Source organism: Podarcis pityusensis (genome assembly GCF_964106645.2).
Source record: "Podarcis pityusensis genome assembly, chromosome: 1".
Taxonomy (NCBI): Eukaryota; Metazoa; Chordata; class Lepidosauria; order Squamata; family Lacertidae; genus Podarcis; species Podarcis pityusensis.
The window spans coordinates 22,311,706-22,363,233 of NC_138028.1; the positions used below are offsets into that span (position 1 = coordinate 22,311,706).

Sequence of the window (51,528 nt, forward strand, 5' to 3'; positions counted from 1 at the left end):
ATTAAATGTATTTTTGTTTCTTGCAATCCATTTCTGCAATCACTTTAGGTGTGGTAACACTATATTGATGATATTTTCATTATATGGGAACAAGTATGACAAGTAGTATTTAATAGTCTCATCTTCCATGAGGTTTCTTCCCCCCCCCCAGCACTTCCAAATCCTTTATTATTTTATTCACATAATATACATTCTTTACAACAAACAACTCCAAAATAAACAGACAACTCCAAAATAAAATCATATGTAACAAAACCGTAAGTCTCATGTTTTCATTTACACTGATCTTCTCTCCGATACCTTTACTTGATATTTCTTGCTGCTTTCTGCTTTCCTTATAGAATATAAAAATTTAAATCTCTTAAATCCTCTACCAATCTTTAACAATTTCAATTAATCCCTTCACCTCCCTCCCCCACAGCCCAGTACTTCCCTCCACCCATGAGGTTTCCTAATTCCTAATTCCTAATTAAAAGTTGGTGAAAATTACTACATGTTGTAGTAGCGAATTCCAGAGTTTAACTATGAGCTGCATGGCCCTTTTTCTTGAATCCTCATAGATAAAATTCTCAGGGTTCCCTGGGAAGCAAGTCTGACAAGCTACTCTGTCAAATGTAGTTTTGGGAAGGGAATAGGAGTCTTTACAACAAATCTCAGGATCCTCCACAAACCACAGTTCCCAGGAGTCTTTGGGGGAAACTGTTCAATGTTGTATAAAAGTGCTTTAAATGTATGGTGCAGATGTAGGTCTTAGTTATGGGTACAAAACAGGCCACAACTTCATTGGTTATAGTACAATATCAGGTTGGGTTATAGTACTATATTGGCTGGGCATGGGCAGGAATAATGATCAGATAGCCTGCCTGCTGTCCAATGTTACACCCCAGCCCATTTGATTCTGGTGAAGTGTGTCCATGAACACAAGATACGCACCCGCTGCTGTCCCATTGTGTATACATGTATTTTGGGATTTTCATTCCATTGCAGAGTGCTCAGTGTGGCTTGCAAAACACTGTTGCATGCCAGCCCAGTCTCTGAGTGGTGTGAGATTCCAGGGGTTCTAAGCAAGCTTACCCAGGGTTTGTGTTTCCTTTCGGAAATGAGGCACAGCGGAGGCTGTGTTGTTTTTATGATATATGGTTTATTTACACATATATACAACCTGAGCCTACGATGGAGGAGTTCAAGGATTAACATCCCAAGAGGGTCTTGCTCAGGCATAGGCAAACTTGGCCCTCCAGATGTTTTGGGACTACAACTCCCATCAACCCCGACCACTGGTCCTGTTGGCTAGGGATGATGGGAGTTGTAGTCCCAAAACATCTGGAGAGCCGAGTTTGCCTATGCCTAGTCTTGCTTCTCCCATAGCTGCAATCCTGGATTCAAACAGACATCATGCTCTGCTTGCTGCTTTGCATCCCAGTCACATAATCCCTAACTCACATTGCTTCTCACTCTAAACCTCTCTAAAATCTGGCTTTATTGTCTAACTCTGAGTTGAGGGAAAGGCCTCAGCCATTTGCTATCTCACACAGTCTCTTTGATGCGTTGTCCTCTTAAGGGCTCGTTCCATAAACTATTATCTCACAATGAAGCTTATCCTAATTTCATTGGCTTTTTAATCCTTAATTATCTTTTTAATTCCAGGGGATTAAAAATGTATTGCACACAGCTTAATACACAGGAGTCTGGCACCTATTCTTAACATCAAGCTTTAATTAAATTCTAGAGCCAGGAGTACTAGGAATGTCTAGTACCTACAAACTCATAACAATATCATAAGCTTGTAGTGAAAGTGAAGTAGCATCTGAGCTAGTGATGCTTTTGGGTAGTATCTGACTAAATTCTACTTAGAGTAGCCCCATTGAAATGAATGGTCCCAAGTTATTCATGTTGATGACACTAAATTGTTCAGGGTTGCTAAAACAAAAAGAGATTGCCATGGTTAGTAAAGCTGGGAAGAAAAGTTGGCGTAAGAGCGAAAGAGAGATTAAAAATTAAAAATATGTTTTGAACTGAAACTTCCTTCTCCAGCAAATGGAATTTCAGTTTTCATCCAGCAGAGGTCACTGAAACTTCTCAAATGTTTTCGAAGTATTTTGTGTAGTGGAGCCACATGACCTCTAGACCTGTCCAAAGACATTTTGTTCTCTGGGGCAGAACAGCAAACTGGCCCCTCACCTTCAAATCAAGGTACATAATAATACTGAAGGCCAGCCAAGCTGAGACAAAATCCTACCCTCCCTAAAAAAACCAGTTGCCTGAGAACAGCCTCCACACTCTTGTCTAATGATAGGGCGCCGGCTGTGCCAACCTGTGTGACTGATGATTAAAATGTTTGAGGAGAACCTGGGAGACCCGAGTTCAAATCCTCACTTCAGCCATGAAGCCCAGCGGGTGGTCTTGGGCCTGTCACCTCCTCTCAGCCTAACCTACTTCACAGGGTTGTTGTGAAAATAAAAGTCCCCCCCCCGTGTTTCCCATGGAACTCAATGTATACATAGGGATCGTGTTGTGAGCGAGACTCATAAAAACTGATTTCAGAAATCATGATCATTTGTTGAGTTTATATACCGTCCTATACCCGCGAGGCAAAGAATAAAATCAAGATATAAAACCACAAAATACATAATAAAAACAAAAACAACCCAATAGCGCCGTCCCCACAAAAAAACGTATTTTAACAGGGCATAAGATGTAAATCATTATTATTAGGATGTATTATCATTATTACTGCAAATAACAACAACAAAGGCGGCCCCCTTTTTATCCTCACGCCCACGAGGCACTAAGCACCGCTGACCCCGGAGCGGCCTGCCTCACAGGGCCGGCCGACTGCCTTGTATTGCGAGCGCGGCTTTCCCCCTTAGCGGGAGCCCCGCCCCCAGAGGCGCTCGGCGACGGAGGCCTCCCATTCCCGACATGCACCGCCCGTTCCATAGGGATCGCCGTCCCGTCCGATGTGGGCCGACCCCCTCGCCGCCCAGCCAGTGGACTCCAGGCCTGCCCGTCACGCTCTTGCCCCGCCCCTGCCGCTCCTCGCCTATAAGTATCTCTCGCGGCCGCACGAACCTCAGCCGCTGCCGCCGTCCCCGCCACCACCGTGTTTCGGTTTCCTGTGTTTGCAGAGCGCGGGGTGGGCGCGAGAAAGCGGGTGGCAGCAGCAGCGACGGCGACCCGCCCTCTCCTTCCAGTTTTTGGTAAGAAGTCGATGCCCGGGGCCTAAGTCTTAACGGTGCGCGCGCGTATATGTAGCAATATATAGAAGCGTTATGCGTCCCCCTCCCCTTAAATTTGGGTTGCCAGTTGTGGGGGGCGAGGGCGGCAGTGGGACCGCACTTGCCGCGGAATGGAGGGTGCGAGTCAGCGAGACCACAAGATTCGTCGCTTTGCTTTGCCGGAGGTCGAGGTGGTCTCTCCTCTTGCCCGAAGCCCGCCTGCCGCTTCGCCTTTTGCGGTGGCTGCAACAACCTTGTGGTTTTCCTGTTGTGCGCCGCCCTGAGATCTACGCACCAAAGGGCGGAGCACAAATTTAATCCGTAATAATAATAATGACAACATGCACAGCCGGAGTTTCTACCAATGTGGGTCACGTGCGCACACCCCCAACCTACACACATCTATGCATCATCCCCAGGTTGTTGGGGTTATATTGGATTTCTGTAGGTATGCACAACCTGATCCTACTCAAGCGTTCTGGAACTCATTTGTTTCCGTGGATTGAGGCTCTCATGCATATACTCCCCCCCCCCCCCAATCACTTGCATTACAGTTTTGTACTCATAAGTCCAACTGAGCAACAAGTATTTGATAATGTTTTGCTCAGAGGAGCCCCACTGAAATTAGTTAACTCCCGATTATCATTATTATTATTATTTATACCCCGCCCATCTGGCTGGGTTTCCCTAGCCACTCTGGGCGGCTTCCAACAGAATATTAAAATGCAATAGTCTGTTAAACATTAAAAGTCCAGTTGCACCAGGAAGTGATCTGACCATGGCTAGAGTGTGGTGCTTGATAACTCCAAGGTCATGGGTTCAGTTCCCCATAGAGGCTGCCTGCATCTTCCTGCAATGCTGGACTAGATGACCCTCGAGGTTCCTTCCAACTCTACAATTCTCATAGCTGTCAACCTTCCCTTTTTTTGCGGGAAATTCCCTTATTCCAGCACCATTTCCCTCTGCTATCCCGGATTGTTAGATATCTACGCTGATCCCTTATTTTCGAGGCTGCTGATCCCTTATTTTCAAATCTGAAAGTTGACGGCTATTACAATTCTATGATTCTAAGTGAGGTCCATTAATTTCATTTGGTGAGCTCTGAGTGAAACTTAGCGGAATAGCACCCTGGAGGAACTCTGATTACACCCCTCTGTGTGCTTTGGGGTGAGGCAGTTGGTTGTAGATCTTTTCCAACCAGCCATGCTATTTGCATTTTAAGATGTGGGAGGACTTTAGGTAATGCCTTTTCCTGGAACTCAGTCACGTTTCTCTGGTATTGTAACCCTAGTCGTGTTGAGTCCTGAGTGGGGGAGGAGTTGGTTTGGTATTCAGCGCCGTACCTTTTGCAATGGGTGATAAGAGAGTTTACAGAGATAAATTTAAAATTCCACAAGTGTAAATATTTAGCTGCAGGCTTGCTTTTGAAAGTTGTTTGCAAACAGGAACCAATAATAGGCAGTGAAGAACTTGTAATGTATACTGTATTTTCCCTTGTATAAGACCCCTATTTTGGGGAACTCCAAATTAAGGAAATGGGGGCGATTGCCCAGAGTTGTAAAGCTTGGGGGGGGGGGAATTGCCGAAAAACGCTCAACCGCCCGCCGCTGCCAAACGCACACCTTGACCGCCAAATTGCTGCAGCAACAGCCAATCGCAAGCAGCCCTTGCCACAGGCATCAGTCACCCGCCCAATTGCCACTCAAAATCTCCTGCTCGCAGCTGCCACCAATCGCTCATCCCCCCTGTGCACTATCCATGTATAAGAGACCCACAATTTTTAACACTTTGTATTGGTGCAGTTGGTGCGCTTGAACTGTCGAAGCCATGTGTCCTAGTGAAACTGCCAGTAAGTTCAGGGAAGACTAGAGCAGGAACTAATTCTGCCTTGTGTTGAGAGAATTCATAAGGAATTACTTTCCCACAAAGCAGCCACCCAGTGACCTGTTTTGTATAAATTTGTCAAAAGCCATCAGTCATGATGACAAAATGGAACTTTTTGTTTACAGGCTGGGTATCTCCCCTTTGTGCAGACATATTATTGGCTGCTGAAGACAAACAACCGAAATAGTTACTAACATTGTGCCTGGTCCCTGCTGGGGAATTTCCCAACAGGGTTTTGCTAGTCATTGAGGGAGACTAGATGGACTTTATTCCAGTTCGGTGAGGCAATTTTGATGATTATTGTTAAGCAGTACCATTCTCCACACTTCAAAAAAACTCCAAAAATTGTATTGGTTTTTTAAACAAATGCAAATACAATAACCATTAAATACTTATCCAGCAGAACAGCTAACGGTGTTTGTTCTATCCATCGTCTCTAGACCAGTGGTTCCCAACTTTTTTTTTGCCATGCCCCACCTAAGCATCCTGATCCCCACCCCGTGACATATAATTCTTATTATTCAAAAAGTGACCTCCTATTCACACGGAGAAAGGCCATTAACTTGGTCTAAACAAACTTCCAAATTGCCCCCCTGTGGGGCATGTGCCCCACGTTGGGAACCACGGCTCTAGTCATACACTTACATATTCAACATTCAAACATACTACCTAACACAACCTCCAGCCATGCTGGAAATCTAGTAACATTTGGAGGATCACAGGTTCCCCATCTTTCTTTTAATTAACGGTGGAACAAATTGTCATGTGACATGCAAGTGGTGCAGAACTTAATATAGACACCGTCTTCGAGAATCCCTCTGCTATCGCTGCTCCTCGGAGGTGTGTGTGAAATTGAGTTGCGGTGAGGTTCGCGCACACCCTGAAACATAAGGCTGGCTTTGGAAGGCTGTATGTTTGTGACGACATTTGTCAATTACTTGGCTGAACTGGCTGTTCTTGTAAATCGCTTAACCAAGGGTGTAGCATGTAGTGGTGTAAGAAGCATTATTTTGTCCTGCCGTTCAGGAGTTTCAACATGAGTGAAGTGGTATCCTTTTCTAGTATTTGTATAGTTCTGAAGCTGTATGAAAGGGAAGCTTGGTTGAGATGAGAGGTGACAAGACAATCGTCCCCCCCAAACACAGCTTGTTATCAAATTCAAACCTTTCCCTGTGAAGTCTATGGCTTCGCAGACAAGCGCCTGACTCTGGCTACTGTGGGAAACAGGGTGTTGGACTAGATTGGCTTTTGGTCTGATGTGGCAGGGCTGTTTGGTTGTTATGATCAAAAGGGAGTGCCAGTTGTTTGTTGTAGGGTGAACCTTCAGTAACATGCAGTTGCCTCCCATGGTTCAACAGGCCTAGCCAGCCCTTTGTGTGGGTTGAGTGTGTGCCTGAAGAATACAATTCTTCCATGACACCCAGAGAGGCTTCTCCAGAGGCAGTGCAGAAAACACTACTGTAATGTTTAGAATGAAGGAAACCAACTTTAATATTCTTTTTAAAAAAACTTCAAATTCATTTAGTGATTATTATTTTTTAACGTTGATTCCAAATATTGTTGCACTGTGGTGTGTTATCATAGAATCCTAGAGTTGGAAGGGACGCACAGGTCATCTCTTCCAACCTCCTGCAATGCAGGAATCTCAGCTAAAGCATCCATGACAGATGGCCATCCAATCTTTGCTTAAAAACCTCCCAAGGAAGGAGAGTCCATCACCTCTCGTAGGAGTCTGTTCCACTGTGGAACAGCTCTTACTGTCTGATTGTTTTGTTGAAAGTTTAGTCTGAATATCCTTTCTTGTAACTTGTATATTCTATTACAGTTTAACACCATGCATGGGAGACTGGCCGGGTTACTACATATGTGAAATAAATAAAAATGGCCTATACTATTTTAATAAAATATTTATCAGGAGGCTTTGTCAGAACCAACTGATCTTGGTATGTGTGGTTTTTTTAAAAAAATATATATGAAAAAGAAAAGGGGAAAAAGGCAAACTTTAGTGAAATTTCTTTTTGGCAATGTTTAACATTCCATATGTTTGATTGAAATTCTGTTGTACTTTATCAAGGAAAGACAATGGAATTCAAACCAAAGGTGATTGGCTTTTGGTGATTTCTATTTAAAATTTGCCAGGTGCTTAGTTTTGCTGCTGTTCTCTGATCAAGTCTGGGATCTGATAATGTCGCTGTTATCACCAGTTGTGCCCACATTACAGCATGGTTAGTTTAGTCTTCGTTTCAAATCTGACCTCATTGCTATCAGATAAGTTGTCCCAGTCTAAGAACTGGGTCAGCACCATATTGCACAGAAAGGAGAAAACGAACATTTAGTCATGGGTATGGTATAATTAAGTTGAGATGAAAGTGAAAAATGGGGTGTCCCCCCCACAGATAAGATGAGAAGAAAAAAACATGTGCTTTCTTAATTCTCACACATTCCCCAGCCCTGCAGAAAATCATTTCCCACTTCTGCAAAAAGGGAGAGTTAGGCTGAGCAAACGTTAGGGTGAGGGTAGACAACCTCCAGATGTTGTTGGACTCCCAACTCCCATTAGCCCCAGCCTTTATGGCAATTGATCAGGAATGATGGGCATTGTTGTCCAACAAAACCTTGAGTGCATTAGGTTGGCTATCCCTGTGTTAGGACTTTCGGACTGCTAAATAGCGTCGACCTCTTCATATTGTGTTATAAGACGGGGGGGGGGGGGAGGAAATGGCTATGCAGGAAGTTTTCCCGCACAAGAACAACTCAAAATGCAAACAGCAGCCTTTGCCAAAATAACAAGATATTTTGGACCACCACCGTACTGCCTGGGGCTCATGGGAGTTGTCATCCCAAACGTCTGGAGGTTGGCAAAGGCTGCACCACAGCCTTGTATTGATCTCCTTTCCTGAAATGACCCAGGTGCAAAAGATTTGCAGATGGAAGGAAAATGATTAACTACTTGATAGTGTGTTCTCTGCTTCTAACAGTTGTGCACATTCCTATATGCTGGCTGAAAACAAGGACCAAGGTCCAAAGGAGTGCTCAGCTCTTTTTGCTGCTGCAAGACTTTTTTTTTAATGGGGGGGGGGTGTTTCCACAATTTTTGGCTAGCTTTGGTGGTCAAGCCACAAACACCTGGTTGCCATCTTCTCCTCTTGGTGGTTTGGCAACTGTGGAGAGGTTACTTCCCAGTCTTCATAGCCCAGTAGAGGCCAAGAATGGGAAATAAAGGGGGCAGAGGGATATGACTGTCATTCAGTTGTTTCTGCTCCCTCCAAAAAGAAGTGGGAGCTTAGGAACACTTCAAGAAGTCTGCTTCTACTTTTTATTCCAAATGAGGTGGGGGACGACATCATGTGGTTAATGCCCTTGGATTTCTTATCACCTTTCTTTCTGTGTTCAGAGTGTGTAATCCTTTAAGAGGAGGTAGAAGATCTTACATAAACTTTAGCCAAATTGACCTTTTCTTCCTGTTGTGATTCTTTTCTGATGATTCAGGCATAACGTGACTTGGCTGAGGTAATTTATTGTAAGCATTAATTGTGTATCCAGGCCAACCAGCTTAAACAGATAACACTTCTTAGCAGAGCTAGCTGTGTGGCTTCTTCCCCCACCCCCCATGGGTGTAGCTGGGGGGGGCAGGGGGCAGTTGTTGCCCCTAAATCAATAATAAACTGAGGTTCTGCCCCCCTAACAAAAGCCTGCCCCTCCTAACATAAATCCTGGCTATGCCCATGCCCCCCCCACATTTGCACACATGTGAGTGCCCACAGAGTTTAACATGTCCTAGTATCTGTACTTCCATATCATGAGCAGTAGCAAGTTATTGGGAGAACTGTTGTTTGGTAATGGCCTCGTATGTGCTACACATTTAAAGCAGTATCATACCACTTCAAACTCTCATGGCTTCCACCAAAGAATCCTGGGAATGATAGTTTAAGGGTGCTGAGAGTTGTGAGGGGAAAAGGGGGTTGCCTAACCACTCTCAGCTCCCTTTACAAGCTACAGTTCCCAGGATTCTTTGGGGGAAGCGATTAATGTTTAAAGTGGCATCATATTGCAGCTCAAACTTGTGTGGAAGAGGGCAGGCAAGATGATCAAGGGTCTGGAAACCAAGGCTAATGAAGAACAAGGTTGAAAGAGTTGGGTTTGTTTAGCCTGGATAAGAGGAGATATGATAGCCATCTTCAAATATCTCAAGGGCTGTCACATGGAAGATGGAGCAAGCTTGTTTTCTCCTTCTCCGGAAGGTAGGACTCGAACCAGTGGATTCAGGTTACAAGAAAGGAGATTCTGGCTAAACATCAGGAAACACTTTCTGACAGGAAGAGCTGTTCAACAGCGGAACAGTCTCCTTCTGGAGGTTGTGGACTCTCCTTCCTTGGAGGTTTTTAAGCAGAGCTTGGATGGTCATCTGCCATGGATGCTTTCGTTGAGATTTCTGCATTGCAGGGGGTTGGACTAGATGACCCTTGGGCTCCCTTCAACTCTTCAATTCTATGATTCTTAAATCTATAGTGCAGATGGGGCCTAAACTATTGCCTAGGAAGTTCCTGGTTTTAATTACTCACCTACTGTGAACACAATAGGTGGCCTTAAGGAAGCGACTCTCTCTGTCCTCCATCCACAAAATGGGGCACAACACTGGTTTTACTCCACAGGGTTGTTGTAAGTATTACAGTATAACTAGAAACTACACGTGAAGTGCTTTAAGGCACTATATAAATGTTTAAGTATTATAATAATTTATTATAATTATAATAATAATAAAAAATAAATTATTTATACCCCACCCTTCTGGCTGGGTTTCCCCAGCCACTATTGAACTATTATTGTAAAGTAATGGAACTGATGCCATTTATCTGTTGGATCTAATTGGCTCCAGATAGACTCTCTAAGTGTCTTTAAATATTAAAAAGAGAAACCTGTGCCAAAAGTACTATTAATGGTCTGCCTAAATATAAATAAGTGACTGTACTGAACTGAAGTAAACTTCAGGGCAGGCTTCCTTGTAGCATAACAGGGTGTATGTGCCTGGTGAGTTTGTCTGCCCACCGTCGTCTTTTGTCTTCGTCAGAATGATAAGCCATTGAGTCCCAGAGACTCCTCAGGCCTCTCCACACACCAGAAAAGACTCTCTTGCCCTTTGTACCACCAACTGCTCACAAAGGGAAGGAGGAAGCAATGCTAACTAGGCAGTGCCTGGCTATATTCTTATCCTAGCTGCACGCTGTGGTGATGGGCAAGGATTCCTATGTCCTACTAGGCCACTGGGTGGCCACCTTGTCCATTGGGCTACGTGAACGTGCTCACTAAGCTCGGATTAAGGAGCTAAGAGTTTCCTGCCAGGCTGCACATCATCCTAGAGGCCCATGCTCCTCCTGTCTCCTTCCATGCTCACCACAGACCATTGTCTTTGCCCATCCTAAAGGTAAAGGGACCCCTGACCATTAGGTCCAGTTGTGGCTGACTCTGGGGTTGCGGCACTCATCTTGCTTTACTGGCCGAGGGAGCCGGTGTACAGCTTCCAGGTCATGTGGCCAGCATGATTAAGCCGCTTCTGGCAAACCAGAGCAGCGCACGGAAATGCCATTTACCTTCTCACCTATTTATCTACTTGCACTTGGACGTGTTTTCGAACTGCTAGGTTGGCAGGAGCTGGGAATGAGCAACCCGTCGCGAGGGTTTGGACCGCCGACCTTCTGATCGGCAAGTCCTAGGCTCTGTGGTTTAACCCACAGCGCCACCCGCATCACTTTTGCCCATCCTACACAGGCTTTATTCAGTTGCAAGTCCCAGTAAGTCGCTCTCTCAATGAGCGTGAGTACGATTGCATCTTTGGGAAGACGCACCCTTTCTCCTCTAGCTTGGAGCTGCCCTACTTCTCTAACAGTGTTTGTATAACTAAATTGTGATAATTATGTTGTCCACTGTCAATTATTCCAACAAGGGATAAAGGCAATCCAAGAGAAATTGGGCAATGTGGTGTTCTTACCCCGGGGGTTCCTCAATCGGTTGCACCAGACTAATTTTCATGGAAGACGCTTGCCTGCTGCTATTGATCTTCCTGTTCAATGTGAAGAAGCTGTGAGTGGGTGTCTTGATGCATTCCAGGGCGCATTCTGTTTCTAGGATGGGGGTGGCTAGACACTCACACAGGAGGACTGGATAGCAGCTAACCACAGACATGAGCATCCCAGAGTATCTTGCAACAATTAAGGGTTTCCTTGTTAGGCAAATCAACGATGGCATTGGTTACCTAAAAGATTTGAAAGAAATACTGCCACTGGATGACAGAACCAGCAGCACAGGAAGCGTGTGAAGAAGAGGGTGCACATAGATTCATAGGCCATTTCATTTAGAACAGGGGTGAGCCTGCTGGGGGAGGCCTTGCAGCCCAGAATCGGGAGAACTGGATGATGGCATCTAGACCTACATGGAAATCGTGTACCTACATGCTTGAATCTTCTGTTCCTGGTGGAGCTTATGCTCCCAGAGCATTTAATTTATTTCTAAAATCATTTATACTTCCACAGCCACAGATAGAACCAACAATCCTCCAATTAACCCAGGAGGGAGAGGGGGATTGACAGTTAATGAAACACCATGGGACTGTCCCCCCCCCCCCCGCTTGGGGTGCGGTTGGTTGGGTTTTATCTTCTAGGGATTCTTACCCTATCAGACCTCCACCTCTTTCCCATACCATTTTGAGCCAGGAGTCCTGGCCCAAGGATGGCTTGTTATTGAGGGGATGTTACCCATCTATTGGGGAGGCTAGTATGGGATCTGGGATTTCCACAATTGAAGGGCTAGGGAGGAATGGCAGTGGGGCTAGATATCTCTATCGGCGAAGGGTTTCGAGATGCAGTGATCCTCGAACCCCTTCCAATCTACGCCCCATCCCAAGGGATGAGGGTAGGGAGAGCAAGGATTACACACCTCCGTCACTGGTGCTGTGCAATGCCAGGTCCATAGGCAACAAAACCGCCACCATGCGTGACTTTTTTGTCTCGCAGGGGATTGACCTGGCTTGCGTGATGGAGACCTGGGTACGGGAAGGCGAAGTAGTCTCCCTACATGAGATAACACCCCCAGGTTTCTCTGTCCTCCATCAATTGCGGACTGTGGGTCGGGGGGGAGGAGTAGCGTTGTTATTCTGGGAGGATTGCTCTTTCAGAGCTCTGCCATCACCGGCGATCTCCGGCATTGAATGTGTTGGTCTCGTGTGGGGCACCAAGGAGAGCTTGGCTGTCTGGCTGGTGTACCGACCACCCAGCACACCTGCAGCCACCCTGTCAGACCTGCTGGAGGTGGTGGCGGGCTGGGCCTTGGAGTTCCCAAACCTACAGGTTTTGGGAGACTTCAACGTCCATGCTGATGCCGCTCCCTCCTCACAGGCTCTGGACCTAGTGACTTCCATGGCAACACTAGGGCTCTCCCAGTTTGTTTTGGGCCCCACTCATCAAGCAGGCCACACGCTGGATCTGATCTTTGGGGCTGGCATAGATGTGATCATGCTCCCCGCTGTGGAAGTGCCATGGTCTGATCACTACGTTCTGAAAGCCAAGATTGACTTCCCGCTCCTCCCCGGCTCGGGTGGCGAACCTATTTGGGCTCGTCCGCGAAAACTGATGGATCCTGATAGATTCCGACAAGCCTTGCGGAACCCTGCTCCTCCTGGCGACTCATTAGATGACCTTGTTGAGGACTGGAATAACTGGCTCTTGGCAGCTATTGATGAGATCGCGCCTAAGCGCCCTCTGCGACCCCGTCGAAACCGGGCCCCTTGGTTTACTGAAGAGCTCCGGAAAATGAAGCGGGATCTCAGATGGCTAGAGCGAGTATGGCGACGGACTCGTGACGGAGCCTCAAGAACATCTTATAGGACACTTATGAAAGCCTATGAGATGGCTATGAAAGCTGCTAAGAAATCTTACTTTGCAGCTTCCATTGCATCCGCTAGCTCTCGCCCGGCACAACATTTTAGAATAATTAGGTCAATAACGTCCTTAGGAGGACAACCAAATTTAAGCACAAATTCGACCCACAGCTGTGAGGCATTCACGAGCTTTTTTGTGGAGAAAGTCCTGTTGCTCCGCCGTGACCTCCCTGCCAATTTAGATACAGTGACTGAACTGGAGGCCCCTCGACTGACTTCAGGTCCAGTGTTGGACCATTTCGATCGGATACTCCCTACTGATGTGGATAGATTCCTCCAAGTTGGTAGGCCCACCACCTGCCTCCTTGATCCGTGCCCGTCTTGGCTGATTAGGGAGTGTCCAGATGTTGCGCGGACCCCCCTGGTTGAAATTATCAATTTGTCCCTTGACACGGGGACATTCCCAGGGGAACTGAAGGAAGCAGTGGTGTGTCCACTCTTAAAGAAAACTTCATTAGATCCCTTAGACCTATCCCATTACCGCCCAGTTTCAAATCTTCCATACCTGGGTAAGGTAATTGAGAGAGCGGTTGCTGAACAGCTTGGTAGGTTTCTGGAGGATACATCGGCATTGGATCTATTTCAGTCCGGTTTCCGTCCTGGTTTTGGGACGGAGATGGCTCTGGTTGCCCTAACAGATGATCTCCGTAGACAACTGGATCGAGGTGGGTCAGGACTGCTGATCCTTTTAGATTTGTCAGCAGCCTTTGACATGGTCGATCATGATCTTCTGGACCACTGCCTCGCAGACGTGGGGATACAGGGCATAGCCCGTAACTGGTTGTGCTCTTTTATCTCTGGTCGGGGACAGAGGGTGGCACTAGGGAGGAAATGTCGTCGCGCCACTCCTTGGTGTGTGGAGTGCCGCAGGGCGCAATTCTCTCCCCGATGCTTTTTAACATCTTTATGTGCCCCCTTGCCCAGATTATCTGGAGCTTTGGGCTGGGCTGTCACCAATATGCTGATGACACTCAGCTCTATCTGCTGATGGATGGCTACACCGACTCGGCCCCGAACACACTGACCAGATGCTTGGAAGCTATGGCTGGATGGTTTCGTGGGAGCCGATTGAAACTAAATCCTTCGAAGACAGAGGTCCTATGGCTAGGTCGGGATGGCATGGGGATGAGGGACCAACTCCCTTCTCTTGCGGGGGCCCAATTAGTGCCATTGCCTTCCGTTAAGAGTTTGGGTGTAATCCTTGACTCCTCCCTTTCCATGGAGGCGCAAGTTACAGCAACAGCCAAGGCGACATTTTTCCACCTTCGCCGCATCAAGCAGTTGGTCCCTTACCTTTCCCGCCCCAACCTGGCCACAGTGATCCATGCGACGGTCATCTCCAGGCTTGACTACTGTAATTCGCTCTACGCGGGGCTGCCCTTGAAGCTGTCCCAGAAACTCCAGCGGGTACAGAATGCCGCAGCGAGGCTCCTCACGGGGTCTCTGCCATGGGAGCATATTCACCCAGTGCTTTTCAAGCTGCACTGGCTCCCGGTGGAGTACAGGGTCAGATTTAAGGTGCTGCTTTTGACTTTTAAAGCCCTTCACGGCCTAGGACCCTCGTACCTACGGGACCGCCTCTCCCGGTATGCCCCACGGAGAGCCTCAAGGTCCATAAATAGCAACACCCTTGTGGTCCTGGGCCCTAAGGAAGTTAGAATGGCTTCAACCAGAGCCAGGGCCTTTTCAACTCTGGCTCCGGTCTGGTGGCCTCACGAGACCAGGGCCCTGCAGGATCTGATTTCTTTCCGCAGGGCCTGTAAGACAGAGTTGTTCCGCCTGGCCTTTGGCTTGGAGCCAATTTGATTCCCTCCCTCCCTCTCTTTCTTTTTTCTTTTCCTTCTCCTCCTGCGATGAGGCTACATTTTAATATTTTAATGTTCCATTATTTTAATGTTGTATTTTATTTTTGTTTTTAAGTTGTAATCATTCATCTTGTTTTTATTATTGCTTGTAAGCCGCTCTGAGCCCGGCCTTGGCTGGGGAGGGCGGGGTATAAATAAAAAAATATTATTACTATTATTATTATAGGGCATATTTTGGGATGTAATTCAAACAAGTCAGCTTGCACGCCATTAAAAAATACAGGAAAAACCTTGCAGAATCAGCTGCTTCAGAAACATAGGCCAGTTACAGGAAATAAGAGTGACAAAATATCCTGAATGAATAGAAAAGCTATTCGCCTTTAAAATGGCTCTCTAACACTGTAAGCCTTATTTAGAAGAAGGCAGACTGAAATAAATGATTTTTTAAAATAAAAAAAATGTACTTTAAAAGCTTGCAGCGGCCAAACATACGTACCACCATGCAGAGGGAGCACTACAATTTGGGGCCATCACAGAAAAGTACCCCCCCCCGCAGTGCCACCATGAAGCATCTACTTAATATCATTATCTTGCTACAATCACTAATGGTGGTATCTAATACTAGTCCTATTTAGAAATCAATAAGGATGACTAAGACCCTCATCTGCATTGTACATTTAATGCATTGTACATTCACTTTGAACAGTCATAACTTCCCCCAAAGCATCTTGGGAACTGCAGTTAAGGACGCTGAGAATTGTCACGAGACCCCTATTTCCTTTGCAGAGCTGCAGTTCCCAGAGTTCCCTGGGAAGAGGGACTGACTGTTAAACCACTCTGGGACTGTAGCTCTGTGAAGGAAATAGGGGTTTGCCTAACATCTCTCAGCACTCTTAACAAACTACACTTCCCAGGATTCTTTGAGGGTAAGCCCTGATGGTTTAAAAGTAGTAATGATACTGCTTTAAATTTATATTGCAAATGGTGCCTAATTTCATTTCAGTGGGCCTACTTTGAGTAGAACCTAGATGAATGTCGCCCTAATCTTGTGACACATGATCCTTATTGCACTACCTTCCTAGACTGGCAGCATCACATACTTTATTTGCCACAATGTGGTGAACAATATGTGAGAACGAGTCTTGTTCAGATTCCCTGCCATATCTTGGATTTGTGTGTCCTCATTTCCCCCGCCTTGAAAAGGAAGTTGCAGATTTGCTTCCTCTGCTAGACATTGTCTTGAGGGATGTGTTGGCAGGCGCAGAGCCATGATCTATACCAGTGTTGTTGCGTTGGTTGCTAAAAGATCTGCAGTGCCATTTCTCTTCTGCTTTTTCTTAATTCTGAGGCAGACAGAACCATCCATTTCCTCCATCAGGATGGCGCCTTGGTCAGAGAAATGCAATTACACCAAATTCTAGGAAGTTTGTCTCCTGCTGGTTTTAACTGCTGGCAAGAATGGTTTTACAACCCAGTGCCTGTTTACTTGGAAATTCTTGGGTGGGTCTTAATTCTGAGCCTTCGTAAAACTGTGTTACCTGACCACACTAGCCCCAGTAAGAACTCAAACTGCCTCTGTTTTTACCTACACCAGAAAGAACATCCAGTGTCCCACTTCCTCTGGACTTTGAACTACAGTCTCTTAAAACTGGCTCTGCACAATAAAACTTAAAGGACATAGGCGGATTGTGGCTCTTCTCCTTCATTCCTCCCCTAGTCTGACATTTTATTTGTGTCCCATAGTTCCTGTACTTCGTGAAGAAGGAAGAAAGAACATGGCTTTGAAGATAGCGGTAGTGCTCAGCTTTGTCCTAGGAATCAGCACCTTTCCCCTGGAGGACCCTGAGGATGGAGGCAAGCATTGGGTTGTCATTGTCGCTGGTTCCAATTCCTGGTATAACTACAGACACCAGGTAAGAGTTGGCTGGGCGAAGGGAGTTGTTGCATTGAACAGAGTTGAGTTCTCTATCCTGGCTCTTGCATGCATGAACACCAGTTGGTTTCTCTTACATAGCACACAGGTGGTGAACCTCTGGCCTGCCGGCTTTCGCACTTGGACCACCAGGTCATTTTGGCCAAACCACGCCCACTTCCCTTACACCTGATGTCATAGATGATGTCAGATGTGAGGTGGGTAAAGATGTACCTGGGCCATAGGGGGTTTGCAGGCGCTTCTGATCGGTGGCACCTAGAAAGTCCTGCTAGCACCAGACTTTGCTAACACAATCAGCTAATTGTCTATGCAAGCAAAAATGGGTCACCTGATGTTACTGTGAGATTGTGTGGTTGACAGGTGGGTGGCTCTGCCCGTCTGTGACACCTGGCCTATGAAGGGTGTGGGAGATCAGGGATCCAGTCCATTGGCCAGATACAGTTCCCTACCTTTGCTGGAGCCCTCCAAAAATATTTTGACTTCAGCCTCCATCATCCCTGACTGTTGGCCATGTTGGCTGGGGCTGATGGGAGTTGGAGTCCCAGCAAGAAAAGGGGAAGCTGCAGGTTCCCCATCTCTAGGCAGAAGTAGGGTCACTAGAGTCTACTGGGGAAGAATGGTCTGGTGATTTTGAAGATTGTGTCTAGGTCATATTTACACTTGCAAGTCAGCACATAACGATGGCGCAATCCTCAAGTGTGGACATTCATCACATGAGCTGAGTATAAGAGTGACTGGGATTAAGTCATCAGGCGGTTTACTTGCCAGCTTGTTAAACTAGCTGATTAATCTGCTAAATATTGCAGTCCGAAAAGCTTACCCTAGCATTCTGGGGACTCTTTCTATTGAAGTGGTGTTGGTAGGCTGCTGTGGTTCTCTGTGCCATCGTAATCCTGCAAGCCTGAAAGTTTTGCACAGACATTTAGGTCTAGCACACTTCTTCCCTCCCCATCTATAGTGCAGAAGTAGGCTGGCACAAACAGAGCTACGTGGGAAAGCTTGTGCAATCCCTACTCAGCTCTCTAACCTCAATTGCAAGCAGGTCAGGGAGAGGCAGTTGTGGTTAGAGGTAGAGGATCGAACAACACTGTGTGGGAGGAGGAGGAGGAAGTCTAAATTCTTTAGGCAAGGACTATGAACTGAAATTCAGACATGTGAGGAAAGCTTGTCACAGACTTCTTATAATAGCAGCCTGTGTCTCTGATGTAGGTTCTTGCACAATTAAGTAACTTTGATTTGTTCCAGGTTTGAATTTCCCAGGGTAGGGTTTCTTAACCTGTGGTCCCTATGCTCCTAGGCAGTCTGTGATTGAGCTTCAGTGCAGAAGTGTGCAAGTCTTCATTAAGACGAAAGCTGCAGATTTGGATGGCAGCGTTTGTAGGAAAGGATGCAAAAACAGATCATAAAAGAGACCCTCAGCCCAAATGTGGTCTGTTGCCTTTCATGGCCCAGCTCCTTTTTGTAGAAATTCAGGCTGGGATTCTATATCCACTTACCTGACTTGGCCATATGTCATTGAATAAGACTTGTAGTTAGAGCAAGACCCCCTGACAGCAACGTGACTTAAATTTGTTAAGTCTCATTGGTTTCAGTAGGTCTACAGTGGTGCCCCGCAAGACGAATGCCTCGCAAGACGAAAAACTCGCTAGACGAAAGGGTTTTGCGTTTTTTGAGTCGCTTCGCAAGATGAATTTCCCTATGGGCTTGCTTCGCAAGACGAAACGTCTTGCGAGTTCTTGCGAGTTTGTTTCCTTTTTCTTAAAGCCGCTAAGCCGTTTATTGCCGCTAAGCCGCTAATAGCCGCTAAGCCGCTAATAGCCGTGCTTCGCAAGACGAAAAAACCGCAAGACGAAGAGACTCGCGGAACAGATTAATTTCGTCTTGCCAGGCACCACTGTACTCTTAACCATGGCTAAATCTGAATCCAGTCCTGTCTTGCCTTGGGGTGTGTGTGTGTGTGTGTGTGTGTGTGTGGAGGAATCTCTGCTAGTTTAAACAGGTTATTGGTAAACATTGTGGTGGGTTTTTGCAAAAGGCTTCAATGTTTACTTAACGCTTGAAGTATTTTGAAAGTGATTTCTTAAAGTGGTATTATGAAACTTAAAACATCTGTGTTTGGCTGTCTTGGAGAAAGGGGCAAGGAAATAAAGAGGCCTTTGCAGGCGCTAGATAGCATCCTACAGCGAGAACGTGCTGAAGTCATGAGAGTTGTTCTCTTGGCATATATGCAAGCCTACATGACGCAGGACTTGTTTCTGCATAGCAGGGGTGAGGGGCCTGGTGTGCTTCAGAGGTTGGACTACAACTCCCATCAGCCCTTGCTCACATTGCAGGTGATTAAGGACGATAGGAGATACAGTCCAACAGCATTTGGGGAAGGGGCACAATTTGCCACCCTTTCTGTACAGATTGCTTATCTATTTTGTTCAATATCTTGCTGTCCAAGCAGTGTAAAAGCATTACTGTTCATAATTTTTCCCCTTCTCCCCATTCCTATTTGGAATTACCGCAATGCAGTGATTTTTGTGAGAATATCAAGTTATCAAATGGACAGGGCCTTTGATTGTGGCATGCTGAGTTTCTCTAACCAGCTTTTATTTTATAGCTGCTTGGCTTTTCTCCACCTCAGGTTTTCCCCACAACAAACATTACATATTCTGTAGTCACAGAATATCTCTGTCCACATTAAGGGGGGGGGACCCTCTTAGGGTTTCCCCTATTTTTGCATATCTTGTGGTTCCTTTGAGTGTGCCAATACCTGCCTCTGTTTTTCCGTTGCCTCATTTTAACTACAAGTGACTTCCCACTTACATGCGTGTTACATTCCTGGGTACTACGCGTATATGTGAAATCACATATAGTGGGGGAACACCATCTTAAAAAGCCTACAAACACCCTCTAAACCACTTGCTGCTTCTTGGGTTTCTCAGCACCCAAGGAAGATGATGATGCCTTGCGTTTAGGTGCCATCTCAAAATAATCCTCTTTCAAAAATTCATGGGATTGCCGTTGCAAAGGCTTCTGGGATTGCTAGCATTTTCCCTGTTCTTTTCTCTCCATTTTTGCAGTTTCCCCACTCTTTGGGGGCCATTTTTGCCCTTTCCATGCCTTTTCGCTGTTTAAATTTTTTATTTATTTCCTGGCAGCGCGCATATATAAGCGGTTGCACACAAGTTGAATGTGCGACAGGTTGGTTTGGTTTATAAACCTATCGGCATTGTAACGAAAGAGGGCTTTGGGGTGGATTGTCCCAGGTTTAACTGGAGATTTCTTTGTGCGAAAAGAGAGGCTTCCACTGGAGGCCAGTGACAAGTGCTACAACTTTTCTGTTTCCCGTAACACATTTAAATATCACCCAATAAATAAAACTGCCCTGTGTCTTTTCAGGCTGATGCCTGCCATGCTTATCAAATTGTGCACCGGAATGGCATTCCAGATGAACAAATCGTTGTGATGATGTATGACGACATTGCCTTCAATGAGCAGTAAGTATCAGAATTTTGGCAGGAAAGTGAACTTTGTGTGCAGGGCTGTTGCTGCGTATCGGAAGTGGGAGACCTGTGGCCTGTGGTTCATTTGTTGCTGAACTGCAGCTCCCGGCGCACATGGCCTGAAGGCCCAAGGAGTTGGTGGGAGTTGTAGTTCGACAACATCTGCAAGGTTACAGGTTCCCTACCCTTGCTGTAAATTAATCTAGTGTCTCTTTTACAAGACCTAACAAAAGCATCTCACAGAAGGAGAGACTTCACTCATAGTTAGAAGGGGGCCAGCTGCTACACTTCTCAAGTGTTTAGTCTCCTGTTTTCCACAGAAAGAGGGAAATCCCTGATCCTGGATTGTTTGCATGAAGCACAGTTTGGTGGCAAGGAATGCCTTCCATCAGCTTCAGCTGGTGGACCCAGCTGTGCCCCTGTCTGGACAGGAATAGCCCATTACTGCATGTTATAGAGGTTTTCTCAACTTGGAAAAGAAATCACTTCACTTTTTGCCACTTTTAACATTTCCTGTCCACTTCCTTGCTTCAGGAATCCAACCAAAGGCATCATCATCAACAGGCCCAATGGTACAGATGTGTACAAAGGAATACCAAAAGACTACGTAAAAGAGGTAGGAACTAGATTTATTCGCTTGGTAACCTAGGAACATTGCTAGCTTTGAATATCAAGTTTCCCGAAGAAATAGGATTTTATTAACCCACCTGAAGAGTGGGCCACTTGAGTTCGGATGCTTTTGTCCAGAACCTAGAGACTTTGCTTCAATTTAAATGTAAACCACATATTTCAAGTGAAGCAAGACTAGTTAATTGTAAGCACACTGTCGGTCCACTAGCACAAAATCCACTGCATCCAAACCCCCTCCTGCATGGCAGATCACCCCCTCCTTGAATTGCAGCCTGAAGTCTTGGAAGTCTTCCAGGCAATTGCTTCTTAGTTCTGCAGCTGATGGGCATAGAGATCAATTCATAATTCATGGTTAGCTTTCCAAGTCTGTTGGGGATACTCGCTTATCTCAGCCTCACTTGTATTAAGTTTAGCTATCTGTATTTCCTTCATTTCCCACCGCCATCAATTTACTCAGAATGCTTTCGAAGCATCCTAGTAGCATGTATAGTAGGTTGTGGCAGAGGCAGGATGAACTTTAAGCTAAGATGGTTGGTTTATTAAAGGGATACTATAGACCGATACTGATATTGGAGTCTTAATGATGTTTGATGACACTGTCGCTGACACTAGCCTATAAGATTTTTTTAACTCACTGAATTTCCTAAAACTCCAGCCCAACCAGTTACTCCCACATCCTAGTGCAGCTACTGGGGATAATCTGCCCTACAAAGCAGCCCCCATTCATAGTAGTGGGCCAGTACACAGAGACTCTGAGGAAACACTGTCTATAATAAGGGGTGCAGTTGTGCAGGGTATATGATTCAACCATGCTTGATCTCTCTATTGGTGTTTTGCAACTTCCTGACTTGTTGCAGGACCTTAGCCAGACCTAGCACAGTATATGCAGAGTTCACAAAAGCAATTGGCTGCAGGCAGGATGGACGAAGCAGGAACCAGTAACTTGTACTTATAGGTGTTTATTATATACAGTGGACTATTTACAGGAACAGAACAGAACACAGATCTTTAACTAGCTCTCTCCTCCGACTCACAACTCTCAAGCCTCCAACTCCTACTCTCTGACTAACACATTCCAGTCAGTAGGCCATAAATCATTATTCCCGTGAGAGCTTGACCAATCATGGAGCTGTCTCCATGCCTCTGTATCACCAGGCAGATTTTACTCCTTCACATTGCCTTGGCTGTCGGCCAACTCTGTGTGAAGCTGCACGTATTCAAAATCCCAACACTCTCCGTCTCCCCACATGAACTGAGAGCCAGTCTAAAGTTCCAGGGTTCTGTGGATGTGTGTTGCTGGCGAGCTTTTTTTTATATATATATGCAAGGTTCCCCAGAGCACTCTTTGAAAGCCATAGTTCTGCTGGATAGGAGCCAACACGCAGAAGTCAACTTTTTATTTTTTTATTTTAAAAGGAATGTTGCTGGCTGCATTTCAGCTTCAAATCTCTTTCCAACCTGTAGGATGTTACACCAGCAAACTTCCTTGCTGTGCTCAGAGGTGATGCTGAAGCAGTGAAGAATAAAGGATCGGGAAAAGTACTACGAAGGTAATTGGAAAGACGTGAGAATGGAATGCCGTCATTTCTTCATCAATATAGTTTTAACACCAAGTTGGAATTTAAGTAAAAGATTGGAAATTAAGAAGGTTTTCTCTCTCTGCAGTGGCCCTCGGGATCACATATTTGTCTATTTCACTGATCATGGCGCCCCGGGACTTCTGGCTTTTCCATCTGATGATGTACGTAATATTTTTTTTCCTGTCTTAAGTAGCACTGATTTAGTTCGCAAGCCTAGAAACACTTGTTTTCTCAAGCTACAGTTTGGCTGCATTGTATCAGTATATTGTATCAGACTTCTCTCTCACTCATTGAAGGCTAGAAAAGGAGCTGTTTTGGGACTTTGGGTAATATATAACAGCCATGAGAATGCATTGACAGGACACTCAGTGAGTGTTTTCAGTAGAGCAGGGGCTGAATTCTTGGCCTTCCCTGCCTCCTTGGGTTAATATGGGAATTGTGACAATACAAGCCCACCTTGCAAGGTTATTGTAAAGATCACTGATAACTTACTTGGAGTGCTTCATATGCCTGATGGTATGCTAGATGTGTTTCTTATTACTTTAGTGGACAGCAGTGGGATATGATCAGGTACCTCCTTGTTTTACAGCTTCACGTAGAAGAATTGAACAAGACCATTTCATATATGTATCATCACAAAAAATACCAGAAGGTAAAATGACTATTTTCCACATTTATTTGTTTGTTTGTTTGTTTGTTTGTTTGTTTGTTTAATTTTAAGAGTAGCAGCCATTATAATTGCATAGGACTCAGCTTTGTGAACTCTTCCGCTCTAAATGCTAATTGTTACTGGAAAGGATGTTGTAGTAGAGTCCTAAACTCAATAACACAGAAGTATGTGGAAAGATGGTATGATTAAGCTTTCCCCCTCTCCTTTTTTTTTTTTTTTTTTTTAATAAAAACCTATTGGACTTTTTCCACCTTTTTCTTGCATATTGAGAGAATCTTGCCTTGGCATACCTGGAGTAATACAGTTCTGAAACTGGAATGGGAAGTGTCCTCTTTCTCTTTACCAGTTCAAATTTTCTGAGCTTACAGAGCTGGAAAGAGAAGTATCAGTCAGCATGGGTTAACCCCAAAGTTTGCAGGTTCTCAAAAACACCTTAAGGTGGGAAAACACCCTAAAGGAAATAACCTATGTGAACCAGGAAGTGGCCTCTCCAGAAAAGGAAATAGTTCTTTCTACAGGCTTTGATTTCCATGTATCTTTCCCTCATCCCACGACTTCATTCCATTCCTCCTTCCACCCAGTTGTGAGACTGGGCAGGTCAGCCGGGAGACCCTGACCTGGGATGGAATGGTACAACCCCACCCAACATTTTGTGCCACATCCTACCTTCAGAGTATCTAGTTTGTGTATAATGTTCAGCCGGTTTCTATGCATTCTGCTCTGGAGGGTAATGTGAAAATAAACACTTGTTTTTTTAAGGCAGTATTATTTTAATTCTGCTTGATTAACTGGAAGTAAGTTCTGTTGAACTTGGAAGGTGCGTCTTCTGAGTGAATATGAAACATGTATAAGGTCCAACAAATTCTGGTAAATGTGGAGTTGAAGTAAGGTGGCGCCTTTTTTTATACCTGTTATGACCACAGCTATTCAAAAAGGCAAGAAAGGATGCTAGAGAAATCCAGGGTTGAACTTAGGGACAATTCAGTGAAAGTTGGTTTTTGCAAGGTAGGGCCAGTTTGCATGTGATGCTAATTTCTGAATAGCGTTATGTGGATAAGGTTAGTGAGTGCTTGCTAGAAGATTGGAAGCTTCTGAGTTAGATTAACTACTGCTTAGTGTTGCATTCAACTAACTATGGTTAGCTGTTGAAACAAGCTGTGTTTGATGAAGCTGGCTGGTTTCAGATAGTAGTTGAGATTTAATTACCTTGGTATGGTTTGCACATCACAATAAGCCAGTTTCCCTCCCCCTCTAGTCTAGAGGCATGGTGGGTAGTAATAATCTACAAATCAAATATTAAAGAGTATCTTCGCTATTTGATGGAGATGGAGCGTGGGTCAGTGAGCTTATGGGTAAGGGAAAGGATACTTGGGAGGAAAAGCAGGTACCAGATCTTTACCCAAACATCTAGAAGTGTGTCTCACTAGTTCTTAACATAAATTGCAGATGGTGTTTTACATTGAAGCATGTGAATCTGGATCAATGATGAAAAATCTACCTCATGATATCAATGGTAAGTGAACAGTCAGCGTTCTGGTCTGAGACCAGTCATCTGATTGTACTCAAAACGTCTTCATTGGGAGGTATTGAAAACGTGGAAGCATTATTGCACTTTGGGTTAAATATGGTTTTTAAGTCTTATCTACACCAGGGGTGGGAAATTGGATCACCTCCCACCCTTTTGTTTGCCAAATTCAGCATGAGGCTAGAACCGCCTAGCTGTCAATCGTCTAGCATCAGGGGTCTGGTGACCCCTTTTTTGCCTGCAGGGTTTGAAATCAAGACTATACAGTTAACTGAACAGCCTGCAAAGCACCTTTCAAGGTGCTCTGCTGATCCTTTAGTCTTGCAGTTGTGAGGTCTTCTGGATTGCTTTGCAAGGGGCTTCACGAGATCAGCTGACAGTCAGCGGATCACAGGGCTTTGCAGTTGATTGCCGGTGCCTGGAAAGCCTTTCAGCAGAGTCAGGTCCTTGCCTGCCCCACACCTGACTTCCTGTGCATGACATTGGGTATAGCACAGGTTAGGCTTGGCTTGACTGCAGTGGCTCTGCCATCTGGCGAAGCTTGGAGGGGTCTGGAAGTTCACTGCACTGATCTACACCAACCTTGGGTGCTCAGATGAGACTCCAATGGGGATTATGGAGGTTGTAGCAGAACAACATGGGGGCCTTGAGGATGGGAGTTTAAATATTGAGAGCTTTTACTTTTCCTCTACCCAGTCGCTGCTTTGCTCGCCAACCATTCCAGCTGGCACATAATTGGCATCCCTCTGAAGGGTTGCATAGTTCCATGTGTGGAGCTATATGTGTGAAAGCTTTCCCATTCATTCTTCATCACTTTTAGGGGAAGGCTTTTGAATGTTCGCAGAGCTCTGGATTGGAGCAAATGTGTCTAAAATCAGCTTAAAACCAAAGTTCTTAATTTCAGCTGGGTTTAGATCACTCGGACAAGCGCATACGGCAGCCATGTGCCGGCTGTGGGGAAGCAAGTAAATAGTGCCCCCTCCATTTGCCTTGCAGTTTACGCCACGACTGCCGCTAATCCTAGCGAATCGTCTTATGCGTGTTATTTTGATGACAAGAGGCAAACCTACCTTGGTGACTGGTACAGTGTCAATTGGATGGAAGATTCCGATGTGGTGAGTCCCCAAGATCCAGTAACTTGCTTTTTCTTTCATCTGACATTACGGATCTTGATTTGTTTTGTTTTTTAAATGCTTTATTTAGTGCAGTTTTGTTTACCACCAAGAGCCACAATGGGCCCTTTTAGAGTAGGAGAACCAAAGGCAGTGTATTCTCGGGAGTGTTTTCTCTAAGCTGACTTGATACATGTCTAGTACAAGCTTTCCATTGTGCACCCCAGTATTACCAGCCACATCTAAGTAGGAAGGTGGCTTCCTGCTTACTAGTAGAGACATCCTCTTTCAAGCAGGGAACTGACTCACAAGAGGTACATCTCTAGATCCACATACTTGCATCCTGCACAGAGGATTTAGCAGCGTCTAAAGGCCTGGGCGTTGTAGATGTCACCTAGAAGTGATGACGTTATCTTGAGTCTACAAGCCACAAGCTTTCGACACCTGTGCAAGCTTGAATTTGCTGCCTCAGCCTCTGGGGGCAACTCCACCCATGATGTTGGTGGTGCTTGTGGCGATCACACAGGGTCCCCGGACGTTTCACCATCTATTGATCCCTGTGCCACCACTTTATTTCTCACTGCCACCACCCAGGCCCTACCTGGTACAATACTGAGTCCAGTCAGGGTTAAATTGGAACATAAACTTCCGTTTATTTATTGCAGTTTAACAAGTGTGTGGCTTCATAAACGGTATCGGTCAATTACGATCATGGGGTGCCTATCCAGACCTATAACTTCCGCTACCTGCTCTCACTCACTAAACCACCTCTCAGATATTTACTTGTCTTCCTAGCTCCTAACTGTTCCTGACTCAGCTTATTTCGCTACACTAACTCAACCTACCCACAGACTCTATCCCAATTCACTCCAACTCCAACCAACCATCCAACTCCCAACGAACTCCTCCCTTCGCCCCTCCCAGAGCTGGTTTTATAGTCCCACTGACTCCACCCCCCTGGGTTCTGATTGGGGAACTTGCTTAACTATTTCACCTCCAGCACTCTCATGTTAACGTCACAGTGCTCTCCTGGGAATCTCCAGAGGTGCCAGGGTTTAATGACGGCTCCTTTGCATTTCTCAATATCCCAACACCAATAGATTCAAGAGTCAATTGCTCTAAGTTAAGAAGTCTTCCCCCTCTCCCCCCAGTTGGTACCCTCTGCTCTTCAGACAGCAGGTGTGCTGGGGAAAGGGCTAAGATGGCCTGTCAGGCATGTCCAAAGTCTGTTTCAGGGGCCTAATCTGGCCCACTGGTCGGTTTAAGATCAACAACTTCACTCATAAAAAAGGTCCAAAACTTGGGTTGGCCCCCACAGCCCTTCACTTCATCAAATCTGGCCCACTTTGAAAAAAGTTTGGACACCACTGGCCTAAGATGACTATTGGTGGGAGGATTGATGCAGGGGACATCAGTCCAGCAAATACTAGATTCAACAAGAGGTTGTATGCATTGCCATTGTGGACTGTTGTGTTTCTAACTAACTGCAGGGCAGATATAGGCTGCAAATGGCTGAAAAGGGCACAGATAACTTGTATTTATCAAAACTATTACTATTATTAGAACTATTTCCATAAACCAAACAGATAAAAGCATTGGCAGGATTATTATAATCCACAGTTTCATAACAGTATATATTTAAAGAAGAGGAATAAATGAATAAATTAAGTTAAATTGGATATGTAGAAAATGTTAAAAATAAATTTAAGGAGTGGGGGGAAGGAAGTCAGGTTTTGAAATGTAAAAATGATTGTAAAATCAGTGAAATGTATAAATTTGAAAATGTATAAATTTGAAAAAAGAACTTTCCGCAAACCTGTCATGAAAGCATCACAAACTGTTGAACAAAAATACAATCAAATGGCATTCAAACTTGCAGACTGAATAAATCCATAGTACTATTTGTTTCATAGTTCTCGATGCCCAGTCATTCCTTGCAGACTTCCTAACTGACTAAGAACTAATGATTCACGATGGGAGGTCTGTTGAAGTACCGTTTCAAGTTTTCTGATTGCACAGTCGCATTAGGAACTTGGTCAGCAATTGCTTCGTTGTCGTCTCTCTCTCTCTCTTTTTTTTAGCTTTCCTCTTTCCCGAAAGGGAAGTAAAACCTTTTCAATTGCGTTGGTATGTAAATAGCTGAATCATGTGCAACTTTTCTTTCTTTTTCTCTCTATGCCTTTTTTTTTGGTCTGCAGGAGGATTTGAAGAAAGAAACTCTGCACAAGCAGTTTCTGTTGGTAAAGAAGCATACAAACACCAGCCATGTGATGCAGTATGGAAACTTGGTGAGTGTTTGGTCTCAGATGGGCAATTGCGGACAGTGTGTTTTGTGTGGCTTTGTCTGTAATACTGCAACAACCCCTGTGAGGTAGGTTAGGCTGAGAGACTGCATCCAGCCTCAGGTCACCCGGTGAGCTTCATTGCCAAGTAGGTCTCCCACCTTCCGGTCAAGCACTCTAACAATACAGTGGATGCTTGGGTTGCTAACGTGATCCGTGCAGGATGCACATTTGCAACCCACAATGGCGCGTCTGCTCACGTGCGGGTTGTGATTCGGCGCTTCTGCGCAATTTAGCGCTTTGCACATGCGCGACCGCCGAAACCCGGAAGTAACCCGTTCCGGTACTTCCAGGCTTCGGCGGTCCATAACCCGAAAAAACGCAACCTGAAGCGTCTGTAACCCACGGTATGACTGTACGCCAAATCATAGCTATTTTGAACCGGACCTTCCAGTCTGCATCCTAAATCTTGAAACTGGAAAAAGCAGAAACAAATGGGGGAACAGAACCTTTATTTCTTACTTTCCTTACCCTACTCCCAAGAGTTGGGGGGGGGGAGTTGCATACATGGTTCCTTCCTTCCCTCCATTCCCCCCCCCCCACTTTAACACAACAGCCTTGTGAAGTAGGTAAAGTGATTGCCCAAGGTCTCCTGGTGTACTTCACAACTGAGCAAGGATTTAAACCCAGGATTTCCTAATCCATCACTCTGTACTGTTGCATCCTACAGCAACCCTACTTTAGAGGGCTTGTGTTGTGCAATTTGTTCCTTACACTTGTCCTCTGTTCATCCTCTCAAGGAGCTCAGTAGTTTGCTAAAGGCCCCAGGCTCAATTCCTACTCGGGAGGCTTAAAGGCCCAACCCTGCCCTGCTTCAGCAGTCAACCTGTGTCTTAATGCTGCAAGACCAACTATCCAGGCCATGGCTGCTTCCTCTTTCCCCTTTTCCCTCCAGTTTTGCAACATGCTCTCCTTCCAGAGCTGAGACGACTCCTGGTTTCTCCAGCCCTCTGTGTTTTCAGCCAATTTCAAATTGCAGAAGGGTCCTGTATCCCTGTGGTAAAGCACATACGTTTTGCATGCAATAGGTCCCAGATCCAGTCCCTGGCATCACCCTGGGTAACACATGCCCTGGGACCCTGGAGAGCTTCTGCCAGTCAGAGTAGGTAGACAATACTGGGCTAGATGACAAAGCAGTTTAACCTGGTATAAGGTAGCTTCTCAAGGTTGCATCCAACTTTAGCCCAAAGAATCCTGGGAAATGTAGTTTGTTAAGGCTCCTGAGAGTTGGTAGGAAACCTTCATTCCTCTCACAGCTACAGTTTAACAGTCAAATCCCTCTTTCCAGAGAACTCTCGGGAATTGTAGTGTCGTGAGGCAAATAGGTCTACTCTTGAGTATTATTACTGTTTGTTACGGTTATATGCCACCTTTATCTTCCAAGGATCTCACATGATTTTCCTCCTCACAACAACCCTGTGAGGTAGGTTAGGCTAAGAGACGGTAACTGGCCCGAGGTCACCCAGTGAGCTTCATGACAAAATAGGGATTCGAAGCTGGGTCTCCCAGATCCTAGTCCAACACTCTTAACCATTACCCCACTCTGGCTCCCAGTGCATCGCCAAGTATGGATACTTTGGATACAGCTTGTACATTCAGGCCTCTGTAAATCACTTGCTTATAAAATCACAGCTGCTCTCGAAGCGCAGCTTAATTCCTCCATGGCCTCTCCATTCGAGGTGTTTTATTGGGTGCGTTAACAGTGCCTAGAGACAGATGCGAGAGGACCTAGCTCAGATCCTTGCTTTCAATCCACCAGGTAGCCTTAGGAAACTTGCCCATCTTGTCTCAGGGGCTGCTGGAAGAACAAACCAATCAACAGAGAATACCAGTCCCCTCCAGGTTTTCAAGCAATTGCAAGCTTTTGAAAGCAGTGCTGTTTCCCAAAAAATGCGTCCGTCCCATTAAAGTGGAGGGTGTCTTTTTCTTCTTCTCTTTCCCCCCCTTGCAGTCCATCGCTCACATGAAAGTGGCGCAGTTCCAGGGCACAAGAAGCGCCTCCAGCGCCCCCATTTCGTTGCCCCCCGTGAGTCGCTATGACCTCACCCCCAGCCCCGACGTCCCCCTTGCGATCATGAAGCGCAAACTGATGGCCACAAACGACGCGGCTGAGGCCAAGGCGATTCTAGGAGAGATGAAGAGACACCTGGAGGTAAGAGCCGAGAGGGGCGCAATATTATCAACAGTGTGGCAGGGTCAGAAGTAGGAGCTCACTGCACCCATGCGAATGCTGCTCATTCGTGTCGTACTTCATTTGATAGAACAATGTTCTGAATCACCAGCCCAAAGGAGGGAGGGCTCTGTGCAGTGGTTGATGCAGGGATACCCCAAAAAAAAGGATGTCGAAAACATCTGAGTGATCCATTCTAGTGCTTTATGAAAGAAAGGTGTAGAATTGCAGCAAATCAGCCTGTCAGGTCTCGCAGCCTTTGCAGACATGGGACGGACACCGCAACAAGGAGATGGCTTCTCCATGCCCAAGCAAACATATTCATATGTTCTTTATACACAAAGCAGCATACGTCACTTGGGCCAGGGCTTCCCATCGCTTCACCTGACCAGATAAGGGCATAGGTGGCAAATACCCAAATCTTACAGATATTTTCCTTTCCTGGGCTCAGAGACCAGCACCCCAAGCATGCAGATAACATCAAAGCAAGCTGATCGGCCTATATTAAAAATATAAACTTATACGAGCTGATTGTTACTACCAAGATGGCATTTGCAGAGCTTCTGAAATATTTCACCTTTGGTCCTACACAAACAGACAGGATATGCCCCTGAGCACTATACTCAGCGCTGATCTGCTTGAGTGCTCTTGCTTTGCACGTGCAAGGGTTGGGGGGGGGGGGTTGCTTCCTTAAAATACCTCTTCTGCAAATTTTGGTGGTGAACTTTTGAGCGAGGACGATTTCAGCGTTGCCTACTGGTAGCAGTTTTTGAGAGTTGGTCAGCATGCTGCGGTACGAAATACTTGCTGTCTATGTTGTCCATGATACTGTCTCATGATCTGAGAAGCACCTCAACAGGCTGCCAACTAGCTTGGAGGTTTTTTGTTTTCAAACTGGAACTTCCCAAGCTTCCTTTTTCAGTATGATTTGCTTGCACAGTCCCCAGAAAAGGTGCTTTCACAGCAGACTGCGGGAACCATCTGTTCCAGCGTGAACAGAAGAGACATGTTTCCCCCCACATGAGTGGTGGGGATGTGCTGTGATTTCCCCCAGTGGTCACCTGAGCACAGCAAGATGCGAAATGCATCCTAAGATGCTTTCAGTTCTTGTATTAAGAATGTCACAGCCGAGACTTCTGTGATAACTTCCAGGTCTGAGTTATGTGACCAGAAATGAGATGTTCAAAAGGCAAATGGACATGGTGGTTGTGGCTAGCAGACTTCTTTGGTTTGACCCTTCCCTTCCCCTCCCCCGCAAAAGCCGTGTAAGAACAGGAGGCTTCTGTTAGAGCCGCAGTTGCCTAGAGGGCACTAAGGAGCTGTGTTCTAGAAAACAAAAGAGTTACTCTTGTCTCTTCCTCCACAGGCTAAAGAGCAAATCCAGAATGCCATGCGCAAGATTATATCCTTCATAACGCTTTCCGGTGAGCACACAGAGCATCTCCTATCGGAGAGGATGAGCCTCACGAATTACGACTGTTACGAGGCCTCAGTGCGTCACTTCAAGAGCCATTGCTTCAACTGGCATGCCTCCCCTGTGGTAAGTCTCTTCAGACTTGGAGCCAAGCAAGGTGATGAGTAGACTGGGCTAACTGCTGCATCTCTCTCTGGGAGGAGCTTGCATCAAGATATCTTGGTTGTCTTGAGAGGGATAGTTTATCTGATCAGTTGCTTTACTTCTGTGAGTGAGCCGTCAGTGCCTCTGGCAAGAGTGGTCTGACCTCCCCTGACAGCAAACTGGGTGGGAATGAAGGGGAGGGGGAGAGAAGCCATGCCCCTACCCATCTCTTGCTCTGGTTTCACCCCCACAGACTTCAGCTTCATCCATAGCCATTACTTCCCTCTCCCCACTGAAAGGGACTACAGCCCTCAGATGAACGGCTGCCTCCCTTAGGATTATGCGTTGAGTGGGGGAAAGGTGTAATTCTCCTGCTTGTTTCTGTTTTTCAGTATGAATATGCTCTGAGACAACTGTATGCTTTGGTCAACGTCTGTGAAACAGGATATCCCATTGACAGGTAAAATCTGTGTACAAATGATTTGAGGTGTGATGTGCATTTTCTAGAAGAACGTCAATTGTATATTTGGGCTAGTTCTTACTATCTTCTATAAGTAATCTGAAGATAGATATTCTATCAACGCAGAGAGGGAGAGAGAACTGTTACATGAAATGTGCTTTTAGCATTTACATGCCAGTAAACCATAGATGTGTGTATCTTTGTTTAATCTTACCGTACTATATTTGCACCTGCCGCTTGTCATGCTAGTGATGGAGTGTGCATCTGCAGCCAAGTTTAAGCAAGGTGAGAGAATCATAGAATTGTGGAGTTGGAAGAGGATCATCTCTCCCAACCCCCTGCAATGCAGGAATATGCAGCTGTCCCATATGGGGATCAAACCTGCAACCTTGGCATTCTCAGCACCCTGCTCTAACCAACTGAGCTATCCTGCTGCCCAAGCAAAAGGGAAGAGCAAGGGGCCCTTGCTGCTGCTTCCACCGCTGGCACCCAGGGGTGGGGGAACAGAACAAAGGCAAGAAATGTCCAAGCCGCCCAGAGTGGCTGGGGAAACCAAGCCAGATGGGCGGGATAGAAGTAATAAATTGTATTATTATAAGCGGGCCAGTGAAGCAAGCAGACCGTCACCAAAGGGCAAGGAGGGAGAGGAATGAAAGGGAGAAATGTTCACATTGCTGCTGCCACCAAGAAAAGAGAGCCTGTGCTTCAAAACTACAGCTCTTGGCAGTGGGAAAAGCGGGGGGAGTCTTTCTGCTCTTTGTCCTCCCACCCCCGGCGGCAGTCAGAAGTGTGTGAGCAGACAGGCAGAGCAAGCGACTCAGGCAGGTGGGTGGCAAAAGGGAGAAGTCAGGTTGCTGCTGCTTATTGAAGATGGAAGTGGGAGGTGCAGGGAGGTCCGCCCCACATCCCTTCCCCTCTCTGCAAGTGATCTGAAAAGCTGGGGAAACCAGCATAACCTTCTCTCACCAGGTACCACTGTGAAGTGTAAGGAGCTGTGGCAGGTAGGCAGGGCTGGTGGGCAATGCAAGCAGGGGATGCAGCCCACAGTACAGTGTTCCCAAACTTGGGTCTCCAGCATTTTGGACTACAGTTCCCATCATCCCTGGTCCTGCTAGCTGGGGATCATGGGAGTTGCAGTCCAACAACAGCCGGAGACCCGAATTTATGAAACACTGCCCTAGTACGCAAAACAAATTTGTGCCGTGAGAAAACCCTTGTTTTTACGCTTGTCGTTTCTCTTGCAGAATACTATCAGCCATGGATCGAGCCTGCAATGAATTTTAACCAAAAAGCAATTCAGTCGAGAAATTCAGCAACGAGCAGTTAATAATGTGGTAGTCTTCAAACCCAGGAACTAACATAAAGCAAAGGCAGTCAAGTGCGTCCTCTGTCAATAAAAAGAAAAAAGCCATGGAGGGATAGCCACCAGCTTCTGCACTTTAAAGCCTTTGGGAGGGTGAGACAGGATCCCTTCCAAGGGTGTGTCTCACTCCAGAAGCTGCTCCTGAAGTCTTCTGGAACGGACAACTTCATCAGCGCCTTCAGAATCGCATTATTGAATTCCACTCTGAGACTGTTTTGGCAATTACAGCAAAGGGATTGCTTTGAATTGTACTGGTTTTCTTTTCTTTTTTTTTTAATCGTTTGCTCAGGTTTTGGTGGCCTCCTTTTTTGAGAATTAACTAAGGAATTCCACACAGAAAAATGGCCTGTAGTGGATATGGCATTTCTGTTTGTTTTTATAATTGGAAATTAATGCTTTAAGGACCCAAGGGTTGACTGCAAGCTTCTAGATTGCACATCTCAAGAAGAATGAAAGGCCAGCTGTAAATTGGGGTTGTGGAGGGGTGTGTGAGAGAGTTAATTGGATAATTTGATTTAAAGTGCTTGGGTTTTGTTTGAAGATAAAACCGTGGTCACAAAAGCCCCCCACACTGAAGGAGACGAATGTCTGTTCTGTTTTCTGATTCTTATGTAATTGTATGTTTACACAACTTGGTGGGAGATTGTGCAGTGTTGACCTGTGAAGGATAATAAAACATGTTGAGCTGCTTATGCCTCACTCTAAACTCACATTTGTCTCCAGTCTTTTAACGGGGTGGTTTGTTAAGCAGCAACTTGCACCTCAGGGGTGTTTGTGGTTTAACTTTAGCCTCTTTGATGCTTCCCCAGTTGTTGTTGTTTAGTCATTTAGTCGTGTCCGACTCTTCGTGACCCCATGGACCAGAGCATGCCAGGCACTTCTGTCTTCCACTGCCTCCCGCAGTTTGGTCAAACTCATGTTTGTAGCTTTGAGAACACTGTCCAACCATCTCGTCCTCTGTCGTCCTCTTCTCCTTGTGCCCTCAATCTTTCCCAACATCAGGGGCTTTTCCAGGGAGTCTTCTCTTCTCATGAGGTGGGCTTCCCCAGTGGAACTACATTATTGCCATTTTCTGAGGCACTCTAGTAGTATAATGCAGTGAAAGTAGGATTTATTTTCTCCTTTTTTTGCCAAGCACCTGGAACATTGGTGATGTAAGTTAGAGAGAAAGAGGTTATCTTTCAGATAACCACATTGGATCCCATTCTAAAAGCTCACATAGAGCAGATGTGCCCTTTGCTTAGTCCAGTGGTCTGTATTCACCCCTGGACACAGGGTTGCATGACAGTGGTGGCTATGGCCAAAAGTTGGGTGGCTTTATCCCCACACTTGCATACAGCCCCTTCTTCAGCTGGTTGGTGCAGGTGAGCTGAGGAGGTGTTTTTCCCCATCCCATAATCAATCGGATGATCAAGAAGAGAACATCTTGCATTTTTTACCAGGGTGCTGTGCTCTGTTCTCCCCAGCATGGCACCAACTTAATTTCATCCTGTTGCTGCTGCCAAAATCAGTAGGGTCTTGGGGGGAATGTGGCGAAAAGGCCCAATCGAGTCCCCAAACTGGGAGTTAGCAACCACTGAAATTAGCTATTCCCCCACCTTGCTGGCTTTTCCTAGCTCACCCTTCCTTTGTGTATTTCAAAAACACCAACTCTCAATAAAGTGGTCTTTTCAAGTGCTTATGGAGCTGCTTGTAGCCCCAATGTTCTATGCTAGGAAGCTGCAGGTAAAATGTTGCTGTTGCCTTCTGAAAACATTGAGTACTGATCCATTCATTATTTGCTGAGACCTAGACGGTTGCGCACGCTCCCATGTAGTCTGCATCCTGAGCGCTCCCACCACTGTTTCAGAAAGTGGTGTATATCCAGTATTATTCACAGCCCATATCCATCCTGTCTTTTCCTAGGAAAATACTTTGTTTTGATGCATTCCCCTGCCCCAAGCCGGCTTTTGGTTTGAATTGAGAAAAGGAATGACTTAGCTGTGTTTTAAGCTCTTATACATGCACGGCCCAAATGCTGAACTCCAGCCGGTTGCAGATTCATTGTATTGTGGCAGGAGCTGTAGTTCAGTGGTAGAGCACCTTGCCTTGCCAGAAAGTCCCAGGTTGACTGGGCATAAGCTCCTGCCTGGAGAGCTGTTGCCTGCCAGTGCCTGCAATACATTGTCTGCTAAGACCCGAGGCATTTTTCTATGTTCCTAATGCCAGGCCTTAAAAAATTGCAGTAGTGACAGATTTACTATCGAGATATTGGTGTATGGGTGTCTGAGTAGTATATTTCCCCAGAAATATACTACTGAGACACCCATACACCAGTATCTCAATAGTAAATAGTATATTTCCCCAGAAATATACTACTGAGACACCCATACACCAGTATCTCAATAGTAAATAGTATATTTCCCCAGAAATATACTGCATTCTCTGGAGTGACTAGGACATTTCTTGGGCAACAAGTCTCTTGGAAGCTTGCAGCTGCTGCCAGTTGTAATCAAGGCACAGAGTAGTAGACTTTTTTTTTTTTTTTTTTTTTTTTTGGAGAGAGAGCGATCTGCCAGTTAAACCAACAGCACAGATCTATTCTTTATAGGAATGTTTCCAAGACAAGGTGTAGGGGTGCCTTCAGACCCTTTCTATTTTGTGGGTGGGATTTCAAAGAATTATAGAAGAACTGTAGAGTTGGAGGTGACTTGGGGGGGGGGGTCACCAACCTTCTGCAATGCAGGAGTCTTGACTGGCAAGTTCAAGGTTGCACAGTGAAAGTGGGTTTGGCACTCTTGCACAACTAATCCGCTGTTGGAATTCTGCCTGGGTCAGAGGAGTGTGCCACAGCGTAGGCACCGGCAGATATTCCTGTCGACCTCCCCGCGTCTCCACTCTGCTGATAAGCAGGCGAGGTCCGGCGATTCTTCTCAGATGTATGAGAGGAACACACCGTTCTTCCTCTCTCCCCTTTGGTGTCCCCAGGGAGGGGAAAGAAGCAGACAGAAAACTATTTACATCATTTATTTCTGCCTCTTACATCAGTACAGAGAATCATGTCTGCACTCAACAACAGCAAGAAGAAACTCCTCCCAAGTACATCCAGTACGGGTCATATGACACACACACACTGAGCTAACATCCGGTGCTCAGTACAGAATGGACTGCCCCTTTGTTCCCATGGCAACAGTCACAAACATCCTGTCTGGCTTTCCAGCCACAAGCAGCTGGCTGAGCTGCTAGAGCCTTTGCTTGCTGCAGCATTGGTGCTTTATGGTAACATCCGCTTCACTGAGAAGTCATTTTTATTTTGTAATCAGTAAAGGGATTGATGCAATGTCTTATAACTTCTCCATAAACAAAGAACAGTGCATGCTTCAGTAAGTAGCAGTTGTCAAATAATACCCAACCCCTGAGGATGGAAAGTTTGAGGAATTTATATTACCGTATTTTTCGCACCATAGGGCGCACCTGACAATAGGGCGCACCTATTTTTAGAGGAGGAAAACACACAAAAAAATATTCTGAATCAAATGTTGCACTAAACTATTTAAAGCAGCAAAGCGGGCGGCTCCTGTCTGCTTTGCTGCTTTAAATCGAGCCTCAGAGGAGGGTAGGAAGGGGAACCATGGCTTATCTAAGTCCAGTTAATAATGCTGAACCTGACTTATGGCCATTGAGATTAGCCTGGCCGTCTCAGTGGAAATCTGGGGAGGCTGAGGTGGACTTTCCAGTGGTCAATGTGTGGTTGTGTCTTCCTGCCCGGCATCTATTTCCTGCCCTCTTTCCCCCCTGCACCCCCACACCCTGCTTCCAGGGAAGGAAGCGGAGCCATGGATCCTCTGCTCGCAACTGCAGTGGATTCCCTCCACTTTGAAGCAGGAAAGTGGGAGAGGAGTGTAAGCGGCTCCCCTCCCACTTTGCTGCTTCAAAGGGAGCCCAGGAGGAGGGAATCCTCTGCAGCCGCAAGCAGAGGATCCATGGTCCCCTTCCTTCCCTCTTCCGTGATTGCTTTGAAGCAGGAAAGTGGTAAGCTGCTTACAGGTGTAAGCTGCTCCCCTCCCACTTTGCTGTTTCAACGGGAGCCCGAGAGGAGGGAATCCGCTGCCTTCGCTAGCAGAGGATCCATGGTCCCCTTCCTTCCCTCCTCCGTAGTTGCTTTGAAGCAGGAAGGTGGGAGAGGAGCTGCTTACACGAGTGTAAGCTGCTCCCCTCCCACTTTGCTGCTTCAAAGGGAGCCCGGGAGTAGGGAATCCGCTGCATGGATCCCCTTCTTTCCCTCCTCCGTGGCGCTCATCTCGCTTTATTGGCCAAGGGTGCCGGCATACAGCTTCCGGGTCGTTTGGCCAGCATGACCAAGCCGCTTCTGGCGAACCAGAGCAATGCAATGAAACGCTGTTTACCTTCCAGCCATAGCGGTACCTATTTATCTACGAGCAACAGGAGCTCACCCTGTCACGGGGATTCGAACCGCCGACCACCTGATCGGCAAGTCCTAGGCTCTGTGGTTAACCTACAGTGCCACCTGCGTCCCTAATCCTATGTCTACCTAGAAGTAAATCCCACTGTGTTTGACTCTGCTCCCAAATTACTATGCATAGAATTTTACCATTAAACCTTTTTATACTTTAGAATGTCTGTGTTTGTATGGGTTCATCATGGCCTTTGGCTAGCACAATTAATTTACTGAATTTGAGTTTGAACTCTGCCAAAATTGTAAGGTCCCTTAAACCAGATTGCTTTTCACCCCACTTGGATAACATTTTTATTTTTTGCCGCTAACCACAGAATGCTTCTGCAAGTCTTCCATTGTCCACACTTCAACCATATCATGTTCTGGTATGATTTTGTTCCAACACAAACATTGAATGTTCTGTGAAATGCATGTTTTACAGATGCTGCTGTTGTTTTTTTAACCACACAATGCTCAGTGTTAGGCCCCAGGATGCTGATTAAATGCTACTTATGTGAAAACCTACACTACTGAAATCACCACCAAGGCTGCATGTACAGTGGTACCTCGGGTTACATATGCTTCAGGTTACATATGCTTCAGGTTACAGAATCTGCTAACCCAGAAATAGTACCTCGGGTTAAGAACTTTGCTTCAGGATGAGTACAGAAATCGTGCTCCAGTGGCGCGGCAGCAGCAGGAGGCCCCATTAGCTAAAGTGGTGCTTCAGGTTAAGAACAGTTTCAGCTTAAGAACGGACCTCCGGAACGAATTAAGTACTTAACCTGAGGTACCACTGTATTCAAAGAGGAATTCTCTGCAAGAACTTGCCTCTTTTGACTGATCAATTTTTATGTGACATAGAAAATATCCCCCCCCCCCCCGGGAGAGTTCATCCTAGTCTAGCTTTCCACAACCTGTTGCCCTCCAGAACTTTTTGGCAACAACTCACATCAGCCCTTCCTGATCCTTCCTGATGTAGGCAGTAAAATATCCCTTCCAAGACAACAGCCATCAGTACCCTTTTTAAAAACTAGGGTATCTCTTCCATTCCTGGATGCAGCAGTTATACCAGAAGCACCACTGCATACTTTACATTTTCTTCAGATATCTTTAATTTCAAATGTGTGTCCCCCTTGTTGCCCAGGGATGGGGAGCTTGCAGCCCTCCAGAAGTTACTGAACTCTCAAGTCCCATCAGTCACAGCCAGCATGGCCAACGGTCAGGAATAATGGGAGCTGAAGTCCAATAACACATGGGAGGGGCACAACTTGCCTATAGCTACCTTACCCCATGGAACTTAAGAAAAGCCTGCAGGATCAGGCCAATGGCTCGTCTGGTCCAGCATCCTGGCCCCACAGTGGCTGAACCTGCCTGTGGGAAACCAGCAAGCAGGATTCGCACACAAGAGCCTTCTCCTGTGGTTTCCAGCAACTGGCATTCAGGAGCCTTGCTGCCTCCTAGAATGGAATCCCAGGGTGGTCTGCAGGCCATTGCAACACTCCATACAAGGCAAATTGAGATGATCACCTAAGGCAGTGGATGCTGGAGGGCAGAGAGTGGTTGCTGCACAGTGATGGACCTACATTTGGGGGTCCCTGAAGCTTAATCTGTTATGGGGGCTCCTTTGCAACCAGCAACAAGGTCTGGGTAACCACTGTTATCTTCTTCAGAGGGGTGGTTCCATGACAGATCACCACAATTTTTTTCGTGAGTTTACACTTTAGGTATCCACTTAAGTACTGTTACAAAAGTTGAGCACCTCGCCATCTCTCTGCTGAGTGGTAGCAAAAGTCCATGGGGCTCCAGGCACCCACCCAGGGTCTGTGGCCATTTGGAGAACTGAGACATGACAGAGACTGGGAAACAAACTACGAGCTTGTTGAAGCTTCAATGACACACTGGGCAATAGATATAGGACAAAATATAGATCTCAACCTCTGGGAGAAACTCTGGAAAAGCGACCTCAAATTTGCAGCATGCTATTCACTGAAAGAGAACTATTTGAAAATGATTCATAGGTGGTACTTGACTCTGAGTAGGTTGGCTAAGATTTATTAGACAGAATCAGATACATGCTGGAAGTGTAAAGAAGTGGCGGGAACATTCTTCCACATGTGGTGTGTAGGAGTGCAAATATCCAGAGTGTGGGGTCAGGTGGGATTACTATGAGGAATTATGAAATATGCATCAAGCCATTGTGTCCACGATGAATGCATTGTGTTGACTGGGTTTGATACATTGACAATAATTTCTGACCAAATCCCACAACCCTCTGCATCTCTGGCCATTTCCTCTACTGTCCATTTCTCTCTGCTTGACAAGTCACGTACACAGCCCAGTTCAGCCCAGTTGCTTCACCAGGCAGGCTTCTGGGTCATTAAAGATAGTAAGCAAGCTTCTTTGAAGTAGCTTTCTGATATGTTAATCTCACATGAAGGTCGGGGAGAATGGCGGCAATAAAAATGAGTCTATTACCGAAACTGCTATTCTTATTTCAGAATATACCAATAATCAGGGGAACATCAGTATTCAAGGACTGGCAGAAAATACTTTCTAAATTCATCTGGCAAGGAAAAAGGCCGAGAATTAGATTCAAATTACTCACAGACCAAAGAGATAGAGGAGGATTCGCAGTCCCAAATTTAAAGTTATATTATGAAGCCTCATGCCTCTGTTGGGTCAAGGATTGGATTATTATAAAAAATAAAGATCTGCTAGATTTAGAAGGATTTGATTTAAGATTCGGTTGGCACGCTTACCTATGGCGTAATAAGGGAAAGATCCATAAAGGATTTTCTAACCATATCTTCAGAGGGCCATTACTGGAGGTGTGGGAAAGAAATAAAAAATTATTGGAACAGAATACCCCTTGGTGGCTTTCGCCAATCGATATCCTGACAATAAAAAAAACAAATATCAAAGGAGAAAGATGGACCTACGAAGATTTATTAGTAAAAACAGAGACCGGTTGGAGGATTAGGCCATATGAAGAAATAAAGAACAAATTGACAGGTTGGATCCAATTTCATCAAATCAACTCTATCTGGACCAAGGATAAAAAAAATGGGATAAGTGAGAAAAAATCTAGATTCCAGATTGAAATATTAGAAAGTAAAACAAAACTCCTATTGAAAATGTATAGCCTGTTGCTCGAATGGGACACCAAAGATGAAGAAGTAAAGGAGGTAATGGTGAGATGGGCAATGGACTTTGGGTATAACATAGAGTTTGATAAATGGCAGGCACTATGCAATAAAGGTATGAGATTCTCGGCATGCACACCACTCAGGGAAAATATGTACAAAATGATGTACAGGTGGTACGTAACGCCCGTAAAACTGGAAAAAATATATAAAACTGGTGATAAATTATGCTGGAAGCGCAAGATTAAGGAGGGCGATTTTTATCATATGTGGTGGTTGTGCGAGCCTATTAGAAAATTTTGGGAATCTATTTACAATGAACTAAAAAAAATCTTTAAATATACCTTTATAAAAAGACCTGAAGCCTTTTTGCTGGGGATAATTGGAGAGGAAATCAAAAAGGAAAATCAAACACTCTTTCAGTACGCGACAGTGGCCGCCAGAACTCTAATAGCGCAGAACTGGAAGACACCAAGAATCCCAACCATAAATGAATGGCAATCGAAACTACTCGACTATCTAGAATTGGCAAAAATGACACAGAAAATAAGAAATCAAAAAGACACAAAGTTAATAAAGATTGGAATAAATTCATGGCATACATGGAAACAGAGGTAAAAAAAACTAAAAAACACAGTAGGTGTGATATAACACTTGTGATGTAAAGAATTTTTTTTTTTTTTTTTTTTTGAGGAAAAGAAACTGCAGATAGAAAAATTTTATAACACATTCCGAAACCGAGATGAAGGGAAGTCAGTCAGTGTTGTGTGTTATGTAGTTAATGTAGTTAATTTGTTGTTGTCTTATGTCAGGAGTATATATATATTTTTTATATATTTTTTTCTTTTCTTTATTTAGTCTTTTTTGGTGTGAATGTGTTGTGTTTGTCTTCTTTGTTTGTATGGTGTTATAAAATAAAATTTATTTTAAAAAAAAAAAATCTCACGTGAAGGTGATAATGATCGCTGTCCTCCTGGCCATCCTTCTTATCATGTATATTGCTTGTTTATCACCTCCAGGGTTGCCAAATGTACTCCTTTGTAGTTCTGTTAATTAGTTTTGGTAGTTTAACTTTTTCCCCACGTGGGGGTTGTTGAAATGCTCAGAAGAAATCTGATTGGTTCTTATGAACACTCTGTAAAAGTTCTTTTGTGAATAAAACGACCTGGGCCGAGGGGTGGAGAGAGAGACACAGAGAGAGATTATTATACACACCCTTCCCAGAGTCTTGCTGGTTCAAGCCTCTATGTGTATTCTTATTAATCAGAGTTCAATTCTTCCTTTACCTTGGGAATGCCTCATGGTGGACATGTAAAAAGGTAAAAGGGTAATGGGAAATAATTTATAATGAATTGAAAAAAATGTTCAAAATTACTTCCCCCACTCCAAAACAGAGTCATTTTTACTGGGGATAACCCAGACTGAAATTCCCAGGTGTCAGAAAAGGGTATTCATGTATGCAACAACTGCGGCCCATGTTTCGTTAGACCCCAAAATGGAGAGTCAGCGAGGTCCCAACTAAAGAGGATTGGCAATTTAAGTTGACAGAATATGCACAACCTGCAGATTTAACACAGAATAAGAGAGCAAAAAGAGCATATGTTTAAAGAAGATTGGAAAACATTTATTGAATATATGGAAAATAACTGTGTACAGCTGAAAATGCTGGCAGCATTAAGATAAATCCAACACAGTAAATAATTTTTGATGGATGAAAAAGGGGAAAATTGATTTGAATGGTTATAGTAAATATGCAGGAATATGTAAAATGAACCATGAAAAGAGAAGAAGGGAAGTCATTGGATATTTTAAAGTTTGTAAAATGTTTATTTGAAATTGTAAGACAGAAAAGTTAATAAAAAATTATTACAAAGACATGACAGAGACCATCAGAGCTTGAAGAAATATGGTTTATTCACCATTTACACCTTCAGTCTGTATGGAGGGAGGGAGTCCAGATTTTATGGTCATTTCTAGAGGGGCGTGTCCCTCACAGCAATGCAGCCCCAGAGTGCAAGACATCTCTCCCAGCCAGCCTGCCCAAGATAGATCCCAGTTTTTCTTCTCCCTTCCTCTTCCCAGCAACCCTTGCTCAAAAACTCTCTTTTTCTGTCACCTCAGTCACACACCCCATCACTTTGGCAACGTCTGTCTCCCCGCCCCGACCAAAGGATTCCTCTCAGATAGCCCATCAACTCCTTTGTCATGTCAACAGATTTGCTCTTTGCTAGACCAGCCACCAGGGATTCCTTGTCTGGGACAGTTCTGCAGCTTGTTGTTGTTTAGTCATTTAGTCGTGTCCAACTCTTCGTGACCCCATGGGCCAGAGCACGCCAGGCACTTCTGTCTTCCACTGCCTCCCGCAGTTTGGTCAAACTCATGTTTGTAGCTTCGAGAACACTGTCCAACCATCTTGTCCTTTGTCGTCCCCTTCTCCTTGTGCCCTCCATCTTTCCCAACATCAGGGTCTTTTCCAGGGAGTCTTCTCATGAGGTGGCCCAAGTATTAGAGCCTCAGCTTCAGGATCTGTCCTTCCAGTGAGCACTCAGCGCTGATTTCCTTCAGAATGGATAGGTTTGATCTTCTTGCAGTCCATGGGACTCTCAAGAGTCTCCTCCAGCAACATAATTCAAAAGCATCAATTCTTCAGCGACCAGCCTTCTTTATGGTCCAGCTTTCACTTCCATACATCACTACTGGGAAAACCATAGCTTTTACTATATGGGCCTTTATTGGCAAGGTGATGTCTCTACTTTTTAAGATGCTGTCATTGCTTTTCTCCCAAGAAGCAGGCGTCTTTTAATTTCGTGACTGCTGTCACCATCTGCAGTGATCATGGAGCCCAAGAAAGTAAAATCTCTCACTGCCTCCATTTCTTCCCCTTCTATTTGCCAGGAGGTGATGGTACCAGTGGCCACGATCTTAGTTTTTTTTACTTTCATCCATACTCAATTGATCAAAATCCTACCATTTATTAATTTCTAGAGGGTAGGGTCCCCCAAATCTATAACTTCTTTCATGAATTCATTATTATTCCTCTAGGGCCTTGACCTCTGTTAGAAAGGGAGTAAAAATATATTAGCCACAGCAGGACAGCCAACTTACCACAACACGACACCTTTACAATATCTGTGCTACTGACTCTCAAACTTTGGAGTTGTTGGAATACATACAAAACAAAATTAATCCACTTGAGTTGCGTGGCTTGAATTGGGTCTTCTCTACCCAAAATGTTTAAGCAATGGGATCTAAAGCCTTCTCTGTAGCCCCTCCAGGATTAGGGGCCATGAAGCTTAAGCTTCATTGGTTTCGTAGCAGAACTGCCCCTGGGCAGTGCCAGGGAAGTGTTGGAGGGCCGAGCTGTGTGGGCACCACAAGGCCTGGCTTGCACACTCTACAGGGCCAGCCCAAGACCCTTTGCTGCCTAATTAGAGGTAGATAGCCGTGTTGGTCTGCTGTGGTGGAAACAAAATAAAAACATTCCTTCCAGTAGCACCTTAGAAACCAACTAAGTTTGTTATTGGCATGACCTTTTGTGTACATGCACAGGGAAGCTCATACCAATAACAAACTTAGTTGGTCTCTAAGGTGGTACTGGAAGGAATGTTTTTACTTTGCTCCCTAAGGCAGGCTACAAGGTGGGCTTCCTCAATTTGCCCTTACAGAAGCTGAGAAGCACTTGAATCGGGCTTTAGCACTGGTGATGAGACAGCGTTCTCCACTGCACCCAAGCTAGTTTAGGGGATGGAGGGTATGCTAAATGGTGCAAATAGCACTGCCCAATCCACTGGCTGCTCAAGGTGATTGATGAAGCACCATTCCATCCCGTTAAATAATTCAATCTGCTGCTACCTTCAATTTTTTTGTATACATAAAGATGGCATGTCCAGTGCACTTTAACTTACCAGTCTCGTATGTTCACCTAGCTAAGTATTGGTCATTGGCCTTGCTGGCTGGGGTTGATGGGAGGTGCAGTTAAACGATATCTGGAGGGTCAGAGGTTTGCCACTCCTACCATGGAGTTTAGCTCCTTTTGGGTGGTTGAGAGCACATTTAGGGTGTCCTTCAGTGTAATCTTATTCCTCTTTTATCACCCTTGCAGTTCAGCATCTTTTCTTTGCTGCTTAGGAACATGAAGGGAAGGGTCATCTAGGCTCAGTCCCATAATCTTCTGCTTCACAGCCATCACGAGGATATTGCGTCACCTATTAGCGTGTATAGGAGAATGAGAAAAACAAGGGAAAGCAGATACCAAACAAAATTAGAGGAGAGCCAGATCCTGTTTTTGAGAAAGCAAACATTTTATTTTCTCCAGAAGGATTGCAGCAGCAGCAGTTCCCCCTGGCCCGACCCCACAAAAAGCAGAAAGTCAGGTTTCTTGATTTGCATGCAGACTGGTTGCACTCAGATTGAAAAAATATCTTTTTACAAAATGCACATGAATTAAGACCCAGTTTGCAGTACGGTTTCCTGTCTTTGAGGAAAGTTTTCTTCTTTTTATATATATAACCCACTCAGCCATGGGCTGTATGGGGGGCTAGGGGAGGGGTAGTACTTCTGGGGTAGGGATGCAGGTGGCGCTGTGGTCTAAACCACTGAGCCTATTGGGCTTACTGATCAGAAGGTTTGAATCCCTGTGGCGGAGTGAGCTCCCGCTGCTCTGTCCCAGCTCCTGCCAACCAAGCAGTTCTAAAGCACACCAGTACAAGTAGATAAATAGGCGGGAAAGTAAACAGCATTTCTGTGCACTCTGGTTTTCGTCCATTGTGTCAGAAGCGGTCTAGTCATGCTGGTCACATTACCTGGAAAGTTGTCTGTGGACAAACGCCACCTCCCTCTGCCTGAAATGAAATGAGTGCCACAACTGAGCGCCTTACCCCATAGTCACATTTGACTGGACTTAACCATCCCGGGGGCTTTTACCTTTTACATAGTACTTCTGGTGGGGTATACATCGTGCTCCTCAGCTCTCACCAGTGGCTCCTAGAAGCTGTCAGCATGTGACAGTGGCCACACCCTGGGAAGTGGCTTTGACTGGCCAGCTAGCCAAGTGAGGGTAGCCAGTGGGTCTCAAACTCTTGGTGAGTTAGAGACTTCCCCCGCAGGTGAAGGCAGGCTCTGGAGGATTGGATGGAAGAGACAAATATTGAGTCCAATGGTCAAGAAGGCATTCTGCCTGTGCTGTAGAGGGAAGTGACCCATCTAGATCCTAGACCCATCTAGGATGAGGAAAATTCTGATCCTAAGCCTCTGCCATCTTGTAGGATATTTTTTGGGGAAGAAAAGGCTAAGGAGTAAACCCTACTTAAATCTGGAGTGGGGTCCTTAAGACACATTGTACGTCTCCTCGTCTCCTTCCGGCAACTCCTACAGCCAAGCTGGTGCCAAACATCTGCTCTGCTATCCTTTGGAGCACATCAGCGAGACCGAGGGGGGGAAGGGTCTTGCTGTCTGAGCATCCCAGGACCTTCATACACACTGCCCAGGCTTGCGCCCCAGTTTAGTGCTGCAAACACACAGATTTGACTTCACCCTTAGAGGCACACTCCATTGACTCTTGAGGCAGATGCCGACAACAACAGCTGTGGGCTCAGGTAATGCCCGCACGCCGAGGACTCACTGCAACATTTTATTGTGGGAGCCACTTGTAATTTTGTAGGGCAGCAATCCTTAATGGATGGGGACGGGAGGCTCAAAGGCGATGAAATTACCCGATCCAAAGCCCTAGTAGGGTTGCATGAGCGCAGGGCAGAAGAGGGAGGGCTGCTTTCTTCCTTTGTATGCATGTGTCTGCTTCAGGTTTGTTTGTTTTTTAAAGATTTTCCTGGAAAGGTGGAGAACTGGACTTTAGACTGGGAAAATGAGAAACTGAGAAAAACCAAAACTGACAGATTTGCTCATTCTTAGTTCCTGCTTACCCAGTGAGTAAGTGAACACATGACCCTATGTCTCTCTCACATGCATTTCTCAGTTATTTATTTATTTGCATGCAAAAACAAGAGTTTTGCAAGGAAACAGATGTTTGTCCCCATTGTGCAACAGTCCCAGAGGGCAAATTTCTCAGATGTAGAGTAGATTTTACTCACAAGTCATGAGAATCTCCTGAGTCACTCAGGTCATCCCTCCTTTCACATGATCATAGTGGTCACTAGCACAAAACTGCTGCCCTTGCTTTTGTAAAAACTGTGATAGAAAGGTGTGGTTGTCTGGGGCAGTATGATAAGGAGATAGCATAGTCTCCAAGAGATCAGAGGTGAAATACTCACAAGGCCACTATCCACACATCACGGATCATGGTCTGAGCACCCCCCCCCCCGCCCACTGTCCCTCATGTTACACATTGTGCAAGAATCTTCTCTGGCTTGCGTACAGTGTGTTATCTAGTCTGCAAAAGCCTGACGTGCACTGATTTTTAAGTCAGTAGGATCTGCATTGTTTTAGCTTACTATGCTAGAAATTTCTATCTACCAAGCATCCTGGTGCTCCCTGTTTATGGAACGCTCGGGTTTTCATTTAATATTTTTTAAATCTATGTTGGAATTGTTTTGATTGCTGCTTTCATTCAATTGCTGTTCACCCACTACTGTGTTTATCTTCTGATCTATTGGTTTTTACAGTGGGTTTTGGGTAAGCCAAACTAGACATTGTTTTACCCTGAAGACCAGGGAATCTGTTCATTCAAGCCATCCATCCATCTATTAATCTGCTCTGCAGAAGAGAGGCATCTGCTCACCACTCAGAAGTTTAACTTCTAGGGTCTCGGTGGAGGGAGCTAGAAATACAAATAATGGCAGCCCTATCAGCTTGCACACCAACACTGAGATCATTGTAGGAGCATCACTGCTTGTCCCCGTAGTTGGTGAGGCCCATTTGGCATCAGCATGAAACTGGACCTTCAATATTATTGGCCTGCTGCTCTTCCAATAGATATTCTACAGGTGCCTTCTGTGTTAATTTTCAAACAGTTTGCTGAAAACTTTTATTTGCTTGCAGGCAATTAAGGAAAACATTTTCCATAAGAGTCAGCTGTGTGTGTGTGTGTGTGTGTGTGTGTGTGGTTTTTATTGCATTATAATCCTCCTTAACTACTTTTATTGCTTTTATGGAATTGCAGTATACAAATATTTTGATAATTAAGATACTAAAGGCTGTGTTCAACTAGCTTGTTTTGCTAGTGGAAATCAGTGCAAGGAGTCCCACTAGTGCAAGAAAACTTTCCACCTCTGACCCCCCCCCCCCATGTACCTCCTCACCTCCCCCCAATCTGCTCTAGCAGGGCAGGGTTGTACTGTTGGGAAAGCAGAAATTATTGCACCTTAAGCTTATATTGAATACACCCCCATATAAATAAACAAATGAAACACAGTTTTGAAAAGACCCCACAGTGACGGGGGAGTGATGGTAAGCAGAGAGAGGAACTCCAGAGGCTTGAAAGGAAACGAAATGCATTCCACACCCAACACATTTTGGCACAGGATGACTTCTGAACAGAAGTCACTAGTGCAGGGTCCCCATGCTTCTAAAAATGTAGCCCCAGGAAGGGTTTCTTTCCAAATGTACTGAGCCTGGAATAAATTTCATTTCAGGTTTCTTTCTTTCCCTGCCATTGGTGCTTTCTTGTTTTTTGTGTTTTTGTGGGACTGATAGTAACTTACTATGATACTCAGTTTTCTGCTAGTGTTGGGTACGTCATCTCCTGCCCTAAGAGCATAAGAAAAGCCTGACTGCTGGATCAGGTCAAAGGCTCATCTAGTCCAGCCTCCTGTTCTCACAGTGACCAACCAGATGCCTATGGAAGCTGGAAAGAAGGATCAGAGTGAAACAGAACTTTTTCCACTAGGGCTTCAGAACAACTAGTATTCAGAGGCTGCCTTCTCCTCATAACCACCATGGCTAGTATGCAGGGATAGCCTTAGACCCTTCCCTTTTCATCTAACCCTTTCTCTTAGATCACTTCCAGATGACCTGCTTATTTTGAAGCATCCTGAGTTGTTTGCACCAAATTGCAAGGTTAGTTGTCGTTAGTTATATATCGAGCGTTTATTCTGATTTGTCTCCCACTTGGACTACTGCAATGCGCTCTACGTGGGGCTACCTTTGAAGGTGACCTGCAATTAATCCAGAATGCAGCAGCTAGACTGGTGACCGGGAGTGGCTGCCGGGACCACATAACACCGGTCTTGAGAAATCTGCATTGGCTCCCAGTACATTTCTGAGCACAATTCAAAGTGTTGGTGCTGACCTTTAAAGCCCTAAATGGCCTCGGTCCTGTATACCTGAAGGAGCGTCTCCGTCCCCATCGTTCAGCCCAGACACTGAGATCCAGCACCGAGGGCCTTCTGGCGGTTCCCTCATTGCGAGAAGTGAGGTTACAGGGGACCAGGCAGAGGGCCTTCTAGGTACTGGCGCCCGCCCTGTGGAAAGACCTCCCTTCAGATGTGAAGGAAATAAGCAGCTATCTTCTCTTTAAAAGACATCTGAAGGCAGCCCTGTTTAGGGAAGTTTTTAATATTTAGTGCTGTATTGTTTTTAACACTTGATTGAGAGCTGCCCAGAGTGGCTGGGGAAACTCAGCCAGATGGATGGGGTATAAATAATAAATTATTATTATTATTATTATTATTATTATTATTATTATTATTATTATTTTTGTAGGGAGGTTATTTCTTGCTGTATCATATTTTTAGACTTTTAACAAACCAGAGTGTCTGTTTCCTAATCTGATAATTAGGATACACTTTTCGCTTTGTTTTTCAGCCTGATTAATGCCTCTTCTTATGACAGTAGTCAATTTGCATTCTGGGTGAGAATTAATTTGCAGATAGGCCACCCAAGTAGTAATTGCTTCCAATCTCGAAAGTAATTAAAAGAAGGCTAACCTTTCCGAGCACAATTCAAAGGCCTTCTGGGAGTTCCCTCACTGTGAGAAATGAGGTTACAGGGAACCAGGCAGAGGGTCTTCTTGGTAGTGTCGCCTGCCTTGTGGAATGCCCTCCCATCAGATGTCAAGGAAATAAACAACTATCTGACCATGGTTGGTATCATGTGACAACTACCAGATGAACAACTGACAGAATTAAGGGCTGAGATGTACAGAATGGTAAATGAGAATGCATCAGAGAGACATCAGATTCAAGAATGCACAGGACCTGTGGAAGATGATGTGGCCTGAACATGAGAAAATACAGGCAAAATGGGAAACAGCACAAGCTTTCTGGAGGACTAAAACAGACAAATTGATGTGGTTGTGATGTTGGAAGAGATGAATAGAATTATAAACAGAGGCATTAAGAAACCATCTGAGATGGCAGAGAGAGAGATGAATAGAATTATGTTGGAAGAGATGAATAGAATTATGATCAGAGACATTAAGAAACCATCTGAGGTGGCAGAGAGAGAGAGAGAGCTGAGAGAGAAAGAAAGGGCTTTGTGTACAAGCTGACATGAACACAGAAGAAAAAGCCTCTAAGCTTTTGGAGATTGGTTTGAAAAAAGAATGGGAAAAATGGAAAAAGGACTTCTCCCTTAAAACAAAAAACCTAGGATAGAGAATCACAGCCAACAGGAAATGGGACTGGAAAATTTGGAATTGGGTATGAATTAATGAAGACATACTTAGATGCCCTCTTTCCTGATAATTTATATGCCACTTACTCATTGAAGTTATATGATGTTGCATCAAGCAATTCCTATTAGTCACATCCCCGTGCATTTCCCACAAAAAGTTGAAGCACATTTGTTTGTTCAGTGGAAGCAGATTTGTTGCACAAATGCACCAGGTCAACTAATTGCACAACCTGAATTCACTAGTATTCCCTACCACAAAACAGTGACAGTTGACATGATCGTACTCTTTGCCGCTGCTAGTGCAATACTAGCGAAATGGAGCAGACAGGACAGAAGGGTCAAGAAGGAAGTGGTCCTTCTTCAGACAGCACCTCAAGTCTTTGAAAAGGGGTTTTATGTTGTAGAAGAGTCAGATTCAACTGAATATTTGTGCTAGCGGAAGCTTGTGCAATGGGACTCCTGCCGGCATCCTCCGTAGATCTGCTCTGGAGAGTCAGGAGAACTCACAGAACAAGACATGGAGGAGAGCGGAGATTGTTCCAACAGCACAAGGATTGCTTACCAGGTGGAACAATCTCCGTAGTGCAATGCTGAATTCCCCCCTCAGTCCGTCAATGGCTGCTAGTCTTCATGGCTATATGCAGCCTCTGGGTTTCACAGGCAGGATGCCCTGTTTCTCAAAGACATATAATTGAAATAGGATGCTGGA

The 51,528-nt window shown here is 45.2% G+C and overlaps 1 protein-coding gene and 1 long non-coding RNA gene across 2 annotated transcripts; both read left to right on the forward strand.

The window, feature by feature from the left end:
* The first annotated feature begins 3,046 nt into the window (after positions 1-3,046).
* LGMN (legumain) lies at positions 3,047-34,381 on the forward strand. The gene is made up of 14 exons (XM_080989576.1): positions 3,047-3,200; positions 16,581-16,750; positions 20,158-20,255; positions 20,796-20,877; positions 22,356-22,441; positions 22,557-22,632; positions 23,061-23,123; positions 24,588-24,654; positions 25,663-25,781; positions 27,977-28,066; positions 30,072-30,272; positions 31,657-31,830; positions 32,241-32,308; positions 33,553-34,381. The coding sequence occupies exons 2-14, from the start codon at positions 16,613-16,615 to the stop codon at positions 33,590-33,592; spliced, it is 1,302 nt and encodes a 433-aa protein (XP_080845702.1). The 5' UTR covers positions 3,047-3,200; positions 16,581-16,612; the 3' UTR covers positions 33,593-34,381.
* A 3,587-nt stretch (positions 34,382-37,968) lies between these two features.
* Positions 37,969-42,492, forward strand: LOC308465012. Its single transcript, XR_013980217.1, has 2 exons — positions 37,969-40,546; positions 42,205-42,492. It is a non-coding gene; the product is annotated as an uncharacterized lncRNA (long non-coding RNA).
* Positions 42,493-51,528: the final 9,036 nt, after the last annotated feature.

Excerpts from the sequence above, each read along its gene's own strand:
- LGMN (XM_080989576.1), top strand. The coding sequence starts at position 16,613 with ATGGCTTTGAAGATAGCGGTAGTGCTCAGCTTTGTCCTAGGAATCAGC. Across the intron at positions 22,442-22,556 it reads TCGGGAAAAGTACTACGAAG|TGGCCCTCGGGATCACATAT; the intron begins GTAATTGGAAAG and ends CTCTCTCTGCAG. Across the intron at positions 22,633-23,060 it reads TGGCTTTTCCATCTGATGAT|CTTCACGTAGAAGAATTGAA; the intron begins GTACGTAATATT and ends CTTGTTTTACAG.